The following is a 72,089-nucleotide window of genomic DNA, read 5'->3' as shown; positions in this document are numbered from 1 at the left end:
TCCAGATGTCAAATGACCATGGTCTGAGGGGTTTGACCCTCTCCTGTAAGAAATTGTAATAGGGACTGGAAACTAGTAATAACTACATTTCAACATAAGTCATCTTTTATACATAAGTCATCTTTTATACAAAATACACATACTCCTCATTTCTCTTGGACATATGCTGGACTTATTAAGACACCAACTACAGACACACATAATTCCCCTCCCCCATGATAACCACAGACACACACAACTCAGGGTTGGAGCTCAAGACAAAGAACTATCTCAGGAACCAATGGAACGTGGACACCAGGCCTGTACAGGACTACCCAAGACCCAGATCGACCAATCGGAAGGCCAGACTCGCAGATCTACCTACTTTGCTTGTTGTCTATATAAGACTGTACAATTGTTGAAACTACCTCTTTCCGGACGATTTCATACAAATCAGACAGAAAGAGCCGTGCCGCACGCTTTGCCTAATATCTTTACACTTGAATAAATCTGCCTTATTATAAAATTATCCACCTCGTCCTATTGTCTCCTCTTGTTCTCCTGTCAACAGTAAACGTTTTATCAACACTCCCTCAACTAGATATTAAACCCACCCCCCCTCCCTCTCCCTCAACTAGATATTAAACCCACCTCCCCTCCCTCAACTAGATATTAAACCCACCTCCCCTCCCTCAACTAGATATTAAACCCACCCCTCTCTCTCAACTAGATATTAAACCCACCTCCCTCTCTCTCAACTAGATATTAAACCCACCTCCCCTCCCTCTCTCTCAACTAGATATTAAACCCACCTCCCCTCTCTCAACTAGATATTAAACCCACCTCCCCTCCCTCTCTCAACTAGATATTAAACCCACCTCCCCTCTCTCAACTAGATATTAAACCCACCTCCCCTCCCTCTCTCAACTAGATATTAAACCCACCTCCCCTCCCTCTCAACTAGATATTAAACCCACCTCCCCTCCCTCTCTCTCAACTAGATATTAAACCCACCTCCCCTCCCTCTCTCAACTAGATATTAAACCCACCTCCCCTCCCTCTCAACTAGATATTAAACCCACCTCCCCTCCCTCTCTCTACTAGATATTAAACCCACCTCCCCTCCCTCTCAACTAGATATTAAACCCACCTCCCCTCCCTCTCAACTAGATATTAAACCCACCTCCCCTCCCTCTCAACTAGATATTAAACCCACCTCCCCTCCCTCTCAACTAGATATTAAACCCACCTCCCCTCCCTCTCTCTCAACTAGATATTAAACCCACCTCCCCTCCCTCTCTCTCAACTACATATTAAACCCATCTCCCCTCCCTCTCAACTAGATATTAAACCCACCTCCCCTCCCTCTCTCTCAACTACATATTAAACCCATCTCCCCTCCCTCTCAACTAGATATTAAACCCACCTCCCCTCCCTCTCCCTCTCAACTAGATATTAAACCCACCTCCCCTCCCTCTCAACTAGATATTAAACCCACCTCCCCTCCCTCAACTAGACATTAAACCCACCTCCCTCCCTTTCAACTAGATATTAAACCCACCTCCCCTCCCTCTCAACTAGATATTAAACCCACCTCCCTCCCTCTCAACTAGATATTAAACCCACCTCCCCTCCCTCTCAACTAGATATTACCCCCCCCCCCTCAACTAGATATTAAACCCACCTCCCTCTCTCTCTACCAGATATTAAACCCACCTCCCTCTCTCTCAACTAGATATTAAACCCACCTCCCCCTCTCTCAACTAGATATTGAACCCACCTCCCCTCCCTCTCTCTCAACTAGATATTAAACCCACCTCCCCTCCCTCTCTCTCAACTAGATATTAAACCCACCTCCCTCTCTCTCAACTAGATATTAAACCCACCTCCCCTCCCTCTCAACTAGATATTAAACACACCTCCCTCTCTCACAACTAGATATTAAACCCACCTCCCCTCCCTCTCTCTCAACTAGATATTAAACCCACCTCCCCTCTCTCTCAACTTGATATTAAACCCACCTCCCCTCCCTCTCTCTCAACTAGATATTAAACCCACCTCCCCTCCCAATCAACTAGATATTAAACCCACCTCCCCTCTCTCTCAACTAGATATTAAACCCACCTCCCTCTCTCTCAACTAGATATTAAACCCGCCTCCCCTCCCTCTCAACTATATAATAAACCCACCTCCCTCTCTCTCAACTAGATATTAAACCCACCTTCCCTCTCTCTCAACTAGATATTAAACCCACCTCCCCTCCCTCTCTCTCAGCTAGATATTAAACCCACCTCCCCTCCCTCCCTCTCAACTAGATATTAAACCCACCTCCCCTCTCTCTCAACTAGATATTAAACCCACCTCCCCTCCCTCAACTAGATATTAAACCCATCTCCCCTCCCTCTCTCTCAGCTAGATATTAAACTCACCTCCCCTCTCTCAACTAGATATTAAACCCACCTTCCCTCCCTCCCTCTCAACTCGATATTAAACCCACCTCCCCTCCCTCAACTAGATATTAAACCCACCTCCCCTCCCTCTCTCTCAGCTAGATATTAAACCCACCTCCCCTCCCTCAACTAGATATTAAACCCACCTCCCCTCCCCTCTCTCAACTATATATTAAACCCACCTCCCCTCCCTCAACTAGATATTAAACCCACCTTCCCTCCCTCTCTCTCAGCTAGATATTAAACCCACCTCCCCTCTCTCTCTCAACTAGATATTAAACCCACCTTCCCTCCCTCCCTCTCAACTAGATATTAAACCCACCTCCCCTCCCTCAACTAGATATTAAACCCACCTTCCCTCCCTCTCTCTCAACTAGATATTAAACCCACCTCCCCTCTCTCTCTCAACTAGATATTAAACCCACCTCCCCTCCCTCTCAACTAGATATTAAACACACCTCCCTCTCCCTCAACTAGATATTAAACCCACCTCCCCTCCCTCTCAACTAGATATTAAACCCACCTCCCCTCCCTCTCAACTAGATATTAAACCCACCTCCCCTCCCTCTCTCTCAACTACATATTAAACCCATCTCCCCTCCCTCTCAACTAGATATTAAACCCACCTCCCCTCCCTCTCTCTCAACTACATATTAAACCCATCTCCCCTCCCTCTCAACTAGATATTAAACCCACCTCCCCTCCCTCTCCCTCTCAACTAGATATTAAACCCAACTCCCCTCCCTCTCAACTAGATATTAAACCCACCTCCCCTCCCTCAACTAGACATTAAACCCACCTCCCTCCCTCTCAACTAGATATTAAACCCACCTCCAATCCCTCTCAACTATATATTAAACCCACCTTCCCTCTCTCTCAACTAGATATTAAACCCACCTCCCCTCCCTCTCTCTCAGCTAGATATTAAACCCACCTCCCCTCCCTCCCTCTCAACTAGATATTAAACCCACCTCCCCTCTCTCTCAACTAGATATTAAACCCACCTCCCCTCCCTCAACTAGATATTAAACCCACCTCCCCTCCCTCAACTAGATATTAAACCCACCTTCCCTCCCTCTCTCTCAGCTAGATATTAAACCCACCTCCCCTCTCCCTCTCAACTAGATATTAAACCCACCTCCCCTCCCTCAACTAGACATTAAACCCACCTCCCTCCCTCTCAACGAGATATTAAACCCACCTCCAATCCCTCTCAACTATATATTAAACCCACCTCCCCTCCCTCTCAACTAGATATTAACCCCCCCCTCAACTAGATATTAAACCCACCTCCCTCTCTCTCTACCAGATATTAAACCCACCTCCCTCTCTCTCTACTAGATATTAAACCCACCTCCCTCTCTCTCTACTAGATATTAAACCCACCTCCCCTCCCTCTCAACTAGATATTAAACCCACCTCCCCTCCCTCTCAACTAGATATTAAACACACCTCCCTCTCTCACAACTAGATATTAAACCCACCTCCCCTCCCTCTCTCTCAACTAGATATTAAACCCACCTCCCTCTCTCTCAACTAGATATTAAACCCACCTCCCCTCCCTCTCAACTAGATATTAAACACACCTCCCTCTCTCACAACTAGATATTAAACCCACCTCCCCTCCCTCTCTCTCAACTAGATATTAAACCCACCTCCCCCTCTCTCAACTAGATATTAAACCCACCTCCCCTCTCTCTCAACTAGATATTAAACCCACCTCCCCTCCCTCTCAACTAGATATTAAACCCACCTCCCCTCCCTCTCAACTAGATATTAAACCCACCTCCCCTCTCTCTCAACTTGATATTAAACCCACCTCCCCTCCCTCTCTCTCAACTAGATATTAAACCCACCTCCCCTCCCTCTCAACTATATAATAAACCCACCTCCCTCCCTCTCAACTAGATATTAAACCCACCTTCCCTCTCTCTCAACTAGATATTAAACCCACCTCCCCTCCCTCTCTCTCAGCTAGATATTAAACCCACCTCCCCTCTCTCAACTAGATATTAAACCCACCTTCCCTCCCTCTCTCTCAGCTAGATATTAAACCCACCTCCCCTCCCTCAACTAGATATTAAACCCACCTCCCCTCCCTCTCAACTAGATATTAAACCCACCTCCAATCCCTCTCAACTATATATTAAACCCACCTTCCCTCTCTCTCAACTAGATATTAAACCCACCTCCCCTCCCTCTCTCTCAGCTAGATATTAAACCCACCTCCCCTCCCTCCCTCTCAACTAGATATTAAACCCACCTCCCCTCTCTCTCAACTATATATTAAACCCACCTCCCCTCCCTCAACTAGATATTAAACCCACCTCCCCTCCCTCAACTAGATATTAAACCCACCTTCCCTCCCTCTCTCTCAGCTAGATATTAAACCCACCTCCCCTCTCCCTCTCAACTAGATATTAAACCCACCTCCCCTCCCTCAACTAGACATTAAACCCACCTCCCTCCCTCTCAACTAGATATTAAACCCACCTCCAATCCCTCTCAACTATATATTAAACCCACCTCCCCTCCCTCTCAAATAGATATTAACCCCCCCCTCAACTAGATATTAAACCCACCTCCCTCTCTCTCTACCAGATATTAAACCCACCTCCCTCTCTCTCTACTAGATATTAAACCCACCTCCCTCTCTCTCTACTAGATATTAAACCCACCTCCCCTCCCTCTCAACTAGATATTAAACCCACCTCCCCTCCCTCTCAACTAGATATTAAACACACCTCCCTCTCTCACAACTAGATATTAAACCCACCTCCCTCTCTCTCAACTAGATATTAAACCCACCTCCCCTCCCTCTCAACTAGATATTAAACACACCTCCCTCTCTCACAACTAGATATTAAACCCACCTCCCCTCCCTCTCTCTCAACTAGATATTAAACCCACCTCCCCCTCTCTCAACTAGATATTAAACCCACCTCCCCTCTCTCTCAACTAGATATTAAACCCACCTCCCCTCCCTCTCAACTAGATATTAAACCCACCTCCCCTCCCTCTCAACTAGATATTAAACCCACCTCCCCTCTCTCTCAACCTAATATTAAACCCACCTCCCCTCCCTCTCTCTCAACTAGATATTAAACCCACCTCCCCTCCCTCTCAACTATATAATAAACCCACCTCCCTCCCTCTCAACTAGATATTAAACCCACCTTCCCTCTCTCTCAACTAGATATTAAACCCACCTCCCCTCCCTCTCTCTCAGCTAGATATTAAACCCACCTCCCCTCTCTCAACTAGATATTAAACCCACCTTCCCTCCCTCTCTCTCAGCTAGATATTAAACCCACCTCCCCTCCCTCAACTAGATATTAAACCCACCTCCCCTCCCTCTCTCAACTAGATATTAAACCCACCTTCCCTCCCTCTCTCTCAGCTAGATATTAAACCCACCTCCCCTCCCTCCCTCTCAACTAGATATTAAACCCACCTCCCCTCTCTCTCAACTAGATATTAAACCCACCTCCCCTCCCTCAACTAGATATTAAACCCACCTCCCCTCCCTCTCAACTAGATATTAAACCCACCTCCCCTCCCTCTCTCTCAACTAGATATTAAACCCACCTCCCCTCTCTCTCTCAACTAGATATTAAACCCACCTCCCCTCCCTCTCAACTAGATATTAAACACACCTCCCTCTCCCTCAACTAGATATTAAACCCACCTCCCCTCCCTCTCTCTCAGCTATATATTAAACCCACCTCCCCTCTCTCAACTAGATATTAAACCCATCTCCCTCTCCCTCTCAACTAGATATTAAACCCATCTCCCTCTCCCTCTCAACTAGATATTAAACCCACCTCCCCTCCCTCCCTCTCAACTAGATATTAAACCCACCTCCCCCTCCCTCAAATAGATATTAAACCCAACTCCCCTCCCTCTCAACTAGATATTAAACCCACCTCCCTCTCCCTCTCAACTAGATATTAAACCCACCTCCCCTCTCTCTCAACTAGATATTAAACCCACCTCCCCTCCCTCTCTCAACTAGATATTAAACCCACCTCCCCTCCCTGTCTCTCAACTAGATATTAAACCCACCTCTCTCCCAACTAGATATTAAACCAACCTCCCCTCCCTCAACTAGATATTAAACCCCACTCCCCTCCCTCTCTCAACTAGATATTAAACCCACCCTCTCTCAACTAGATAATAAACCCACCTCCCCTCCCTCTCAACTAGATATTAAACCCACCTCCCTCTCTCAACTAGATATTAAACCCACCTCCCCTCCCTCTCTCTCAACTAGATATTAAACCCAACTCCCCTCCCTCTCTCAACTAGATATTAAACCCACCTCCCCTCCCTCTCTCAACTAGATATTAAACCCACCTCCCCTCCCTCTCAACTAGATATTAAACACACCTCCCCTCCCTCCCTCTCAACTAGATATTAAACCCACCTCCCCTTTCTCTCAACTAGATATTAAACCTACCTCCCCTCTCTCTCAACTAGATATTAAACCCACCTCCCCTCCTTCTCAACTAGATATTAAACCCATCTCCCCTCCCTCTCTCAACTATATATTAAACCCACCTCCCCTCTCTCTCCATCTCAACTAGATATTAAACCCACCTCCCCTCCTTCTCAACTAGATATTAAACCCATCTCCCCTCCCTCTCTCAACTATATATTAAACCCACCTCCCTCTCTCTCTCTCTCAACTAGATATTAAACACACCTCCCCTCTCTCTCAACTAGATATTAAACCCACCTCCCCTCCTTCTCAACTAGATATTAAACCCATCTCCCCTCCCCTCTCAACTATATATTAAACCCACCTCCCCTCTCTCTCCATCTCAACTATATATTAAACCCACCTCCCCTCCCTCTCAACTATATATTAAACCCACCTCCCCTCTCTCTCTTTCTACTATATATTAAACCCACCTCCCCTCTCTCTCCATCTCAACTAGATATTAAACCCACCTCCCCTCTCTCTCTCTCAACTAGATATTAAACCCACCTCCCCTCTCCCTCTTTCTACTAGATATTAAACCCATCTCTCCTCCCTCTCTCAACTAGATATTAAACCCACCTCCCCTCTCTCTCCATCTCAACTAGATATTAAACCCACCTCCCTCTCTCTCAACTAGATATTAAACCCATCAAGTGGAAGCCTTAGGAAGTGCAAAATGACCCCATAGACACTGTGTATTCGATAGGCCAAGAGTTGAAAACCCACAAACCTCAGAGTTCCCACTTCCTGGTTGGATTTTTCTCAGATTTTCGCCTGCCAAATGAGTTCTGTTATACTCACAGACATCATTCAAACAGTTTTAGAAACTTCAGAGTGTTTTCTATCCAAATCTACTAATAATATGCATATATTAGCTACTGGGACTGAGTTTACTCTGGGCACGCTTTTCATCCAAATGTGAAAATGCTGCCCCCTATCCATAACGAGTTAAATTCACGCAGGACACCGGATAAGACAGGAGAAATACTCCAGATATAACAGACTGACCCTAGCCCCCCGACACAAACTACTGCAGCATAAATACTGGAGGCTGAGACAGGAGGGGTCAGGAGACACTGTGGCCCCATCCGATGATACCCCCGGACAGGGCCAAAAAGGAAGGATATAACCCCACCGACTTTGCCAAAGCACAGCCCCCACACAACTAGAGGGATATATTCAACCACCAACCTACCATCCTGAGACAAGGCCGAGTTTAGCCCACAAAGATCTCCGCCATGGCACAACCCAAGGGGGGGGGGGCAACCCAGACAGGAAGACCACGTCAGTGACTCAACCCACTCAAGTGACGCACCCCTCCTAGGGACGGCATGGAAGAGCACCAGTAAGCCAGTGACTCATCCCCTGTAATAGGGATAGAGGCAGAGAATCCCAGTGGAGAGAGGGGAACTGGCCAGGCAGAGACAGCAATGGCGGTTCGTTGCTCCAGTGCCTTTCCGTTCACCTTCACACTCCTGGGCCAGGCTACACTCAATCATAGGACCTACTGAAGAGATGAGTCTTCAATAAAGACTTAAAGATTGAGTGTTTCCGGTCGCATGCGATTCCGGTCGCATTCCGCTTCGCTCCACAGGTAGTATCACATTTCATTTCATTTCATTACAGTACAACGGTTTGATTTGTTTGATCTTAGCTAGCTACATAGCCGTCTTTGTATCAAAGATAATTGTGTAGTTTAGAGTAATTATCTAGGTTAGCTAGCCAGCTATTTTAGTCCTTCTAACGTAACGTAACGTAGTCAACACTGCTAGCTAGCCAGCTAGCCAGCTAGCCACCGAATAGCAGCACTGTAGAAACTATTACATTCAACGGAACAACGGAACGACTTGATTAGTGTAGTGTTAGCTAGCTACATAGTTGTCTTTGCTGTCCTTGTATCTAAGATAATTGTGTAGTTTAGAGTAATTATCTAGCCAGTTATCGAGGTTACCTAGCCAGCTATCGAGGTTACCTAGCCAGCTACACTTTCAAACAAAGTCAACAACGCAGCCACTGCTAGGTAGCCTACTTCAGCAGTACTGTATCATTTTAATCATTTTAGTCAATAAGATTTTTGCAACGTAAGCTTAACTTTCTGAACATTCGAGACGTGTAGTCCACTTGTCATTCCAATCTCCTTTGCATTAGCGTAGCCTCTTCTGTAGCCTGTCAACTATGTGTCTGTCTATCCCTGTTCTCTCCTCTCTGCACAGACCATACAAACGCTTCACACCGTGTGGCCGCGGCCACCCTAACCTGGTGGTCCCAGCGCGCACGACCCACGTGGAGTTCCAGGTCTCCGGTAGCCTCTGGAACTGCCGATCTGCGGCCAACAAGGCAGAGTTCATCTCAGCCTATGCTTCCCTCCAGTCCCTCGACTTCTTGGCACTGACGGAAATATGGATCACCACAGATAACACTGCTACTCCTACTGCTCTCTCCTCGTCTGCCCACGTGTTCTCGCACACCCCGAGAGCTTCTGGTCAGCGGGGTGGTGGCACCGGGATCCTCATCTCTCCCAAGTGGTCATTCTCTCTTTCTTCCCTTACCCATCTGTCTATCGCCTCCTTTGAATACCATGCTGTCACAGTTACCAGCCCTTTCAAGCTTAACATCCTTATCATTTATCGCCCTCCAGGTTCCCTTGGAGACTTCATCAATGAGCTTGATGCCTTGATAAGCTCCTTTCCTGAGGATGGCTCACCTCTCACAGTTCTGGGTGACTTTAACCTCCCCACGTCTACCTTTGACTCATTCCTCTCTGCCTCCTTCTTTCCACTCCTCTCCTCTTTTGACCTCACCCTCTCACCTTCCCCCCCTACTCACAAGGCAGGCAATACGCTTGACCTCATCTTTACTAGATGCTGTTCTTCCACTAACCTCATTGCAACTCCCCTCCAAGTCTCCGACCACTACCTTGTATCCTTTTCCCTCTCGCTCTCATCCAACACTTCCCACACTGCCCCTACTCGGATGGTATCGCGCCGTCCCAACCTTCGCTCTCTCTCCCCCGCTACTCTCTCCTCTTCCATCCTATCATCTCTTCCCTCTGCTCAAACCTTCTCCAACCTATCTCCTGATTCTGCCTCCTCAACTCTCCTCTCCTCCCTTTCTGCATCCTTTGACTCTCTATGTCCCCTATCCTCCAGGCCGGCTCGGTCTTCCCCTCGTGATCCGTGGCTCGACGACTCATAGCGAGCTCACAGAACAGGGCTCCGGGCAGCCGAGCGGAAATGGAGGAAAACTCGCCTCCCTGCGGACCTGGCATCCTTTCACTCCCTCCTCTCTACATTTTCTTCTTCTGTCTCTGCTGCTAAAGCCACTTTCTACCACTCTAAATTCCAAACATCTGCCTCTAACCCTAGGAAGCTCTTTGCCACCTTCTCCTCCCTCCTGAATCCTCCTCCCCCCCCCCTCCTCCCTCTCTGCAGATGACTTCGTCAACCATTTTGAAAAGAAGGTCGACGACATCCGATCCTCGTTTGCTAAGTCAAACGACACCGCTGGTTCTGCTCACACTGCCCTACCCTGTGCTCTGACCTCTTTCTCCCCTCTCTCTCCAGATTGAATCTCGCGTCTTGATACGGCCGGCCGCCCAACAACCTGCCCGCTTGACCCTATCCCCTCCTCTCTTCTCCAGACCATTTCCGGAGACCTTCTCCCTTACCTCACCTCGCTCATCAACTCATCCTTGACCGCTGGCTACGTCCCTTCCGTCTTCAAGAGAGCGAGAGTTGCACCCCTTCTGAAAAAACCTACACTCGATCCCTCCGATGTCAACAACTACAGACCAGTATCCCTTCTTTCTTTTCTCTCCAAAACTCTTGAACGTGCCGTCCTTGGCCAGCTCTCCTGCTATCTCTCTCAGAATGACCTTCTTGATCCAAATCAGTCAGGTTTCAAGACTAGTCATTCAACTGAGACTGCTCTTCTCTGTATCACGGAGGCGCTCCGCACTGCTAAAGCTAACTCTCTCTCCTCTGCTCTCATCCTTCTAGACCTATCGGCTGCCTTCGATACTGTGAACCATCAGATCCTCCTCTCCACCCTCTCCGAGTTGGGCATCTCCGGCGCAGCCCACGCTTGGATTGCGTCCTACCTGACAGGTCGCTCCTACCAGGTGGCGTGGTGAGAATCTGTCTCCACACCACGTGCTCTCACCACTGGTGTCCCCCAGGGCTCTGTTCTAGGCCCTCTCCTATTCTCGCTATACACCAAGTCACTTGGCTCTGTCATAACCTCACATGGTCTCTCCTATCATTGCTATGCAGACGACACACAATTAATCTTCTCCTTTCCCCCTTCTGATAACCAGGTGGCGAATCGCATCTCTGCATGTCTGGCAGACATATCAGTGTGGATGACGGATCACCACCTCAAGCTGAACCTCGGCAAGACGGAGCTGCTCTTCCTCCCGGGGAAGGACTGCCCGTTCCATTAACTCGCCATCACGGTTGACAACTCCATTGTGTCCTCCTCCCAGAGCGCTAAGAACCTTGGCGTGATCCTGGACAACACCCTGTCGTTCTCAACTAACATCAAGGCGGTGGCCCGTTCCTGTAGGTTCATGCTCTACAACATCCGCAGAGTACGACCCTGCCTCACACAGGAAGCGGCGCAGGTCCTAATCCAGGCACTTGTCATCTCCCGTCTGGATTACTGCAACTCGCTGTTGGCTGGGCTCCCTGCCTGTGCCATTAAACCCCTACAACTCATCCAGAACGCCGCAGCCCGTCTGGTGTTCAACCTTCCCAAGTTCTCTCACGTCACCCCGCTCCTCCGCTCTCTCCACTGGCTTCCAGTTGAAGCTCGCATCCGCTACAAGACCATGGTGCTTGCCTACGGAGCTGTGAGGGGAACGGCACCTCAGTACCTTCAGGCTCTGATCAAGCCCTACACCCAAACAAGGGCACTGCGTTCATCCACCTCTGGCCTGCTCGCCTCCCTATCACTGAGGAAGTACAGTTCCCGCTCAGCCCAGTCAAAACTGTTCGCTGCTCTGGCACCCCAATGGTGGAACAAACTCCCTCACGACGCCAGGACAGCGGAGTCAATCACCACCTTCCGGAGACACCTGAAACCTCACCTCTTTAAGGAATACCTAGGATAGGATAAAGTAATCCTTCTGACCCCCCCCCCCCCCCCTTAAAAGATTTAGATGCACTATTGTAAAGTGGCTGTTCCACTGGATATCTTAAGGTGAATGCACCAATTTGTAAGTCGCTCTGGATAAGAGCGTCTGCTAAATGACTTAAATGTAATGTAAATGTGAGACCGAGTCTGCGTCTCTCACATGGGTAGGCAGACCATTCCATAAAAATTGAGCTCTATAGGAGAAAGCCTCCAGCTGTTTGCTTAGAAATTCTAGGGACAATTAGGAGGCCTGCGTCTTGTGACCGTAGCGTACTTGTAGGTATGTACGGCAGGACCAAATCGGAAAGATAGGTAGTAGCAAGCCCATGTCATACTTTGTAGGTTAGCAGTAAAACCTTGAAATCAGCCCTTGCCTTAACAGGAAGCCAGTGTAGGGAGGCTAGCACTGGAGTAATATGATCAAATTTTTTGGTTCTAATCAGGATTCTAGCAGCCGTATTTAGCACTAACTGAAGTTAATTTAAATCAAATCAATTTAGTGCTTTATCCGGGTAGCTGGAAAGTAGAGCATTGCAGTAGTCTAACCTAGAAGTGACAAAAGCATGGATACATTATTCTGCATCATTTTTGGACGGAAAATTGTGGGTTTTTGCAATGTTACGTAGATGGAAAAAAGCTGTCTTTGAAACAGTCTTGATATGTTCGTCAAAAGAGAGATCAGGGTCCAGAGTAACCCGAGGTCCTTCACAGTTTTATTTGAGACGACTGTACAACCATCAAGATTAGTTGTCAGATTCAACAGAAGATCTCTTTGTTTCTTGGGACCTAGAACAAGCATCTCTGTTTTGTCCGAGTTTAAAAGTAGAACATTTGCTGCCATCCACTTCCTTATGTCTGAAACACAGGCTTCCAGCGAGGGCGATTTTGGGGTTTCACCATGTTTCATTGAAATGTACAGCTGTGTGTCATCCGCATAGTAGTGAAAGTTAACATTACGTTTTCGAATGACATCCCCAAGAGGTAAAATATATGCTGAAAACAATAGTCGTCCTAAAACGGAACCTTGAGGAACAAGGTTAACCAGCTAACTTCCAGAATCTCTAGAAATAACTCCATCTTTTGAGAAATATTGACTTGAAGTTGGCGTGGTATAATTGACTCTACAACAGCAACCAATATACAAATTAAGCTTTCAATCAACCAAAAAAACTAGGAGTTATATGTGGCTGTTTATCAAAGTAAGCTGCCTAATTTAATTATCCTGCTTTCTGGAATACCCCTCTGACTGTATGCTTAAAGATGGTACATTGTTGTGTTGACATACTGTGACACTTTGGTGTGAGTGAGGGGGGATTATTTTTTGTAACTCAGTGAACATTATTTTCACATGTAGCCTTGTGCACTCAATCAATGCCTAGTATATTCGTGACTAGGGTTGCAAATTCCAGAAACGTTCAAATTCCCTGCTTTTATCGAAATCCTGGTTTGAAGAATCGTGGAATCAGGAGGGAATTATCAGGAAATCCAGAATCCTCCAACCAAGATTTCTGGAAAATCTGGGAATTTATTGGAAGTTCACAGAATTGTTCAGCCCTAGTGGGGACTATCGTCGCCACTGTTATGTTTCACTCTGAGCTTTTTGTGTGGAGTGAGATGAACTACATTCATTGAATTCTTAGCCACTTTTTTAAGAGGTTTTTCCCAAGTGCAATATATAGATGTGTGTGTGTGTGTGTGTGGTCACAAGCATTCTATTATAAAGGCTATCATGGCTAACTACAATGTGGATTATTCTGTGGACTTGTCACTTGCAGTAAAATGTAGCCAACTAATACCATGACATTGCTCTCCTGCTCTTTTCTGGTGCCCATTCCCTGAGCGGTGTGCTTTAATTTATTACATTTACAATCACAAACAAAATTATTGGCACCCTTGATAAAGATGGCTGTGTACAAAATAACTAAATAATACAAGTGTATATACTTTTATACTAATACAATTGCTCAGAGAAAAAAGGTTTTGTTTAGCAAGTAATTATTATTATTTCCAAAAGATAGGGGCCAAAATTATTGGCACCCCTGTTTTCAGTACTCCGGCACCCTCCCCTTGTGAGGATAACTGCACTAAAACCTTTTTGTAAAATATTTTGAGACTGGAAAACACATTGGGAGGACCATTTCTCAGAATCATTCCAGATCATTCCTTGATATCCTTCGTCTGCACTTATGGCCTCTTCAATTCGAACCACAATGGGGTTCAAGTCGGGAGACTGAGATGGCCATTACAAAATGTGGATTTTGATGTGTGCTTGTGGTTATTATCTTGCTGGAATATCCACTTATAGCCAAGTTTCAGCCTCCTGGTAGAGGTAACCAGGGAGAGAGGAAGCCCTGAGACATGGCCCTCTAATCTGTCTTCCTGTCTCCTACCTTCAGCCTCCTGGTAGAGATAACCAGGGAGAGAGGTTGCCCTGAGACATGGCCCTCTACTCTGTCTTCCTGTCTCCCAACCCAGCTACAATGTCTCTCTTTTCTTCTGCTCCATATGTCTCTTTCTCTCTTTCAAAATAATTCCTTCAGCTTTTCCCTCTTTCGCTTCCTTTCCATCTCTCTATACCTTTCATTCACTGTTTCTTTCCTGCCGCTTCTCCTCATCTCCCTTCTCTCTCACCAGTATCCATCCCCTCCTTGTCCTCCTCCCTCCTCCTCTCTGCCTTACCATAACAGTGTACTGTACCGTAAAAACATTGATGTAACATCCCATTTGTGTACTTGCGTGGTCTAGTGAAAGCCACTCAGGGAGGCTGTGTTACTATAACCTTGTAATGTCGCAGGACCATAGGCCAGACCTCTCAGTAAAACATATAGAGTGCTTCCACGATGACATCACCCCCGACCTCTGACACCACCCTTCAAACGGTGGCCATCTAATCGGGTCGCACGGTAAAACGTCTATACTGTTAACAGGAGAGGAAACCTAAACAAACACATCAAATCAAATTTTTCAAATCAAATGTATTTATAAAGCCCTTCTTACATCAGCTGATATCTCAGAGTGCTGTACAGAAACCCAGCCTAAAACCCCAAACAGCAAGCAATGCTTGGATGTCTAGATAGAAGCTTATCCTTGTGATTGTAGTCAAAATAAACTATATGTATTGAATGGTTGGTTAATGGTGTGTGTCAGTGGCGGTCAGTGCCATTTAAGATGAAGGAGGACGATTGTTTTTTTAATGAGCATGGCCTTATTTCTATTACATCATGTTGGATGACTCATTCATATTCCATTCACCCAGCTCAGTGTAACAGCGATAGGTTTAGTTTACTACATGATACTAAAATGTTGCCTATCCCCATCATCACGTTGCTACAACCTAGCATATGAATGAATAAACATTTACAACGTAGATCCACACAGGTCGAGAGAAAGATTTGAGGTGAGAGGGCACGCACCTCAGGGCGAGTGCGGGGAGAAGGAACAGTGCGTACAGGGCTCTGGATACGCACAGTCAGCTTGGTGCGTGGTGCCGGAACTGGTGGTACCGGGCTGGAGACACGCACCACAGGGAGAGTGCGTGGAGGAGGAACAGAGTTCTGGAGACGCACAGGAAGCCTAGTGCGTGGTGTAGGCACTGGTGTTACTGGGCTGGGGCGAGGAGGTGGCGCCGGATATACCGGTCCGTGAAGGCGTACAGGAGCTCTTAGGGCACCGAGCCTGCCCAACCTTACCTGGTTTAATGCTCCCCGTAGCCAGGTCAGTGCGGCGAGGTGGAATAGCCCGCACTGGGCTGTGCTGGCGAACCGGGGACACCATGCGTAAGGCTGGTGCCATGTACACCGGCCTGAGGAGACGTACTGGAGACCAGATATGTTGAGCTGGCTTCATGGCACCTGGCGCGATGCCCACTCTAGCCCGGCCGATACGTGGAGCTGGGATGTACCGCACCGGGCTATACACACGTACAGAAGACACCGTGCGCCTTTCCGCACAACACGGTGTCTGCCCGTACTCTCGCTCTCCACGGCAAGCCCGGGAAGTTGGCGCAGGTCTCCTACCTGACTTCGCCACACTCCCCTTTAGCCACCCCAATACATTTTTGGGGTTTCTTCTCGGGCTTCCTGGCCAGCCGTGTTCCCTCATAACATCGGTTCCCCTTCGCAGCTGCTTCCACTCTCCTAGCTGCCTCCACCTGTTCCCATGGAAGGCGATCCTTACCAGCCAGGATCTCCTCCCATGTGTAGCAACCCTTTCCGTCCAACACGTCCTCCCAAGTCCATTCCTCCTGGTACCGCTGTTGCTGCCGCTGCTGCCCGTAGCCACGCTGCTTGGTCCGAGTTTGGTGGGTGGTTCTGTAACGGCAGCCTTCCTCCTCTTCGTCTGAAGAGGAGGTGTAACAGGGATCGGACCAAGACGCAGAGTAGCTTGTGCTCAACGTGTTTAATTATGAAAGAATAAACGTGAACACTTCACACAATACAAAATAACAAATGTGGCAAACCGATACAGCCCTATCTGGTGCAGAGAAAACACAGAGACAGGAAACAACCACCCACAAACCCCGACACAAGCCACCTATATATGATTCCCAATCAGAGACAACACAAAACATCTGCCTCTGATTGAGAACCATATTAGGCCAAACATAGAAACAGACAAACTAGACACACAACATAGAATGCCCACCCAGCTCCTGACGTCCTGACCAACACTAAAACAAGCAAAACACACAAGGACTATGGTCAGAACATGACACATATTATCTTCGTGAAAAAATACCACTAAAAAAAAACCTGCTTAAGGACTGGTGTTTCACACCCTGTTGTCTTTGGGTTTTTGATGAGTAGTATGCTTAGAACAACCCAACTATGACATCACCCAATTGAAGTTGACCTTTAAAACGGTTAACCCATAACAGTCTAAGCCCTGTGCGTGTTCCTTTCCACAGAGGGGTCATATTAGTGTGTAGCCCAAACTGTTCGGACGCCACAGACTGAAGTTGGCAAATCGGCTGTACCAACTTCAGACTAGTCCCAAGATGCTTGTGGGGGTCACAGAGCAAACCATTCCGACGCTGCAGACAATTTTGTGAGAAGACCAATTTTGGGGATGTCTCATGGTCTGACAAACACCGCTCTAGCTCTGTCACCTTCCACAGCAGATGAGGAAGTGCTGCATCGGCAGATGCAGTGAATTGAGACTCATCCGATGCAAAAATCCAGATATGTCTAGTTTAAACTAACAGGTGTTTATGCTAATTAGATTATCATGAAGGCCCAGACATCGACTTTAGGGGCTTCTAAGGTAAGGGTTAGGATTAGGGTTTAGTGTAGGTTCTTGTCTTGGGCCTCGGTGGCTAAACTTGGTCAGTGCTCCTAGACATGGAAAACTCACAGTAAGTATTTGGTGTGTTGATTTTAGTCTCATGATCATAAAGAATTCCAGACACAGGAACTGGTTCTCTCCTTCACAATTTCATGCATTGCTTTGTTGACAGGCAATGAAAGATAGCACTATTAACATCTAAATATAACATTTATAAGATACAGTTGTAAAATTACAACTAAATTAGTCTTTTAAAATTACAACTAAATTACAGTAGTAAAATGATTCTAAATTGGCAATGGTGTGATAAAAATAGTGCCGACATTATAACTCTGTAATGGAATCCAAAGAGCTAGGCTTGGGCTAACCATAGATTACAGCATTAGTTAGGCATGCTTTGAAGGAAGTGTACAGAGGGGAACATTTTTTGAAGGAAAAGTATGTAAGGGACGTATCACGTGTCTATCTGGCAGGTAATGTGTTGTGTGGAAGGGAGGAGCTGAGAAAAGACAACATAAGAGAAGGATGCTTAGGAAGGAAGATTGAGTCCATGGTACCAACAAGAAAGCATGGCCTTCCTCAGGACTCTTTGTGTGGTGACAATAATGGTGACATTCCTGTCAAAATGTAAGTAGTACAATTCTAAATTTATCGCTGTCTTTATCCTACAGCGTTCTTCATTTATACTCACCTGGTTTAAAGAAGTTCGCTACTAAGTTTATTTCAGTTTGTATATAAAGACATTTGGACTGAATGAATTAACTAAATCAAATCGATTCAAATCGATTTAACATTGCAATATGTAACTTTTTGGGCAACCCAACCAAATTCACATAGAAATGTGAGTTACAGATATCTCATTATCTTTGAAAGTAAGTCTAAGAAGCGTTTTTGAGTCTTTTACTTTCGGGTTTATACACCAACTTCAAACCGCTGAAAAATCAATATTTTGGCTTATGGAAAAGTTATTCTCACCGGTTTAGATTGTGCAATGAGTCTGTACACAATGACTGCTTGTTTTGTCAAATAAACTGAAATAAGGTGAACTATAAGAATTCTTGCAACCAGGAAACGTTGGAGCGATTTCTGAGAAATGTAAGAGTTACTGGGTAGGAAGATATGTTTCTGGTGTCCATTGTCCTATAAGTAGTTGGTGACGGGAAAGCATACCTAGCAGACTCAACTTTCAAGTTCTTCAAGTTAATAATCCGCATGAGTGCAGATGGACAGGTATGTGTTTTCAAAAGTATTGAGTGAAGCAGAAATACTAATTGATGACATTGAGGAAAGAAGAAAGGTAACAAGTCACACTGATACATCTAGATTCTGGATTATAGTTTACAGGTAGGCCTATGCGTTTTCAAAAGTGTTGAGTAAATTGGAGCCGAGGAGGTCTTAGCCAAGCAGTTCAACATCTAGCTAAGATGTTTGGTGCAGTATTTCTCATGTGAAAAAATGTGCATGAAAACTAGTCACTTCTCAATAAATGACAGCAACCACTTCCCACTGGGCAAAAACTGGTTGAATCAACATTGTTTTCACGTCATTTCCACCCAGACTGTCAAAGTGATGTTGATCAATGTAGAAAAGTAAACATCATATTTTTTTCCACCCAACTTTTAACCTTAATCCAATGACATGGTGATGTTTTTGTTGATTTCACGTTGTATTCACGTTAGTTGACAATTCAACCAAAGTAAATCCAAACTAGACATTGAACTGACGTCTTTGCCCAGTGGGTTGATGTTTCCACTCCTACTAGGAGTTGTACGTTTGACCAGTCACCGACAAAAGGGCGTAGACTTCAACTACCGAACTTCGACTTGCCCCAATCATTTTTTGGTGTGCACGAACAGCCGGAAAAAAACTGCCGAAGACCAAAACGTCATAATATATGTGCAAACTGTTTTGACTGGAAACATACGTTAAGAAAACCTCTATGGGATTGGTGTCCCCCCCAAGGGACGGTTGAGCTAACGTGTGCTAATGTGATTAGATTAGCATGACGTTGTAAGTAACAAGAACATTTCCCAGGACACGGACATATCTGATATAGACAGAATACCATGCTATTGTTTGAGGAGAGTGCACAGTTATGTACTTGAAAACGTATCAATAAACCAATTAGGCACAGTTAGGCAGTCTTGATACAGCATTTTGAAACAGTAATGCAATGGTTCATTGGATCAGTGTAGAACATTGTGCACATACACTGCTGCCATCTGGTGGCCAAAATCGGAATTGTGCCAAAACTGCAATAATACATTGTGGCCTTTCTCTTGCATTTCAAAGATGATATAAAAAATGCATGTTATTTTCTTTGTATTATCTTTTACCAGATCTAGTGTGTTATATTCTCCTAGATTCCCACAAACCTCAATGTTAGCTTTCAAATGGTATCAAGAATATGCATATCCTTGCTTCAAATCAAATCAAAGTTTATTTGTCACGTGCGCCAAATACAACAGGTTGAGTACAACGTGAAATATTTACTTACAAGTCCTAACAAGCAGTGTAATTTTTTATAAAAAATTGTTTTTTGGTAAACAATAGATAAGTAAAGAAATAAAATAAAAAGCTGTAAAATGACAGTGAAAATAACAGTAGCGAGGCCATATACAGGTGGTACAGCTACAGAGTCAATGTGTGGGGGCACCGGTTAGTTGGGCTAATTGAGGTATTATGTACATGTAGGTACAGTTAAAGTGACTATGCATAGATGATAAACAGAGAGTAGAAGCAGCGTAAAAGAGGGTTGGCGTGACACAATGCAAATAGTCCGGGTTGCCAATGTGTGGGGTTACTGGTTAGTCAGGCTATGACAGGGATTTTGGCCTTGTCGGGCGTCTGAAGTACATCCTGTGCGTCCTGCTTGTTGAAGAAAAAATCTTTGTCTAATCCGAGGTGAGGGATCGCTGTCGTGATATCCAGAAGCTCTTTTTTGCCGTAAGATAAGGTGGGAGAAACATTATGTACAAAATCATTTACAAATAACGTGAAAAAAAATAATAGCACAATTGGTTTGTCGCCTGTAAAACGGCTGCCATTTCTTCCACCGCCATCTTCAGGTCCTGAGCAACAGGCAGTTAGATTTGGGTATGTCATTTTAGGCAACGACAAAAAAAGGTACGATCCTTAAGAGGTTTAACAATCAGTGTGTTATAACAATTGGTACTTATGCTGACGTCAGTCGGTATGTTCACTCTGATCAGTATGGGACAGTTTGTATACTCTTAGAAGAAAATAGTTCCAAAAGGGTTCTTTGGCTGTCCCCATGGCAGACCCTTTGAAGAACCCTTTTAGGTTCCACAGAGAACCCTCTTGGGTACCATATTGAACTGTCTGTGGAAAGGGTTCTACCTGGAACCCAAAAGGGTTCTTCAAAGAGTTCTGCCATGGGGACAGGCTAAGAAATCCTTTTAGGTTCTAGATAGAACCAAGTGTACCCAGTGAAAAGGCCAGGGTTTGGATACAGAGAGTAAGGGATGACACCTTTGTTAAGGATTAAGGAATTTCCTTTTCTTTCTGTCTTGTATTTCAGGCTCTCATTCACAGCTAAATGGTAAGTCCTTTTCACCACTTACAGATATTCTCTAAACACGATTAAAACCTTTTATAATGAACTGTTACACCAATGTGACCTATTCAACAAAAACCTTCCAGATAACCCATCATTCTCTATCTCTGTTAGTGTGCGGAACCCCTCCTCTTAACACTAGGATCGTGGGGGGTCAGGATGCTCCTGCAGGGAGTTGGCCATGGCAGGCCAGTCTTCACAGATTAGGCAGCCATTTTTGTGGGGGATCCCTCATCAACAAAGAGTGGGTATTGACTGCTGCTCACTGCTTTTCCAGGTAAGGATTTGTAGGATTCTGGGATACATTTAACCCAAACACCAAACTCAACAGTTCCACACTTTTAAAAACAATACTGTTACATTTTTATATATTTACTCTCTCAGTACCAGTACATCAAATGTGGTGGTCTACGTGGGTCGTCTGAGCCAGGAGGGCTCCAACCCCAACGAGGTGAACCGGACAGTCACTCAGATCATCTGCCACCCCAACTACACCAGAAGTACCCATGACAACGACATGTGTCTGCTGAAGCTCTCCTCCACTGTGACTTTTACAAACTTCATTCGGCCAGTCTGCCTAGCTGCACCAGGCAGCTCCTTCCATGCTGGGGCTACTAGCTGGGTCACTGGCTGGGGCACCATCCGCAGTGGAGGTGAGTGCTGTAGCTTGCTTTAAGTACTGCTGCTGATGGATCATAATTCTGATAGGTATTATGTATGTTGAGGAATACCTGTTGTCGCTCCTCAGTGTCCCTGCCCTCACCACAGACCCTACAGGAAGTGGATGTGCCAGTAGTGGGGAACAGGCAGTGTAACTGTAACAATGGAGTTGGTTCCATCACTGATAACATGATCTGTGCTGGTCTATCAGCAGGAGGAAAGGATTCCTGTCAGGTAAAATCTCTTGGTTATCTTCTTTGTTTATTACAATGTGGGCTAATGACACATTCGTAATCTGTGTCTGGTTTCTCAGACCCAGATTATACCTAGCCTAGTCCTAAATTGAAAAGCACTTTAAATAGAGATGATCCATTAAAAGTGCTTTTTAGTCCAAAACTTGTTTTAATTGGTGTCTAAAAAACTGACCCATTATGTTTCATAAGAAAATCTAATCTCAGTGACTGTAAATCTGTCAATGCATAGGGGGACTCAGGAGGTCCAATGGTGAGCAAACAGGGTATTCGCTGGATCCAGTCTGGCGTTGTGAGTTTCGGCAATGGGTGTGCCCAGGCAAATCTCCCAGGAGTATACGCAAGGGTGTCTCAGTACCAGACCTGGATCAACAGCCAGATCACCAGTGACCAGCCAGGCTACGTCACCTTCTCCTCCAGTGGGACTGATTCTGACCTCAGTGTCTCCTGTACTGGTCTTCCAGCCCCAGCCACCACCACAACAACTGCACCTACGACCACAACTACCACCAGAACTGCACCGAAAACCACAACCACCACTACCACCACAACTGCCCTTGTGACCAAAGCTGCCTCGACGACCAACACAACTGCTCCATCCATTACCACCACACCTATGACGATAACTACCCCTAAAACCACCACAACTGTCCCTAAAACCACTCCTGAACGTAAGTGGATTTACTTCCCTCTGTGAAACACACAAATTGCTGCCTCCTCTTGTAGCTACACCCATCTGTTACTCCTGTTGTAGCTATAGCCAACGTATCTGTAACTCTCCATTTGACCACATCCAAACGTTAGTGTTTATCCCTCTCTTTAAATCTACACTCAGCCAAAAGTCAGTCCTGATTTCTGTAGCGCTTCTCTCCCTGTTTCTGCAGCCGTGTTGTGCGGCAGTGCCTCTTTGAACTCCCTTACTGGTGGGGGCTTGGCCTCAGGGGGATCCTGGCCCTGGATAGCCAGTCTACAGACAAACGGAACACACGTCTGCGGGGGCACAATGGTGGCAGAGGACTATGTCATGAGCGATGCTGGGTGCTTCTCCAGGTAACACACTCCACTTGGTGTCTTGGTGCTCAAGTTGAAACAAGGACCTATTACATAGAAGGTATCGGGAATGCCAAGCTAAAGTTCCCCAACTTCACTATTCCCACCTCCCAGTCAGTCCGACGCCTCTCAGTGGACCGTGATCATGGGTCGTCTAAAGCAGAACGGCTCCAACCCCAACGAGGTAACCCTTAAAGTCATCAACATCACCATGAGCAACTTGACAGCCAACAACGTGGCAATCCTCAGACTGGCCAGCCAACCCACGTTGTCTGACTACATCCAGCCCATCTGTGTGGACCAGGGAAGCAGCACCTTCAGCATAGGGACTCAGTGCTGGGTGGCTGGCTGGGGCAGGGGCCAGGGTGGAGGTGAGTCAGTGTGTAATACTGGAACAGACTAACACTTCTGGCATGCCTCTGAAACTAAGCAGGGTTGGTCCTGGTTGGTCCCTGGATGGGAGACCAGATGCTGCTGGAAGTGGTGTTGGAGGGCCAGTAGGAGGCACTCTTTCCTCTGGTCACAAGAAAAGAATATCCCAATGCCCCAGGGCAGTGATTCGGGACAGTGCCGTGTGTAGGGCGGGACTTTAAACAAGTGTCCTGACTTTCTGTGGTCACTAAAGATCCCATGGCACCTATCGTAAAAGTAGGGTTGTTAACCCTGATGTCCTGACTAAATTCGCAATCTGACCATCATGACCACCTAATCATCCCCAGCTTCCAATTGGCTCATTCATCCTCTCTCCCCTGTAACTATTCCCCAGGGCATTGCTGTAGATGAGAATGTGTTCTCAGTCAACTTACCTGATCAAATAAATGTGTTCTTTCTGTTTGGTCAACTTGTTATTTTCGTCCTCTATTTCTCTATTCCGTCTTGTTCCTTAGCTGAACAGAACTTGCAGCAGTCCCAGACCTCTGTGTTGGATTGTGAGAGCTCTGGCTCCTCTGATAACATCTGCACTGCTGCCTTGGACCTTCGACAGGTACAGATGGGTCCGACAAACAAAGCAAACGCACAATAACGGGTTTCAAATGTCGACTCAGAAGTGTCAACTGGTGTATAGCAAGGATGGTTGCATCATGTCTGTTTAGTTATTGAGGATAGCTCTGCAACTGTTGGGATGTGATCTATTTGGCTTTGGCATCTCCAGATTTGACATCAGCAGAGCCTGCCTGATGGTAGGACATTTAGATCCACCTAGTGAGGACAGTCCCAAGTTTCATAATGATCTTCCAGTAGCTTGGTAGGCAACCAGTCTGGTTGTCTATCTGACATGACAATGCTGACCTCTCCCCCCGTGTGTTCGTTCTTCTCTCTCCCCACAGGGTGAAGGGGGTGGTCCTCTGATGTGTAAGCAGGGTGATGCATGGTACCAAGCTGCTGTTTTGACTGTCAACAGCAGCAACAAGACCAGCTCCAGCAAAACACGATGGAGCCGGAGTGCTCGCTCCTCCAACATCCAGGTCTTCACCAAAACCGCTCGCTTCCAGAGCTTCCTTCAGACCACTGTGGGCACGTTCCCTTCACCCGTCACTGCCAGAACCCCAATCAATGACACCAACACTGCCAACAGCACAACTGTCAGCGCAACTACCGCTGTCGTTACTCCTACCAGTGGGGTAACTCTGGCCCACTCATCCCTGGTCCTGCTCTTCTTGTCTCTCCTACTGTCTCTCGGTCAAGCCAGGTGACGCTGAGGAGTCACCTTCATGTAAACCTCTGGCAATAGGGTCTAAATGTGCTCTGTTTGAAGTATGTACCCTTGCGCTTAATATATTGCTGCTCTAGAATTTTTTGGTGAGTTTAATATGGTTATCCCAGAACTCAAATCTTGCGTAATTTGGTCAGATGCGTGATTTATTTCTGGGTCCATGTGTTTCAAATTGAGAGTTTGGGTTTGCGATGTCTCCATCCTTTGCAAAAGGAAACTCTCAGCCAAAGCAGTGAAATTTAAGCACCGCCTTCGCCCAATCCTGATAGGTCCAAATTATCAGTGAGGAAAACCTAAACATTGTAACTACTGCTGCTCGTTATCCTATGCCTCCCATTCCGTCTCAACAGATTATTTGGTTTCTGTACAACATTTGTCCACAAACACTGCCTGGTCTAACGCTGCCTGCAACAGTCTACTGAAAACAGAAGGTTTATCTCATCTAATTGTTTATTTATTCTGACTGGATGAAATATAAAACTGCCACTGTAATCAGTTCCCAAGTATTCTCTCTTTGTAGTCTATTATCAAGTCTATGCAGGTCAGTATTTCATGTTATGAGACAGATCAGGAAATTATTTATTTAAATGTAAAGACTTGATCTACTGTTGCATCTGGAAATTAAAATGATGAATAAATTGTCTACTTAATTTTTTTATTTCCAATAAACAGCAGAATTTATATAGACTAGACAACACACAACGTTTGTGTAAATGTTGTAGTGCAGCCAAACGATTGTGTCAAATGTGTTTTATATCAGTTGTACAACCTGAGTGATTACTATAGGTCATAGATTATATTCAACTTGAAAATGTCATCTTTAATTCCGCATTGAGAGTTACATTACAGTATATCCTTTATATAAACAAAAATACAGAATCATTTTAACAATAGAAGAGCAATATCTGTCTCGGTAATGTCCTTTGATATCTGTTTCGGTAATGTCCTTTATCTGTCTCGGTAATGTCCTTTATCTGTCTCGGTAATGTCCTTTATCTGTCTCGGTAATGTCCTTTATCTGTCTCGGTAATGTCCTTTATCTGTCTCGGTAATGTCCTTTATCTGTCTCGGTAATGTCCTTTGACAGCTGTCTCGGTCATGTCCTTTGACAGCTGTCTCGGTCATGTCCTTTGATAGCTGTCTCGGTCATGTCCTTTGATAGCTGTCTCGGTCATGTCCTTTGATAGCTGTCTCGGTCATGTCCTTTGATAGCTGTCTCGGTCATGTCCTTTGATAGCTGTCTCGGTCATGTCCTTTGATAGCTGTCTCGGTCATGTTCTTTGATAGCTGTCTCGGTCATGTCCTTTGATAGCTGTCTCGGTCATGTCCGTTGATAGCTGTCTCGGTCATGTCCGTTGATAGCTGTCTCGGTCATGTCCGTTGATAGCTGTCTCGGTCATGTCCGTTGATAGCTGTCTCGGTCATGTCCTTTGATAGCTGTCTCGGTCATGTCCTTTGATAGCTGTCTCGGTCATGTCCTTTGATAGCTGTCTCGGTCATGTCCTTTGATAGCTGTCTCGGTCATGTCCTTTGATAGCTGTCTCGGTCATGTCCTTTGATAGCTGTCTCGGTCATGTCCTTTGATAGCTGTCTCGGTCATGTCCTTTGATAGCTGTCTCGGTCATGTCCTTTATCTGTCTCGGTCATGTCCTTTGATAGCTGTCTCGGTCATGTCCTTTGATAGCTGTCTCGTCATGTCCTTTGATAGCTGTCTCGGTCATGTCCTTTGATAGCTGTCTCGGTCATGTCCTTTGATAGCTGTCTCGGTAATGTCCTTTGATAGCTGTCTCGGTAATGTCCTTTGATAGCTGTCTCGGTAATGTCCTTGATAGCTGTCTCGGTCATGTCCTTTGACAGCTGTCTCGGTCATGTCCTTTCATAGCTGTCTCGGTCATGTCCTTTGATAGCTGTCTCGGTCATGTCCTTTGATAGCTGTCTCGGTAATGTCCTTTGATAGCTGTCTCGGTAATGTCCTTTGATAGCTGTCTCGGTAATGTCCTTTGATAGCTGTCTCGGTCATGTCCTTTCATAGCTGTCTCGGTAATGTCCTTTCATAGCTGTCTCGGTAATGTCCTTTCATAGCTGTCTCGGTAATGTCCTTTCATAGCTGTCTCGGTCATGTCCTTTCATAGCTGTCTCGGTCATGTCCTTTGATGAGCTCCAGCCTGTGTCGGATCGATGGTCGTCCCAGTCAAAGTAAGAGAAGTCTCCACACTGTAGGAGCTTACTGTGGGAAATGTCCACCTCCTCCAATACACCACACACACTGACACACACCATATGAGAAGTACACAGGACACATAAGAAAGACATAAGACACACACACAAGATATGATAGAAGCATGCAGGCGCACACACACCCACGCACACACACAGACACAGACAAAATTTGACTCACATGTTCTGGGTTGCAGCCTATTGCTTTGATCCCAGAGCAGATGGCCATGGTGGCCAAGTCATCTTCTAATATACAATGTAAGGAACTTTCTTTGCAAAATATGTATCCCTCTCAGTGATTACTTAAGCATTTATCACTCTCATTGATTCTCCTCACTCTCTCCGAACTAGATACTAAAACCATATTCACTCCCTCTCTCCCAATTCAATATTAAACCCACCTCACTCCCTCTCTACCAGATATTAAACACACCTCCCTCTCCCTCAACTAGATATTAAACCCACCTCCCCTCCCTCTCAACTAGATATTAAACCCACCTCCCCTCCCTCTCAACTAGAGCGAAGGAGACAGAGAGCGAAGGAGACAGAGAGCGAAGGAGACAGAGAGCGAAGGACACAGAGAGCGAAGGACACAGAGAGCGAAGGAGACAGAGGGAGAGCCTGTTATTTTATAACTCACATATTGGAGATTATAATCATTTTGCAGTGATCAAACATCCAATTCTTCCACAGAGGATGGATTCTATAGTATTGAGGATAACCTGATTGTACAGAGAGCAGGGTAATATTACTCCCTCACCAATGGACATAAGGAAAGGACACAAATCTTCCTCAAAAAACAAGATCTTTATTTCGCCTACACCAATATGTAAATAATCTCTTACCGACGTTCTGAGTGTAGTTGCTGGGCATGGGCAGCCGGTCGTGAGGGAAGCGCAGTCTGTAAGAGGTGGGTATGGGCAGCTGGTCGTGAGGGAAGTGCAGTCTGTAAGAGGTGGTGAGGGAAGTGCAGTCTGTAAGAGGTGGGTATGGGCAGCCGGTGGTGAGGGAAGTGCAGTCTGTAAGAGGTGGGTATGGGCAGCCGGTCATGAGGGAAGTGCAGTCTGTAAGAGGTGGTGAGGGAAGCGCAGTCTGTAAGAGGTGGGTATGGGCAGCCGGTCGTGAGGGAAGTGCAGTCTGTAAGAGGTGGGTATGGGCAGCCGGTGGTGAGGGAAGTGCAGTCTGTAAGAGGTGGTGAGGGAAGCGCAGTCTGTAAGAGGTGGGCATGGGCAGCCGGTCGTGAGGGAAGCGCAGTCTGTAAGAGGTGGGTATGGGCAGCCGGTCGTGAGGGAAGTGCAGTCTGTAAGAGGTGGGTATGGGCAGCCGGTCGTGAGGGAAGTGCAGTCTGTAAGAGGTGGGTATGGGCAGCCGGTGGTGAGGGAAGTGCAGTCTGTAAGAGGTGGTGAGGGAAGCGCAGTCTGTAAGAGGTGGTGAGGGAAGTGCAGTCTGTAAGAGGTGGGTATGGGCAGCCGGTCGTGAGGGAAGCGCAGTCTGTAAGAGGTGGGTATGGGCAGCCGGTGGTGAGGGAAGTGCAGTCTGTAAGAGGTGGGTATGGGCAGCCGGTCGTGAGGGAAGCGCAGTCTGTAAGAGGTGGGTATGGGCAGCCGGTCGTGAGGGAAGCGCAGTCTGTAAGAGGTGGGTATGGGCAGCCGGTCGTGAGGGAAGTGCAGTCTGTAAGAGGTGGGTATGGGCAGCCGGTGGTGAGGGAAGTACAGTCTGTAAGAGGTGGGTATGGGCAGCCGGTGGTGAGGGAAGTGCAGTCTGTAAGAGGTGGTGAGGGAAGTGCAGTCTGTAAGAGGTGGTGAGGGAAGTGCAGTCTGTAAGAGGTGGTGAGGGAAGTGCAGTCTGTAAGAGGTGGTGAGGGAAGTGCAGTCTGTAAGAGGTGGTGAGGGAAGCGCAGTCTGTAAGAGGTGGTGAGGGAAGCGCAGTCTGTAAGAGGTGGGTATGGGCAGCCGGTCATGAGGGAAGTGCAGTCTGTAAGAGGTGGGTCTGGGCAGCCGGTGGTGAGGGAAGTGCAGTCTGTAAGAGGTGGGTATGGGCAGCCGGTGGTGAGGGAAGTGCAGTCTGTAAGAGGTGGGTATGGGCAGCCGGTGGTGAGGGAAGTGCAGTCTGTAAGAGGTGGGTATGGGCAGCCGGTCGTGAGGGAGGTGCAGTCTGTAAGAGGTGGGTATGGGCAGCCGGTGGTGAGGGAAGTGCAGTCTGTAAGAGGTGGGCATGGGCAGCCGGTCGTGAGGGAAGTGCAGTCTGTAAGAGGTGGGTATGGGCAGCCGGTCGTGAGGGAAGTGCAGTCTGTAAGAGGTGGGCATGGGCAGCCGGTCGTGAGGGAAGCGCAGTCTGTAAGAGGTGGGTATGCTTCCTATGAAGACCACCCCGACGTAGCCTGATGGCTCATACAGACTGGCATTCTCCAGATCCTCTTCACTAGAGAAACTCTCCAGACGGCCCGGCATGTCTACAGTGAAGAAACCACAAGAATCAAGGCAGACGTAAAGACACTGTCTGCAACCCAAATGGCACACTATTTCTGTTAGTGCACTTTTGAAAAGTAGTGCACTATATAGGGAATAGGGTGCCGTTGGGACGCATACACATGTAAAGCCACCAAGAGAGTAAACCAGGGATGGGCAACTCTGTTGGGGGCTGCAATAAAGATCTGAACTCTTCATGAGGGGCAGCAGTGGGGTCTGCATACCCACACAGAGTCAGTCAGAGTCGGCCACAGCGAATTTCACTCCAGACTCCAGTCAATACTTAACCCAGAGCAATGCAATGTTTTTAAATCCATAAGGGGAGGAGGGTGCAATCCATGCCTTGGTTTTTGTTTACGTGGTCACGGTTTCCAAATGCTAACTTTTTCACATTTATGCCACAAATCCAATGCAATATCTCTTATATTATCATTTTTCACACTTCATGTCCATCCTGCTACTTACTCATTTCCTGGGCCACCTGCTCCATGATGTGATTGGTGGCATTGTTGGCGGGGGTGTATCCCTGGACGTTGAGGACGGAGAAGTGCACCGTGTCCAGCTCCATAGTACTGATACCTCCATAGTAGACATGGAGGTTCAGGATGCAGAAAACAGCAGGCAGAGCAGCAGCAGGGGCAGGATCAACTCCTGGAGCAGAAAAGGCGCCAATCAAATCAATCAATTAATTAATGAATGAATCAAATCAACTCCTGGAAGGGCAATCAATCAACCACTCACTAACTGAATCAAGCAAAGGGATAAAGGGAATCTATCAAATCAAAAAATGTATAAAGCCCTTTTATATCAGCACTTTACAGTGACCCGGTCTAGACAGAAATTCACAAGACTGAGGTCAAATTAAAACGTGGATAGATATCGCCACGACATTCTAATAGATATCGCCACGACATTCTAATAGATATCCCCACGACATTCTAATAGATATCCCCACGACATTCTAATAGATATCGCCACGACATTCTAATAGATATCGCCACGACATTCTAATAGATATCGCCACGACATTCTAATAGATATCGCCACGACATTCTAATAGATATCGCCACGACATTCTAATAGATATCTCCAAGTCAGACTGACCTTGGGGAGCAGCGAGATGAATTGAAACCCTAAATTAGAGTGTTTGGCATGTCAAGCCCTCGGCTGGAGGTTGGCGTATCTTTCAAACAGCAACGGATTAAAAAAATATGTGTTAGCCGCTCCTATGACATACCTAGTCATATGCCTACTAGGTAAGTAGTAGCCAGGCACGAGCCTTGACTGTTGAAAGCCAGAAAGGCTCCTGCTCCTGTGAGCCAATCTCCTGTTTCTGTAGCGTGAGGCAGCTTGATGTACCCCCTGGACACTTTGCTAGTCTTTCACAGGGCCTTAACCTCTATCAGGTCCATATTAAAACAAGGTTTCTTGGGAGTAAAAAGCACACCCTGTGAATGGGGGTATTAAGTAATTTAAGAGCAGTGAATTACTTGCTTATCGTTAGTTTATTAATCTGTAATGTACAGTTATATCCCCAACCCCAAAAAAGGACACGTTTGATAAACACATCTTCGTCAAAGGATAATCATTAGAGCTAAACTGGCATTGCTGCTCTGCTCCCAGACAGGCCTGGCACAGAGACCTGGAGAACTACATAACATGCTTCATTTATTTGGTTGCGTATTAATAACATCTAAAAGTATTGCAGCCAGCCCAAGACGGATGATGACCGGCGGGCAGGATTAAAAAGCCTCGTTTATACTGTATACCGGGGTACTTGGAAATAGCCACGGGATGGTTTTTCAATACAGGCAAAAGCATTGAAACGATCTATTTTGATTTTTTTTTAATTAGCTAGCCCCTTGTGTTCAGTGCCTCGGTATTAGCGAATGTCCTGGGATGGCACAAGGTCTGTATGAAGGTATGACAATATGGATACAAGCCTATCGACCACTTCATTTTGACAATACAAGTACAGTAGGAGCTCTAAGTGCTAGGTTCGTCCCAAATGGCACCCTATTCCCAAAATAGCCTTTGACCATGATTAATGGGGTTTTGGTAAAAAGTTGTGCACTACAAAGGAAACAGGGTGCCATTTGGAAAACAACCCAAGTTATTCACCACTAGCTGCTTTAAACAGCTACTTTAACTTCCAGGAGGCCCCTCTCAAACACTAGCTACCCCTGGAGGAAAATATGAAGAGACACATACATTAATAATGCATTAGAGCAACTTAATCAAAATAAAAAATGCATGGCCATACAAAGCAGGATAAAAAAAAAATCTAAATCAAAGAAAGAATCGTGGAGACTTGCTGAGCTTCAAAGCAGAAGGCAGTCATATTTTCACTTGTCACGAAAAAGTTGACAGAAGCTTGTTGACAGGTGGGGTAGGATAAAATGATAAAGGCAAAAGGCTCTAGAGGTAAATAAAACAAGATATATTATTTCCTAGACAGTGTAATCATGGCCCTAGTGGAATAGGATGGACCTGATTGAGTGGTGCAGGTAGACTATAGCCACAAACAAAGCAGCATTCAGCAAGCTGTAGTACTATTACCGAACTATCCCTAATAGCACTAATGGGGATAGCCCAAAGGGTGGTGTGTACAATACTTTCGTATTAGCGTTCTCCTGTCAGCAGGAAAATATGCTGGCACCACTGGTTAGATACAGATGAGTTGGCTAGTTAGCTATACAGCTAGCTACTTTTCTCAGACGCAAAACATAAAGGTCCCGGGCGCATATTAAAGCTAGTCCTGGACAACAACAAAAAATCTAACTCAATGGGAAATCTCAATTGAAAGTAATTTTTTGTCAAAGACTAGGCTTAATACGGACCTAATGTTGTTAAAATCAGACAAAGCACAAGGTGCAGCAAATTACCACCCGCAGGCTTTGTTTTTTTGTCCTCCATTTGATGAGTAGATTCTTGTAAAACAGGCTTCTCGTTTGATGCCACACTTCGGCATCTCTTCTGTGTATAATGGGCTGCATACTAACGTTACTAGCTACCAGCACATTGCTTCAACTGTCTGGGTCATGAATAAGGTCGGGACGCTCTCCAAAACTGGCTAAATAATGGGTCAATGATTTAGCTGGCTAGGCTAATAAGCTAGCTAAATAGGCTTATTATATATTAAACGTTCGTATACCTGGGTATGTTTGACATGCAACATGAGAAAAAGTACAACCGAGCTGTGGCCAAGGATCGATAACCCGGTCATACATTAGCTAGTTAACTTAACTAGTTATAAGGTTAGCTAGCTACCGTTGATGTTAGTTAACTAGCAATACTAGACGAGTGGACTGTATGACTGATAGATATAAGAAATAAGGCTTAATAGTATGTAAAGCGCGTAGATACAAATAGTAAAAACTAGCTGGTCGTCTTTTAAATGGTTAGCTACTGTATGTAGCTACGACAGTAGTGAAGGGCACAATCATGCTAGGAGGCTAGCTATAAATTAGCTAGTTAGCCGCTAACAAGAGTATAATGTTCGTTTTATGTAAACAAACCAAAATAGCCCCACCTATGTGAAGCGGAAAATAACTAAGTACTTCTGGGTCACGTTTTTTGGGAGGGGAATCCTTCAGAATTAAAGTCATGTCCTGTATTCTTTGTAAATGAATAATTAGGGCGAAAATTATTGAAACATGTATCGGTATATTTTATACTAGTTATCATACAAAGAATAATTTAAAGTATTTCTAAAATATATTATGCCATTTATTTGCTTTATCTTTATTTGTTTAAGCCTAAATGGTAAACAATGTTTTTTTGTGTGTGCGCTCATACATTACATTTACATTTACATTTAAGTCATTTAGCAGACGCTCTTATCCAGAGCGACTTACAAATTGGTGCATTCACCTTATGACATCCAGTGGAACAGCCACTTTACAATAGTGCATCTAGATCTTTTAAGGGGGGGGGGGGGGGGGGGGGGGGGGGGGGGCAGAAGGATTGCTTTATCCTATCCTAGGTATTCCTTGAAGAGGTGGGGTTTCAGGTGTCTCCGGAAGGTGGTGATTGACTCCGCTGTCCTGGCGTCGTGAGGGAGTTTGTTCCACCATTGGGGTGCCATACACCCATCTAACATGATCTGTCGCAGTGAAAGACAATAGTGCGACTCCTGTTCCTGCATGTGGGTATTCATGCGTTGCAGGGACGCCCCCCGTCGAGCTTCCCATTGGTTCTTTCATACAGGAACCAATGGGATTCAGGAACCGCGTCGAGTACGTCATCTTCACGCTTGTGTGACACTTTTGAATGTGGGTCAAAAATGGAAATAAAAAATATTATCTTAGTTTATTGCCTCCGCCTACCGGAGTACTTGCTCGCTAGCAGGAGCGACACTAGTAGACAGTGTTCTTCGCTCCCGCCAGCTGAACACCTGCCCTCACCGTCGTTAGTTAGCGACACCGTGTGCTGACTTGCTAGTTAGTTAGTACCACCGGAGAAAACCGTGCCCGACAGGCGGGGGCGAAGGACACTGTCTACCGGTCGTCCCCACCACCTACTGTACTGTGTGTTCAAATCTCATCGTGGACAACTTTTTTTGTTTAGCTTTTTAGACACTTTTCAACTACTGCACTTGCTATTTTTGAGCTACTTTTCAACTACTTAACATGTTAGCTAACCCCTTACCCCTAGCCTAGCTAATGTTAGCCAGGTAGCTAACGGTAGCTTTAGTCACCTAGCTAACGTTAGCCACAACAAATTAGAATTCGTAACATATCATACGCGTTAGCAAATTCGTAACATATACGAGTTGTAATACAAAATGTATACATAACTTAGATTTTTTTTCTCATTTGGCCATCAGATTTGCCACCAATGCTCCTTATAGGACACATCACTGCACTCTATACTCCTCTGTAAACTGGTCATCTCTATACCCGTCGCAAGTCCCACTGGTTGATGCTTATTTATAAAACCTTAGGCCTCACTCCCCCCTATCTGAGATATCTACTGCAGTCCTCATCCTCCACATACAACACCCGTTCTGCCAGTCACATTCTGTTAAAGGTCCCCAAAGCACACACATCTCTGGGTCGCTCCTCTTTTCAGTTCGCTGCAGCTAGCGACTGGAACGAGCTGCAACAAACACTCAATCTGGACAATTTTATCTCAATCTCTTCATTCAAAGACGCAATCATGGACACTTAATGACAGTTGTGGTTGCTTTGTGTGTCTACCTTCTTGCCCTTTGTGCTGTTGTCCATGCCCAATAATGTTTGTGTCATGTTTCGTGCTGCTACCATGTTGTGTTGCTACCATGCTGTGTTGTCATGTGTTCCTGCCTTGCTATGCTGTTGTCTTAGGTCTCTCTTTATGTAGTGTTGTGTTGTCTCTCTTGTTGTGATGTGTTTTGTCCTATATGTATATTGTATTATTATTTTTTTATTATCCCAGGCCCCCGGCCTTTTGGTAGGCCGTCATTGTAAATAAGAATTTGCTCTTAACTGACTTGCCTAGTTAAATAAAGGTTAAATAAAAATAAATAAAATAGAAAACGTAACATATCATACTAAATGTAATTTCATGGATTTACATACAGGATTTACGTCATTTGGCCCTTATAGAGTGGCCCATAAATGTAAATTAACTTTTTTTTTCATATTGAATATACATATTGCACCATATGTTGTAAAAGGGGGTCCATTCTACTCAGGAGCACTTGTAGTTATGAAATACACAGAGTTTACACCCAGAGGAGCATTTGTAAACATTTCTAAAAACACAATTCCACTTTGACATTATGGGGTATTGTGTGTAGGTCAGTGACACAATATATCAATTTTATCCATTTTAAATATTCAGGCTGTAACACAACAAAATGTGGAAAAAGTCAAGGGGTGTAAATACTTTCTGTTTATTCCAATATGAAAAACATACTTCATTTAAGAGGATTTGCCACACTTTAAGGGCCGCCAAATGAGCAGAGACGCTGTAAAATCTGTGGATTTGGAAAGCTGAAGTGCTCCTGAGTAGAATGGACACCCTTTTACTGTGACACAACGTACATAAAAGTGTGTACTAAGTATGTCCAATATGGAAAAACAGATTGGATTTAAGATGATGGGCCACTATCAGGGCTGCAAAAAAAGTGCTCCCGAGTAGAATGAACCCCAAACTCCCTTTACAAGCGAAACAAAGTATTATGTACGGTGCAGTTTCTATATCCAATATAAAAAAAAAAACTGGTTGGATTTAAACTGATAGGCTGCAGAACGATCCACTTGCCTCGTACACTGTGAGTTTGTGAGTTTGGAAACTAGAGGTGCTCTTTGAGCACTCCCTATATTTTCCTCCCAAAATACTGTATCAATGTTGCATAGGTCTAAAAGGCAGGCAAAATGGAGGTTTCAAACTGGACACTTCCACTCAAATATGTACTAAAATAATTTTCCTTTCAACAAGTATAGGAAGCCCAGCCGTGAGGCCGGGCATCAAAAAATTAGTTGATACTCATAATGTTCCTCTCCACGGAAATCTTTAGTAAAAGGCGAAAGATTTATGCGATCTGAAGAGAAACCAGAGTGTACTGTTGATCGAAGGGGTTGACACCAACCAGATTCACAGCACTATCAATCTCGATAACGGTTATGGATAAATATTGTTGTGCTCAATTATATGGTCTGGTCAGAGACGCATAGATAAGGTTTTCACGACCATGTTCTTGTCGCTTTTATATGTAAGTGTTTTTGGTGGAATTACGGCAAATAATCAAATATTGTTTCTATAAAGCGTATGTAGACACATGATGGGGACCCTGGGTAATATAGTGTCCACTACTTCTGTCGTTACTAGTTACCACAGCCACAAAGTCATAAACCCCGCCCATTTCTACAATTTCGCTTCTAAATATTAAATGTTTAACCTAGCTCTAACCTTAACGACACGGATACATGTATGCCTAACCCTAACCTTGAAAGAAGACCATACATGTTTACAATGTGGCTGTGATAACTAGTGGAATCAACTACTTCCTGATTGTTTCCATTCCATGCTTAATTCCGTCGTTAAACTACTGCATTGAAGACTGGAATGACACGTTACACAAATTAGACATTTTCTTCTTTGGTATTTTGGTGGATCATGTAGATTTGGGATTGAGCAGTAGAGAGGGCTCCAGCCCTGCCTGTAGTAGTGGGGTAAGCCAGTAGGAGGCGCAGTTCACCACACTGAGCGCCTCACACAGCAGTCCACCAACTCATCATTTCAGCCGGATCCTGTCAATCTATCCGTTTTGGACTGTTTTGTTCCGGATCCTATTTCGGCCGGATCCGTTACCATGTTATGACATTTTTCTCTCTCACTTTTTTGCGATGCAACAACAATAATAAAAGCAACCAAAGTTCATTTGAGTTGCCTCTTCGTTTATTCTCCTGCCCCTACAAAAAAACGTTATTTGAAAAAACAAAAAACATTTTCAGCCCGGCCCTAATATTATAAGAGTTGATTTGGGTTGAGCCGGCCCAGGTTTATGGTTTGTGCAACATTGTAACCTATGTTTGAGACCAAAGCCCGTCCTTGTCTGTGTGAGAAGCGTGTCAGTATCTCTCACGTAACTAGAATGAGATTCACTTTCTATGATATCTCTCCCTCTCTGTTCTGATAGACATGAGCTTGCAACTCTCATCTCTCCAGCGTTGCACTTCATCATTTATTGCTTAGAATCATAGCGAAGGGTTCTGAAGGATCTGCAGCACCCTTTATAAACTGAAATACATCAGCCGATATTACAGAATTACTACTGTCTGTTCAGAAATAAATCATTCAGAAGAGCCCACTACACCATGAAAAGGCCTATCATTTAGCCACAGAGGATCAATTGCTTCTTAAAAAAAAAAAAAAAAGCCTAGTTGTGGAGTGTAGCCCAATAACATGGAATAGCATACAGTCGGGAACGTGCCAAATCTGTCGGTGAAAAACAGCATGCAGACAAAACAGGCCTTTTGCAATATTTCAAATACAACCGATGGAAAACACAGGTTGGAAAGCAAATGGTTCCTGCTGAAAAGTGAAGACTATGTTGTAGCCTACCAAAATACTTGATAAATTTCCAAATATTGTTTTACAAAGAGAGAGAGACAGAGAGATGTTTTTGACAGGAACACATTGGCCATCACCAGGGAGTGAGCTGCGCGTCATTGACCATCACCAGGGAGTGAGCTGAGCATCATTGGCCATCACCAGGGAGTGAGCTGCGTGTCATTGGCCATCACCAAGGAGTGAGCTGCGTGTCATTGGCCATCACCAGGGAGTGAGCTGCGTGTCATTGGCCATCACCAGGGAGTGAGCTGCGTGTCATTGGCCATCACCAGTGAGTGAGCTGCGTGTCATTGGCCATCGGTATTAAAAATATTCTGCCAAAGTCTCCAGTCATGTAAAATGACGTAGAATTGCACGAAATGCATTTATAAAATGCCAACATTTTCCCGGACCTAGGCTACTAAAACATTATCCCCATGTGTGCATCTCTGTAAGTGCCTCTACTGACCTATGCCATTATGCAAATGCGATGACATGCATGCAATGCTTTATTATAAAGGTGAACTCCCCAGGTCACCTTTATTTTATTAACATTTTTTATTTTACCTTTATTTATACAGGTTTTTTTCTCATTGAGATAATATCTTGTTTCCATGAGAGACTTGGTCCAATAGCACCTAGCGCTCAGTTTTTGTTCCGGCATCTCCCAAATTAACTGCTCTCCAGTTAGCATTCTCCCGTTCTGCTGCTCTGGTCTGGAGCTGCTCCTGTTCTGCTGCTCTGGTCTAGAGCTGCTTCTGTTCTGCTGCTCAGGTCTGGAGCTGCTCCTGTTCTGCTACTCTGGTCTGGAGCTGCTTCTGTTCTGCTGCTCTGGTCTAGAGCTGCTTCTGTTCTGCTGCTCTGGTCTGGAGCTGCTCCTGTTCTGCTGCTCTGGTCTGGAGCTGCTTCTGTTCTGCTGCTCTGGTCTGGAGCTGCTCCTGTTCTGCTGCTCTGGTCTGGAGCTGCTTCTGTTCTGCTGCTCTGGTCTGGAGCTGCTTCTGTTCTGCTGCTCTGGTCTGGAGCTGCTCCTGTTCTGCTGCTCTGGTCTGGAGCTGCTTCTGTTCTGCTGCTCTGGTCTGGAGCTGCTCCTGTTCTGCTCCTCTGGTCTGGAGCTGCTTCTGTTCTGCTGCTCTGGTCTGGAGCTGCTTCTGTTCTGCTGCTCTGGTCTAGAGCTGCTTCTGTTCTGCTGCTCTGGTCTAGAGCTGCTCCTGTTCTGCTGCTCTGGTCTGGAGCTGCTCCTGTTCTGCTGCTCTGGTCTAGAGCTGCTTCTGTTCTGCTGCTCTGGTCTGGAGCTGCTCCTGTTCTGCTGCTCTGGTCTGGAGCTGCTTCTGTTCTGCTGCTCTGGTCTGGAGCTGCTCCTGTTCTGCTGCTCTGGTCTGGAGCTGCTTCTGTTCTGCTGCTCTGGTCTGGAGCTGCTTCTGTTCTGCTGCTCTGGTCTGGAGCTGCTTCTGTTCTGCTGCTCTGGTCTGGAGCTGCTTCTGTTCTGCTGCTCTGGTCTGGAGCTGCTTCTGTTCTGCTGCTCTGGTCTGGAGCTGCTCCTGTTCTGCTGCTCTGGTCTGGAGCTGCTTCTGTTCTGCTGCTCTGGTCTAGAGCTGCTTCTGTTCTGCTGCTCTGGTCTAGAGCTGCTCCTGTTCTGCTGCTCTGGTCTGGAGCTGCTCCTGTTCTGCTGCTCTGGTCTGGACATACTTCTGTTCTGCTGCTCTGGTCTGGACATACTTCTGTTCTGCTGCTCTGGTCTGGAGCTGCTTCTGTTCTGCTGCTCTGGTCTGGAGCTGCTTCTGTTCTGCTGCTCTGGTCTGGAGTTGCTCCTGTTCTGCTGCTCTGGTCTGGAGCTGCTTCTGTTCTGCTGCTCTGGTCTGGAGCTGCTTCTGTTCTGCTGCTCTGGTCTGGAGCTGCTTCTGTTCTGCTGCTCTGGTCTGGGTATGCCACTGTTTTGAAAGATGTACTGCAGCGCCACTGATCCACATTTGAACAGAAGAGAAAGAGACGAGGGCCAGACTGAGTGGCAATACATCATGATAGTGATTTTAGTAGCCCATTTTAGATTGTTGATGTGGAACTAGTGCATGTTGGCTGCTATACTCAATTGACACTTGATTCCTACATGGACTAACATTTGCAGGTCACACACACACACGCACGCGCGCACGCACGCATGGAATGTGTTGCTTTGTGGCCCCTGTGCTCCAGTTTTAGATGTATTTTATGTAAACAAACCAAATCCAAGCAAGCTCCACTGTTTTGTGTCGTACTTCCCCTCTGCCGTCAAATGCAGTACCAAAGTGTGTGACGTTGACCAACCAAGAGTCACTGAATTTACCCAATTTTGTATTGCTGATTCAACTTGTTAGCCAGGATTCTTGCAGATAATCAAGGATTTACAACTTTCAGATGAGACTGAATTAAATGACGATTAATGTGACTGTTATGGATGTAAAATCTTACTAAATCTTTAAGAGTTTATTCGAAAGATAACAGCTCTATAAATATTATTTCGTGGTGTCCCTCTCTAGTTAATTAACATTTACATGATTAGTTCAATCAGGTAATGTTAATTACGGAGAAATTATTTTATAGAATAGCATGTCATAGCAATTAATCTGGCATAGTCAAAGACACGACAGTACTGCAGAAGATAGTTCTTTAGTCCAGTGTGAGGGAGTGAACTGTAGTGCTTCCATAGTATCTAACACCATATAGACCATGTAAATATTACGTCGTTAGGAATGTATTTTTGTGGTTTCTTGACTGACGTGTTCTCTCGACCCATGAAGAGTGCATGTCTGAACCCAGTTTGATGAGTCTCAGGTTGTCAGTAGTGCATTCAACTTCTACATACCAGTACACCCCTAAAACAGTAGCGGTTCTTGAACGTCTCCAAGTCTCTAAATGCGTCCATAATGGTACCCTATTCCCTATATCTTGTAGGTATTGCTCCAGTCAAAAATAGTGCACTAGACAGTATAGGGTTCCATTTAGGAAGCATCCTCAGTTTGATAGCATGGCACTTAACTTCTCACATACATCACCAGAACAGAAGCGGTTCCTTGAACGTCACCAAGACAAGCCTAGCTGATGAAAGTAGTGGACTCCCAAATGGCACCCTATTCCCTTTATGGTGAACCCTATGAGCCCTGGCCAAAATTATTGCACTATATAGGGAATAGAGTTGGGACGAAATCCAAAGTCTTTCCTGGTTGATGAAAGTAATGTGGTGTGTTTAAAGTAGAAGTAGAGCATGCTGGGACATTCCTCCTGACCTGCGGAAGCTGTGACCCTGCATGCTCTTTATCTTCCACAGATGGAGACTTGGCACAGTCTCTTTCTCTCTGGTGGAAATAGCTCCAACACACACGTGCGCACCCGCACACACACACACACGCACACGCGCACACGCGCACACGCGCACTCGCGCACCCGCGCACCCACGCACCCACGCACACACGCACACTCGCACACTCGCACACCCATACACACACACACACACACACACACACACACACACACACACACACACACACACACACACACACACACACACACACACACACACACACACACACACACACACACACACACACACACACACACACACACACACACACACTAAGTATGTCTAACCCCTATTTAGGCTCCCAGGCTCTAGCCTTCACCCTTCAGTTTCCTGTGGTTCTTTAATCTGGTGCTTAATGAATCCACATAGTTTTTAATAATCACCATAATGACATTGATCCTATGTAATCAGCCAGTCATAACCAGTGAATTGCAGAGTGACTGGCTGGGTAGATACAAAAGACTGGTCTAAACATTGTGTTGGTTGATCTCAGGGGCCATAGAGATAAGCCTCCAGTATGAGATGTGAACCTGGCTGCTACTAATAATACTAGCATTTATACAGCGCCTTTTTAGATGCTCACAGCGCTAATCCAAACTTCATCTAAATAGTTTGACAGGGTGGTAGGTTTGATATGGAATGTGTTGCTTTGTGGCCCCTGTGCTCCAGTTTTAGATGTATTTTATGTAAACAAACCAAATCCAAGCAAGCTCCACTGTTTTGTGTCGTACTTCCCCTCTGCCGTCAAATGCAGTACCAAAGTGTGTGACGTTGACCAACCAAGAGTCACTGAAGCTGGGCATCTGTTTAGAAGGCTGTAACGTTACAGAACGTTCAGAACGTCTGTTAGAAGAATTGTAAACAGGTCGATACTTTTAACAAGCATCAAATGCAGACGATGCAGGCAATTGTACACAAAATAAAATATCTACATTTTCAGTAACTTCTGACCACACGAAACAGAGACAATTTATTCACATAATATCACCATTCTAGATGGCGCCGAGGCTTTTGCAAGGAGAACAGGTGTGTGTATCAGGTTTGTATGACAGGAAGAGGAGGACCAAGCACACCCCAAATCTCATCGACGGGGCTGCAGTGGAACACGTTGAGACTCTTTGCTATTATCTAATAGTCACTTCATTTAGATTTATATTTAACCAGGCAAGTCAGTTAATAACAAATTCTTATTTACAATGACGGCCTAAGAACAGTGCATTAACTGCCTTGTTCAGGGGCAGAACGACAGATTTTTACCTTGTCAGCTCGGGGATTCGTTCTAGGAACCTTTTGGTTATTGTCCCAACGCTCTTAACCACTAGGCTACCTGCCGCCATTTAATAATTCTACCTACATGTACATATTACCTCAATTACCTCGACACCGGTGCCCCCGCACATTGACTCTGTACCGGTACCTCCTGTATTTAGCCTCCCCATTGACTCTGTACCGGTACCACCCCTGTATATAGCCTCCACATTGACTCTGTACCGGTACCATCTGTATATAGCCTCCACATTGACTCTGTACCGGTACCACCCTGTATACAGTCTCCACATTGACTCTGTACCGGTACCTCCTGTATTTAGCCTCCCCATTGACTCTGTACCGGTACCACCCCTGTATATAGCCTCCACATTGACTCTGTACCGGTACCACCCCTGTATATAGTCTCCACATTGACTCTGTACCGGTACCACCCCTGTATATAGTCTCGCTATTGTTATTTTACTGCTGCTCTTTAATTATTTGTTACTTTTACTTTTAGGTATTTTTTTAAAACTGCAGAGTCAATGTGCGGGGGCACCGGTTAGTCGAGGTAATTGAGGTAATATGTACATGTAGGTAGAGTTATTAAAGTGACTAAGCATAGATTATGCAAATATTTAATATAATGCAGAGCCCTATTTTTAACCAGAGCCCTATGAGGCAGCAATCATCTGTCAAGCATTCATTTCTTCTTTAGAATGGAGAGTTTTGATTTACAGAAATCACTGAGCCTTGTCATCACGACAAGGAGCTGGTTACAGAATGTGTGTGTGTGTGTCTAAGGTAAGTGAGTGACAAAGGTAAGTGAGTGACTAAGGTAAGTGAGTGAAGTTAGGATTTCCATCAAACAGTAGACGGCTCTTGGCGTTGTTGTGACAATAACTCCGTCAACTTAATGTTCACGTCAGCAGAAAGGCATGGTTTAAGTAGTTCGATATGTCAGCATCCTTTTAAGACCTCTCCTATAATGACTAGACATGTAGCAGCATGAGGGGTATTGTTTTCTGACATCTTGACTATTCTGGCTTCTTTCCAAGTCGACAAATGTAAATGTCAGTCCTGTTTAATTAAATCCTTGTCACATCACAGTGTTATTATCATCACGATATCCAATCAGACCTTTTGTACCCTCAGGCTCAACTTGGATTACTTAAACATGTACAGCATTCAAAACGATTGACCCTCAACAGATGATTCTCAACAAAACGTTGGAAGAACAATCTGTTTCATTTGTCCAGACAAACTGTTGAATCTACTTACAGCTACTTCACACCTCTATTAATTCAACTCAATTCAACGGGCTTTATTGACAAGGGAAACATGTTTATATTGCCAAAGCAAGTGGAATAGATCATAAACAAAAGTGAAATAAACAATCCCCCCCCCACCCCTCTCCACTTGTTTCAAGGATCCGGTCTTTCCGCAAGCAGCAGGCAGGCAGCAGTGTTCAGTGTTAGTAGGGGAGCGTTGAAGGTGGAGGACTCTCACACACTGTCTGGCTGCAGGGATCTGAGGAAGACTAACTGGGATATAACCAGATTAAACTAACGGTGGGATAGACGTGGGCTAGACCAGGCTACAACCAAGTCAAAGAAACAAACAGGATCTTTTCCATATAGCCTGAGTGTTGTGGCTCTATAACCACAGAAGAGGTGAGTGTTGTCATATTATCTAGAATGCTCATTTTGTTGCGTTGAATCTGAACGTCAGGAATATGGTGCAGATATATATTACATTGTATTCATACTGAACGAACACATTCGGCTGAGATCCAGGTTCCATTGTTTTTGCCAATTAAATGTGTTAACAAAGCCTGTCAAGACACGCCCACACACAGCTTCTGTGGAGCCTGGACAAACCATTCCTAGATTTCGTACTCATTTGAATAATACCTAGCATGCGTTGCAAGTGTTTGTTTCCACATGTATGCTCTTATCTGGAGTGACGTACAGTCGGTGCATTCAACTAAAGTAGGAAAACAACAACATATCACAGTTGTATCAACAGCAACAAAGATCATCTGTAACCGTTACTCAGAATGTTACTGTAGTTAGTCATCTGTGGGTTTATTGTGTATGTTGGATTGTTTTGAAAATCGATGCTGCCGGTTTTAAAGTGTTTGAAAAAGCTAACAGATGTGGATTTCACTGATGAAGAGGTCAGACAATTATTATTGTAATATAACCTTCAATTTATTGAAAGTTCCTGGACTTTTGCAACCCTGCTCCCGTGACAATGCACTCAGAGATGGAAATACTTGGCGCTGTACCAAATAGCACCCAATTCCCTCTGTAGTGAACTACATTCGACCAGGGCCCGTAGGGAATAGGGTGAGATTTGGGACGGATCCCTTGTCTCTCTGTTAGACACAGAACAATGGAAATGGTATGAACACAATATGACATTATAGTGATATAATCAGAGAACAGAAGCAGAGTGTTTGAGAGGGATAGGCATTGGAGTGTCCTGAGGAGGCAAAGCAGTGAAATGTGAAATGTTGGACAGGAATTCTTTGGGCATGCCATCACAAAGACTTCAGGCTGCTGCTAAACCTGCTGCTACTGCTCAACTTATGTCTTGCCATGGGAGAGAGAGAATGAGAGGGAGAGAGAGAGAGGAAGGGAGGGAGGGGGAGAGAGAGAGAGAGGGAGAGGAGAGAGGGAGGGAGAGAGAGCCCAGGGAGAGCCCAGGGAGAGCGAGAGAGACCCTTAAATTGAAAATTGAATTGAAAGAGAGTGAGCGAGGGAGGGAGAGAGGGAAAGACGAGGGGGTGGGGGGGAGCCCAGAGAGAGGGAGAGCAGGAGAGAGAGTGTCAGAGAAAAGGAGAGAGGGAGGGACAGAGGAGAGAGAGAGAGTCCAGAGAGAGGGAGAGCAGGAGAGAGAGAGAGTTTCAGAGAATATGTAAAACAATGTGTTAATGTAATACTTGGACCTTACATAGCAATGTTCTTCTACAGTAGTTCCCAATACTTTTTCTGCCGTCAAAAAGGCACTGCACTTGTTCAGTTGTTGTCTGCATATTGTACCAGGTGAGTACAGGTCTGTTTTTAGCCTTCACTATGTCATTAACAGGTCTACGTCCCAAATAGTAGCCTATTACCTATTTAGTGCACTACTTTTGGCCAGGACCCACAGAGCTCTGATCTAAAGTAGTGTACTATATGGGGAATAGGGTGCCATTTGGGATGCACCCAACGTGTTTTGTTTATTTGGTGATGCTCTGTCACGCTACAGGTGAAGATGCTCCTGGCATTTTATCATCACTGTGTGCGTGTCTGTGTGTGTGTGCGTGCGTGCGTGTGTCTGGTACTGTACGCAAGGTCGTCACGTTTCATACCACTACTGATGGACAGCAGGCTACTGAAGCTGCTCCTCAACTAAAACAATGACACAAATACAATGAGACGTAGCTTCTACCCCTAACCACAGACCTGGGATCAGATTAATCTTTCATCGGGTCAGATTAACAGACAGAAAACATAAATGGGGGGGGGGGGGGGGGGGGGGGTTACACAACATATAAGAGATTCATGAAGCTACTTGTCTGTATTATTGAACACTCAGTCAACAAACAGACACACACAGTTGTTGTTGACTTCTGTACCTTACATCTCCTTTTGTCCTGGCAGTCAATATGCAGGAAGACAGGCACAGACACACCAACACACGCAATTATGAAGACATGTAGGTTAGGCAATTAGTCACACATGTGCGCACACACACACACACACACACACACACACACACACACACACACACACACACACACACACACACACACACACACACACACACACACACACACACACACACACACACACACACACACACACACACACACACACCCACACACGCACATTTTCTGACTTTAGACATTCCACCATAGACAAGATCCAGCAGAATCTTCGCTGCATGAGTACAGTTAGTTTTTGGGGCGATGGGTCTGCTGTACTACTAGGTTTCTGTTTGTCTCGTCATCAGGCACGTCTCTTTCGATGACATAGACTGACCAGGTGAATCTACGTGGAATCTACAATTCCTTAAATCCACTTCAATCAGTGTAGATGAAGGGGAGGAGACAGGTTAAAGAAGGATTTTTAAGCCTTGAGACAATTTGATTGAATTGCCTTTGAACGTGGTATGGTAGTAGGTGCCAGGCACACCGGTTTGAGTGTGTCAAGAACTGCAACGCTGCTGGGTTGGGGGGGTGCAACTCAATATTAGGAAGGTGTTCTTAATAGTTTGTACACTCAGTGTATATGGATCTACACAACAAATGGCCTGGGACATGGACTTATGATAAAACATTTTCTGTGTTCATTTTTTTTTTAAATCAACACTGAAAGTGTGGAGTCTGTGAACCCATATAGACACCGGAACAGTGTTAAATTAAAACACTGCTTAGAATAAAGCCTTATTCAAATATTTCCCGGAGTGCCTTGCTTTTCGAGTAAATTGTAGATTTACCACCCTTGACTGTATATGTGGGCAAATGGAATGCATCTCAATATTAGGAAGGTGTTCCTAATGTTTTGTACATTTCACTATTTGCCGAATCAAGGGTCCCAATAACTTCAGCATCCACCGTTGGGATATAAAAGATTTACAGGGAGTGGAGAGGTCACAACTTAACCCGTATCAAAGAGACTGCGGTGACAACACTGGGACTTGCTCCAGTTTCTGAGGCTCTGGATGACACGCACGCACACACACACACACACGCACGCACGCACACACACACACACACACACACACACACACACACACACACACACACACACACACACACACACACACACACACACACACACACACACACACACACACACACACACACACACACACACACACACACACACACACACACACACACACACACACACACACACACAGGACTTTCCCTTGCTGGCCCCTGATGCAGGGTTCTCAGATATTCTCCTTCAGAAGAGAACCACTGGGTGTGTGTGTGGGCGTGCTGGTGTGTGTTTTACATTGCTTCCTGTGCACACACACACACACACACACACACACACACACACACACACACACACACACACACACACACACACACACACACACACACACACACACACACACACACACACACACACACACACACACACACACACATCCCCAGTGGTTAAGAGCCCACACACACAAAGAGTTCCCTGGAGATATGGGAAGCAATAACACTGTGAAGGTCAGGACTGTGGTTCGAGATGGCCCATTTCTCTCACCGTTCCCTAAACTCACCAGTCCGAGGACTGATGTAATACTGTAGTATATGTGTGTGTGTGTTTGTGTGTGTGTGTGTGTGTGTGCCACTGTAGTGTAAACATCTCTGGAGCGGATCTGAAGGGAAGAGAGGGGAGGGTTAGGAAGATATCAAACTTGGGATTGTAAACATGATAGGGGCCAACTAAAACAAAACATTTAAGAATCGTCCTTTGTTCAAAATTACGTCTTATGAGAGAACAGAAAGTTAATTCTTTACTATTTGAACACTGGTTTTGTCAGTTATCTGCTTGAAATATTACAAATGTACATTAATAACTTAAAAGGGGGATACAAAGGGTGATAAAGCGCCCTCGGTTTGCTGTAAATAGTCATAACCACTGTTTCTAATAAACTTCAATGAGTAAAATGGATCAGAGTATACAAAACAAACACTTAGTTACCATCTCCAAAAAACAAACACTTAGTTACCATCTCCAAAACAAACACTTAGTTACCATCTCCAAAACAAACACTTAGTTACCATCTCCAAAACAAACACTTAGATACCATCTCCAAAACAAACACTTAGTTACCATCTCCAAAAAACAAACACTTAGTTACCATCTCCAAAACAAACACTTAGTTACCATCTCCAAAACAAACACTTAGTTACCATCTCCAAAACAAACACTTAGATACCATCTCCAAAACAAACACTTAGTTACCATCTCCAAAACAAACACTTAGTTACCATCTCTAAAACAAACACTTAGTTACCATCTCCAAAACAAACACTTAGTTACCATCTCGAAAACAAACACTTAGATACCATCTCTAAAACAAACACTTAGATACCATCTCTGTAAACAAACACTTAGTTACCATCTCCAAAACAAACACTTAGATAGCATCTCTAAAACAAACACTTAGTTACCATCTCCAAAACAAACACTTAGTTACCATCTCTAAAACAAACACTTAGTTACCATCTCCAAAACAAACACTTAGTTACCATCTCTAAAACAAACACTTAGATACCATCTCCAAAACAAACACTTAGTTACCATCTCTAAAATAAACACTTAGATACCATCTCTGTAAACAAACACTTAGTTACCATATCCAAAACAAACACTTAGGTACCATCTCTAAAACAAACACTTAGATACCATCTCTGTAAACATCAACTGGGAAAACCACTTGGAAAATAATTCCAGAATTCTTTAAACCCATTTTACTGTTGTGGAATTGGGTACCATTTAGGATGGATCCTCTGTCTCCAATAGCTTCCCCGTTCCTCCTGCATCTGGATTAGAGAGAGGAGAGACCTAATAAAAGAGCAGAGGGTGAAGGGTAGACGTGGTCTGGCTTTTACCCTATGGTATCCTGTTCACTATATAATGCACTACTGTTGACCATCAGAGCCTTATGGGCCCTCGTCAAAAGTAGAGCACCATAAAGGGAATAGGGTGCCATTTGGGAAGCATCAAGTTGCATGAAGAATCAGTGTTAGAGGTCAGAGTTCATAAAGTGAACACATGAGATTAACCAGGGGATTAGAGATTCAGCTGTGGCCACAACGCATTTCAACTTCTTCAGATGCACCTGACATCAGGGTTATCATGCTCTCAGATGAGGAGACAAAGTCATGCACGCACACACACACACACACACACACACACACACACACACACACACACACACACACACACACACACACACACACACACACACACACACACACACACACACACACACACACACACACACACACACACACACACACACACACACACACACACACTGATTATACACTTGATATATTCTCTGCTGTTTCATTGACTAGTGTCTTCTCTCTCGTCCATCCTTGTTAACCGTGACATTCCTGTTAATTCATACTTCAGATTCTTTATTGTTAGTCTCTTGCCATATTAGACTGCGTATAAACCTTCTCTGTCAGTACAGACAGTCCCTTCTCTTTCTGTTGAAAGTCTATTCTCTCCATGCGTTCCAAATGACAAACTATTCCCTTTCTAGTCCGCTACTTTTGTACTGCACCATGTAGGAAATAGGGCTCTGATCTAAACTAGTGCACTATATGGGGAATAGGGCTCTGATCTAAACAAGTGCACTATATGGGGAATAGGGCTCTAATCTAAACTAGTGCACTATATGTGGAATAGGGCTCTAATCTAAACTAGTGCACTATATGGGGAATAGGGCTCTAATCTAAACTAGTGTACTATGTAGGGAATAGGGTGCCATGTGGGACGTACATTAGTGTTTGTCTGATTTACCACCACATTGGTTCACAGATATGCACCACAGCACAGACTTTTGCTCAATGTTCAAGTCGTAGTGCTGTTTTATCTGGTCTCAGTCTGATGACCTAGAGGCCGGAGAGGGACTATACCTGACAGGAAAACTGTTCTATCTGGTCTCAGCCTGATGACCTAGAGGCCGGAGAGGGACTATACCTGACAGGAACACTGTTTTATCTGGTCTCAGTCTGATGACCTAGAGGCCAGAGAGGGACTATACCTGACAGGAACACTGTTTTATCTGGTCTCAGTCTGATGACCTAGAGGCCGGAGAGGGACTATACCTGACAGGAACACTGTTTTATCTGGTCTCAGTCTGATGACCTAGAGGCCGGAGAGGGACTATACCTGACAGGAACACTGTTTTATCTGGTCTCAGTCTGATGACCTAGAGGCCGGAGAGGGACTATACCTGACAGGAACACTGTTCTATCTGGTCTCAGCCTGATGACCTAGAGGCCGGAGAGGGACTATACCTGACAGGAACACTGTTCTAGCTGGTCTCAGTCTGATGACCTAGAGGCCGGAGAGGGACTATACCTGACAGGAACACTGTTTTATCTGGTCTCAGTCTGATGACCTAGAGGCCGGAGAGGGACTATACCTGACAGGAACACTGTTTTATCTGGTCTCAGTCTGATGACCTAGAGGCCAGAGAGGGACTATACCTGACAGGAACACTGTTTTATCTGGTCTCAGTCTGATGACCTAGAGGCCGGAGAGGGACTATACCTGACAGGAACACTGTTTTATCTGGTCTCAGTCTGATGACCTAGAGGCCGGAGAGGGACTATACCTGACAGGAACACTGTTTTATCTGGTCTCAGCCTGATGACCTAGAGGCCGGAGAGGGACTATACCTGACAGGAACACTGTTCTATCTGGTCTCAGCCTGATGACCTAGAGGCCGGAGAGGGACTATACCTGACAGGAACACTGTTCTATCTGGTCTCAGTCTGATGACCTAGAGGCCGGAGAGGGACTATACCTGACAGGAACACTGTTTTATCTGGTCTCAGTCTGATGACCTAGAGGCCGGAGAGGGACTATACCTGACAGGAACACTGTTCTATCTGGTCTCAGCCTGATGACCTAGAGGCCGGAGAGGGACTATACCTGACAGGAACACTGTTCTAGCTGGTCTCAGTCTGATGACCTAGAGGCCGGAGAGGGACTATACCTGACAGGAACACTGTTTTATCTGGTCTCAGTCTGATGACCTAGAGGCCGGAGAGGGACTATACCTGACAGGAACACTGTTTTATCTGGTCTCAGTCTGATGACCTAGAGGCCAGAGAGGGACTATACCTGACAGGAACACTGTTCTATCTGGTCTCAGTCTGATGACCTAGAGGCCAGAGAGGGACTATACCTGACAGGAACACTGTTCTATCTGGTCTCAGTCTGATGACCTAGAGGCCAGAGAGGGACTATACCTGACAGGAACACTGTTCTATCTGGTCTCAGTCTGATGACCTAGAGGCCGGAGAGGGACTATACCTGACAGGAACACTGTTTTATCTGGTCTCAGTCTGATGACCTAGAGGCCGGAGAGGGACTATACCTGACAGGAACACTGTTCTATCTGGTCTCAGTCTGATGACCTAGAGGCCAGAGAGGGACTATACCTGACAGGGATACTGTTTTATCTGGTCTTAGCCTGATGATTGGACTTCAAAAGCACGTGTCTTCTCCAAAGTAGCTACTCGCTTTAAACGTCGATCACACTGCATCACAGGAAACAAAAAAAACAAAACATGTTAATAACTGCTGTGATGTCATTTCCTTGATACGGAGAGAGGAGAGTTAATGGTGATTATAGACTTTAGGGTGATACGATCTCCTAATTGGAGAAGAAAAACAATCAACCCTTACCAGTACACTGAAAGGTAATGATCTACCCCGTGTTTCAATAGATTAATAAGTACTTTGATTATCCCCAGAGGAGATTCATAATAGCAGCAGACAGAAAGACACAAATACTGAGAGAGAACAAAAAACGAAATACAAAGCGAGGAGCCATGTGGACATAAAACATATGACCTATAATTTCAGATTAGGCTGCACTTTCCTCCTGGTCCTTATGTGAAAACAACATCTCACACATGATCCGTCAGCTGACTCTCTCTCATGCCATAGTCCTGATCTGAAGAGTAACATAACATTCCTCTCACACTTCTTCAGGGTGAGAGAGCAGTGACCCTTATTATCTTGACCTTAGATCTTCAAAACGTATCTGATCGTCAGGATCGGTGCAAGGGCATTATGTCATCACTACCTTAAAGACATCCAAAGACCATCAAATTCTCCAGCATACTTTCTCTTGAGTTAGTCAAATCAAATCAACGTTTATTTGTCACGTGTGCCGAATACAACAGTGAAATGCTTACTTACAGGCCCTGACCAACAGTGCAATTTTTAAATAAAAAATAGGTATTAGGTGAACAATAGATTAGGAAATAATAAAACAACAGTAAAAAGACAGTGAAAAATAACAGCAGCGAGGCTATATACAGTAGTGAGACTATATACAGTAGAGAGGCTATATACAGTAGTGAGGCTATATACAGTAGAGAGGCTATATACAGTAGAGAGGCTATATACAGTAGAGAGGCTATATACAGTAGTGAGGCTATATACAGTAGTGAGGCTATATACAGTAGCGAGGCTATATACAGTAGTGAGGCTATATACAGTAGAGAGGCTATATACAGTAGAGAGGCTATATACAGTAGAGAGGCTATATACAGTAGTGAGGCTATATACAGTAGTGAGGCTATATACAGTAGTGAGGCTATATACTGTAGAGAGGCTATATACAGTAGAGAGGCTATATACAGTAGAGAGGCTATATATAGTAGTGAGGTTATATACAGTAGTGAGGCTATATACAGTAGCGAGGCTATATACAGTAGTGAGGCTATATACAGTAGAGAGGCTATATACAGTAGAGAGGCTATATACAGTAGCGAGGCTATATACAGTAGTGAGGCTATATACAGTAGTGAGGCTATATACAGTAGCGAGGTTATATACAGTAGCGAGGCTATATACAGTAGTGAGGCTATATACAGTAGCGAGGTTATATACAGTAGCGAGGCTATATACAGTAGCGAGGCTATATACAGTAGTGAGGCTATATACAGTAGTGAGGCTATATACAGTAGCGAGGTTATATACAGTAGCGAGGCTATATACAGTAGGGAGGTTATATACAGGCACCGGTTAGTCGGGCTGATTGAGGTAGTATGTACATGTTGGTATGGTTAAAGTGACTATGCATTTTTATTAACAGACAGTATCAGCAGCGTAAAGGAGGGGGTGGTGGGTGGCGGGACACAATGCAGATAGTCCGGGTAGCCAATGTGAGGGGCCACCGGTTAGTCAGGCTAATTGAGGAAGTATGTACATGAATGTATAGTTAAAGTGACTATGCATATATGATAAACAGAGGGTAGCAGCAGCGTAAAAGAGGGGTTGGGGGGCACAATGCAAATAGTCCGGGTAGCCATTTGATTAACTATTCAGGAGTATTATGGCTTGGGGGTAAAAGCTGTTGAGAAGCCTTTTGGTCCTAGACTTTGCGATCCAGTACAGCTTGCCATGCGGTAGTAGAGAGACCAGTCTATGACTAGGGTGGCTGGGTACTTTGACAAGTTTTAGGGCCTTCCTCTGACACCACCTGGTGTGGAGGTCCTGGATGGTAGGCAGCTTACCCCTAGTGATGTACTGGGTCGTACGCACTACCCTATGCAGTGCCTTGCGGTTTGAGGCCGAGCAGTTGCCGTACCAGGCAGTGATGCAACCAGTCAGGATGCTCTCGATGTTGCAGCTGTAGAACCTTTTGAGGATCTGAGGACCCATGCCAAATCTTTTTAGTTTCCTGAGGGGAAATAGGTTTTGTCGTGCCCTCTTCACGACTGTCTTGGTATGTTTGGACCATTATAGTTTGTTGGTGATGTAGACAGCAAGGAACTTGAAGCTCTCAACCTGCTCCACTACAGCCCCGTCGATGAGAATGGGGGCGTGCTTGGTCCTCCTTTTCCTGTAGTCCACAATCATCTCCTTAGTCTTGGTTACATTGAGGGATAGGCTGTTATTCTGGCACCACCCGGCCAGGTCTCTGGCCTCCTCCCTATAGGCTGTCTTGTAGTTGTCGGTGATCTGGCCTACCACTGTTGTGTCAGCTGCACGCTTAATGATGGTGTTGGAGTCGTGCCTGGCCACGCAGTCGTGTGTGAACAGGGAGCACAGGAAGGGACTGAGCACGCACCCCTGGGGAGCTCCAGTGTTGAGAATCAGTGTGCCAGTTGTGTTGCTACCTACCCTCACCACCTGGGGGCGGCCCGTCAGGAAGTCTAGGATCCAGTTGCAGAGGGATCCTTAGCTTAGTGATGAGCTTTGAGGGTACTATGGTATTGAACACTGCGCTGTAGTCAATGAATAGCATTCTCACGTAGGTGTTCCTTTTGTCCAGGTGGGAAAGGGCAGTGTGGAGTGCAATAGAGATTGTGTCATCTGTGGATCTGTTTGGGCGGTATGTAAATTGGAGTGGGTCTAAGGTTTCTGGGATAATGGTGTTGATGTGAGCCATTACCACCCTTTCAAAGCACTTCATGGCTATGGATGTGAGTGCTACGGGTCTGTAGTAATTTAGGCAGGTTGCCTTTGTGTTCTTGGGCACAGGGACTATGGTGGTCTGCTTGAAACATGTTGGTATTACAGACTCAATCAGGGACATGTTGAAAATGTCAGTGAAGACACCTGCCAGTTGTTCAGCACATGCTCGGAGCACACGTCCTTGTAATTCGTCTGGCCCGCGGCCCTTGTGAATGTTGACCTGTTTAAATGTCTTACTCACGTCGGCTACGGAGAGCGTGATCACACAGTCATCCGGAACAGCTGATGCTCTCATGCATGCCTCAGTGTTGCTTGCCTCGAAGCGAGCATAGAAGGGGTTTAGCTTGTCTGGTAGGCTTGTGTCACTGGGCAGCTCGCAGCTGTGCTTCCCTGTGTAGTCTGTAATCGTTTGCAAGCCCTGCCACATAAGACAAGCGTTGGAGCCGGTGTTTTACAATTCAATCTTAGCCCTGTATTGGTATTTGCCTGGTTGATGGTTCGTCGGAGGGCATAGCAGGATTTCCTATGACCTTCCGGGTTAGAGTCCCACACCTTGAAAGCGGCAGCTCTACCCTTTAGCTCAGTACGAATGTTGCCTGTAATCCATGGCTACTGGTTGGAGTATGTACGTACAGTCTCTGTGGGGACGACGTCCTCAATGCACTTATTGATAAAGCCAGTGACTGATGTGGTGTACTCCTAAATGCGATCTGAAGAATCCCGGAACATGTTCCAGTCTGTGATAGCAAAACAGTCCTGTAGTTTAGCATCTGCTTAATCTGACCACTTTTTATAGACCGAGTCACTGGTGCTTCCTGCTTTAGGAATCAGGAGGATGGAATTGTGGTCAGATTTACCAAATGGAGGGTGAGGGAGAGCTTTGTACACGTCTCTGTGTGTGGAGTAAAGGTGATCTAGAATTTTTTTCCCTCTGGTTGCGCATTTAACATGTTGATAGAGATTAGGTAGAACTGATTTAAGTTTCCTTGCATTAAAGTCTCCGGCCACTAGGAGCGCAGCCTCTGGGTGAGCGGTTTCCTGTTTGCTTATTTCCTTATACAGCTGACTGAGTGCGGTCTTAGTGCCAGCATCTGTCTGTGGTGGTAAATAAACAGCCACGAAAAGTATAGCTGAAAACTCTCTTGACAAATAGTGTGGTCTACAGTTTATCACAATATACTCTACTTCAGGCGAGAAACATCTAGAGACTTCCTCAGATTTCGTGCACCAGCTGTTGTTTACAAATATGCACAGACCGCCCCCCCCTTGTCTTACCGGAGTGTACTGTTCTATCTAGCCGGTGCAGAGTATATCCTGCTAGCTGAATATCCATGTCGTCATTCTGCCACGATTCCGTGAAACATAAGATGTTACAGTTTTTGATGTCATGTTGGAAGGATTTTCGTGATCGTACCTCGTCTAATTTATTGTCCAATGATTGTACGTTGGTGAGTAATATTGACGGTATCGGCAGCTTTCCCACTCGCCTTCCGCGGATCCTTACGAGTCACCCCGCTCTGTGTCCTCTGTACCTGCGTCTCTTTCTCTTGCCAATAACGAGGATGTTGGCCTTGTCGGCTGTTAGCAGTATATACCGTGCTTCCTGCTTGTTTAAGAAAAAATATTAATCTGATCCGAGGTGAGTGATCGCTGTCCTGATATCCAGAAGCTCTTTTTTGCCGTAAGATACGGTGGCAGAAACATGATGTACAAAATAATTTACAAATAATGTGAAGAAAAACACATAATAGCACAATTGTTTAGTCGCCTGTAAAACGGCTTCCATTTCTTCCAGCGCCATTTTAATGGATCTCCATTAGCTGCTGTGTCTAATGTGTGAAATTAGTTAGTGAAATTAGTTAGTCTCATGTGTGAAATTAATTAGTCTGTGTTAAATTAATTAGTCTAATGTGTAAAAAAAAAAAAAAATGTTTTGTGTGTTGTTTTTTACACTGATTAACAGTTTTTAGAGTCTGTCTCCATCTCAAATTGCACCCTATTCCCTACATAGTGCACTACTTTTGTTCAGAGCCCTGGTGAAATATATATTGTAGGTAGTAGGGTGACATTTGAGACGCACCCTGTTGTTGTCATAATGAGGTGTCATCACCATCCTAGACATTTGGTTTATCCCACAAATACATTACAGCAGCAGGGCAAACCACTCTGTTTCCAGAGACACTGCGTCCTTCCCCACCTTGGCCCGTCATGTAGTAACCACTCTCCTAGAGATAGAGAACCATTCATAGTAAAACTAGAGTGCAAAAAACAACCAGTAACAACATCTATGGGTGGATCTCAATTGTATTTCCTTGATTCATTGCATCCTCTCTCCTCACTAGTTACCACAGCCACAAAGTCAAAATTGTCTATATTGTAAAAATTCATGAAAACTAAAAGTTGGTGTTAGCTATAAGGTTAGCAGTGTGGTTAAGGTTAGGGTAGGTTTAAAATCAGATTTTGAAGAAGAGACGTTTTAGAAATAGGTGGGGTTTAGCCATAATGACTTTGTGGCTGTGGTAACTAGTGATGACCATTCCTCACCTTATGAGCTCAATCACTTCCTGATCATGACTGATGTCACTTCCTGTTCCCTGTTTCCTGAAGATGAAAGTGCGTGGTGGGCCTCCACCCTCTTCCCTGTGTGCGTGGGTGGTGCTGCTTTTTTTGGTGGAGTCAGGTGAACCCTACCGGACCCCATACGACCAGGAACAAGACCAGAACAGAGACAGGGACAGAGAGAGGACAGACTCCAGGCTAGACACCAGGACAGACACCAGGCTAGACACCTGGGCAGACTCCAGGCTAGACTCCAGGACAGACACCAGGACAGACACCAGGGACTACCAGAGAGATGCCAGGCCAGACACCAGGCCAGACACCTGGGACTACCACAGAGATGCCAGGCCAGACACCAGGACAGACTCCAGGGACTACCAGAGAGATGCCAGGCCAGACACCAGGCCAGACACCTGGGACTACCACAGAGATGCCAGGCCAGACACCAGGCCAGACACCTGGGACTACCACAGAGATGCCAGGTATTACTGCTATACAACATACTACCTAATAATACCTCTCCAAGTGGCATCCTATTCCCTATATAGTGCACTACTTTTGACCAGGGTCCCTATATGGTGCGCTACTCTTGGCCCTGGTCAAAAGTGATGCACTAAATAGGGAGTTGGGGTGCCATTTGGTGTTGTGTCCGTTGACATTGTTTTCTCTGCTAGTGAGGTGAGGGGTAAAGAGTGTCAGCGGTGCTGTGACCCTGGAGAGGAGGTCCGTACTCAGTCTGCCAACCCCCAGTACCCACAACACTACCCACAGTACCAGGCGGTGCCACAGATCAACATAACCATCCTCAAAGGTAGGTGGTGCCACAGATACTACTACGTAGCCAATGGGTCTGAAGTTTGCGTTGGATCAACGTCTCGAATACTTTACCTATTTTTGACACAATTGGCCGAAAATGCTCAATCACCTTTCAAACCAGCATATTGTGATTTACAAGTCTGATGTGACCCATAAGTGATGATTTTCAGACCACCATTTTGAGGATCACTATGCCATAACTGGCCATAAAAGGTTTTATGTCTAATTCAAACACTAAGGCAGTTATTTGGTGAAGACTTCAGCAGTGAGAGTTATTGAATGCAACAATAATGTCTCTGTCACTGACAAACATAATCATGCGTGAGTATCTCTCACATGACTTCAAAAAGCATGCTGGGAAATATGCAGTTTTAAAACAACACCCCCTCCAAAATAATGTAACACTACCAGTTATTCCCTAACACTAAAAAAGTATAATGGCATCAACTCTAATAAAGTGTTCATTTAAGTTGAAATTTACAGCACCCATGGTGTTAGGGACCAACACTCTAGGGGTGTTAGTTTGTCAACACTGTGAAAAGTGTTAGTTTAACACATTTTTTTTTCGGTGGGTCACATATACACACTAAGGAATTGTTACTTTTTACTCTATTTGTCTTAAAATTCTGATCTCAAATCTGTCAAGTGCATTCCAAATGGTACACTATGTGGGTAACAGGGTGCTATTTGGGACTCAGACTGTGTCTAGCGGGATAACAATTAGGCGAATAAAGGCTTTGGGCCAAAACTAGTTTTGAAACCAGTGGGTTAGGAGAGGGGATAACAGCTGTGGGTATTTGTATCTGCCACATTGTTATTGCTATGCTAACCAGCGGACCAGTCGGTGTCAGACACAAACACAACAAATAGTTCAACGGATCATAAACACATTTCAAATCCTAATCGTCAGTTATTTGAGTACAGAAACGCGGGGGAAACCATCTTGACCATCCACTGACCTGAGGTCATTTCTATAATTTCTACTTTGTCCTTCTCTAGGTGAGAAGGGGGACAGCGGCCAGCGAGGACCCTACGGTAAATCCGGCAAGTCCGGCCAGTCCGGCCCCCGTGGGCCCAACGGCATCAAGGGCACCAAGGGGATCATGGGGGCCCCGGGTGACCCCTGCAAGGCCCAGTACGCTGCCTTCTCCGTGGGCCGCAAGAAGGCCATCCACTCCAACGACTACTACCAGACCTTAGTGTTCGACACTGAGCTCGTCAACCTCTACGGCCACTTCAACATGTTCACCGGCAAGTTCTACTGCTACGTGCCGGGAATCTACTACTTCAGCCTGAACGTGCACACGTGGAACCAGAAGGAGACGTACGTGCACGTGATGCATAACGAGAGAGAGGTGGTGATCCTGTATGCCCAGTCCAGTGACCGGAGCATCATGCAGAGCCAGGGCCTGATGCTAGAGCTGGAGCAAGAGGACCAGGTGTGGGTCCGGCTGTTCAAAGGAGAGAGGGAGAACGCCATCTTCAGCGATGACTTTGATACCTACATCACCTTCAATGGACACCTTATCAAGCCCAAGAGTGAGGGGTAGGGGTCGGTTGGGACTGTTTCCCAAATGGCACCCTATTAGCTGTATAGTCCACTACATAGGGAACAGGATCCCACTTGGGACGCATTCTGGTGGGGTTGTGGGCTTGTATGATGGACCAGTGTGACGCGAGAAGGAGAACAAAATGTGAAGAAGATTGGTTCCCAGTTCATAGAAGAATATCTTCTTCACGTTCTTATTGGGTCTTTTTATGTGTGTTATAATAACTGTATTTTAATCCAGATATCAAAAGAGATATTGACTTACTTTGAGAAGTAAACCAAGCCACTTGTTAATTTGGCAAAAACATGTTGCACACACAGCCTGATGAAGATTGATGATCGTTTGGAGGTTTTGTCAGGAAACAACCAAACAGGATCAATTCAAGATGGCCACAGTTCAAGATGGCCACAATTCAAGATTACCACAATTCAAGATGGCCACAATTCAAGATGGCCACAATTCAAGAACGCTACAACAACCCACACGGGAAGTAGTGGTGCTGAGGGTGCTGCAGCACCCCCTGATGAATAAAACAATATAATATTAATATAATATAATAAAATAAAAACTGGAATTACACCCCCCCACCAGATGAGTGCTCTAGGCCTTTATTACTCCTGTATGAGATGGGAAAAATACTTGTCAACAGAGCGGAGAAAAATTATCCTCAGGGTAGGGATGTCCCAAGGATCTCAGATAGCAATAATCGTGTTCAAAGTGCCTTGATTGTGTGAAGCACTCTCTTGCAGATATACCATTCTTACAGTACTGTTTCACTTTTGGCCAGTAAATCTTAAAAATGGCACATTGACTCCCTGCAACACTTAGGCTGCGTCCCAAATGGCACCATATTCCCTATTTAGACACTGTTTTTTTTCTGGTAAAAAAACCCTGTATAACGGAATACCGTTACGGTGCTTTTTGGACGCAGAACCTTTATGAATCATGTATTTTGAGTGTATTTTGTGTGATGCAAAGTATTATGATTCGTATCAACTTTGCACCCAGATAAACTGTATGTTGGGTTAAGAGCACTCCTCATAGCTTTCAGATGTAGAGACGATAATAAAAATATTTTTTTGAGTTAGACACAGATTGGACATATTACACTGTAAACACATCCATTTAAATGTCAATATATATTTATTGTCAATTTCAACTTAATAGATCTTTATTGTCCCCAGTGTAAAACTGTTGTATACATAGATATCATAAAACATGTCATAAAATGACCTAGACTAGATAAAGCAACAGGTGCTAAAATGGACTTCATATGAACTAGACAAAGCATGGCATATCTGTACATTCACTCACATAGTTGCATTCTGGTTGTTTGGTGCCTGTGGACATTCAAACCTTGTAAGCAAACTGTATCTGTAGGTTTATGTTATTGTACTAGGGTGGGGTTGTCCTTCTTTGAAATATGAAATGAAAAACCCAGAACTAATATTGACAATGGAAGCATCCCAAATGGCACCCTATTCCTTGGGCAGTTACTTCTGACCAGAGCTCTATGGGCCGTGGTAAAAAGTAGTGCACTACATAGGGAATAGGGTGCCATTTAGGGCGCGGTGACAATATTCTTTCATAGTGGATTTAACCTACCATGTATAATACAACAATAGGACCAGCTATACTGAACGTGAGCTGCAAAACCCGCCGCATAATTACATGTGGAGCTTTTACTTTTTAAATGGTGTTCGGGTAAAAGAAACAATCCATACAGTATATATTGTATTGTATTTTGCAAATTGTTTGAAATATAATTATGTGCTTTTTTTTATTGTTAAATATTATAATGTCAAGTGTAACACCAGTGGTGAAAAAAATATATACCAAAATCATATCAAGTTCGACATAAAAATGATTTTTTTTGTTGTTGCCACAAGCCAGTATTCACTTTCCATGAAACCTCAAGTCATTTAGTATGTCAAGGATGGTTTCCCAATATTCTGTTTATACAAGTTGATGACAGCCAATCAGATGAAGAAGTCCCTAGAGCTCACTATTAGCCCCCAAGGTCAGGGCCCCATTCCAAACCAAACCCTCACACCCTATCCCTGGGTCCTATTTGGGCCTTGTTACAAAACCAAACCATCACACCCTATCCCTGGGTCCTAGTTGGGCCTTGTTACAAAACCAAACCATCACACCCTATCCCTGGGTCCTACTTGACTTCCCCTCATGGCTTTTGAATGACAGGTCATTGTCAGTCAAATAATTTATACTGAACAAAAATATAAACGTAGCATGCAACAATTTAAAATATTTTCCTGAGTTACAGTTCATGTAAGGAAATCGGTCAATTTAAATAAATGTATTAGGCCCTAATCTATGGATTTCACATGACTGGGCAGAGGTGCAGCCATGGGTGGGCCTGGGAGGGCTTAGGCCCACCCACTTGGGAGCCAGGCCCAGCCAATCAGAATTCGTTTTTCCCCATAAAAGGGCTTTATTTCAGACAGAAATTACTCCTCAGTTTCATCAGCTGTCCAGGTGGCTGGTCTCAGGTGAAGAAGCCAGATGTGGAGGTCTTGGGCTGACATGGTTACCCATGGTCTGCGGTTGAGAGGCTGGTGGGACATACTGCCAAATTCTCTAAAATGATGTTTGTTGGCGGCTTATGGTAGAGAACTGAACATGAAATCTCTGGCAACAGCTCTGGCGGACATTCCTGCAGTCAGCACGCTCCCTCAAAACTTGAGACATCTGCAGCATTGTGTTGTGTGACAAAACTGCACATTTTAGAGTGGCCTTTTTATTGTCCCCAGCACAAGGTGCATCTGTGTAATGATCATGCTGATTAATCATCTTCTTGATATGCCACACCTGTCAGGAGGATGGATTATCTTGAAAAATGATAAAAAAAATCACTAACAGGGATGTAAACAAATTTGTGCACACAATTTGAGAGACATACGCTTTTTGTGCATATGGAAAATGTTTTATTTCAGCTCATGAAAGACGGAACACTTTACATGTTAAGTTTATATTTTGTTCAGTATAAGTGAAACTCCAGTTTCTAATGAATTAGTTCACTTATTTTTCTGGACAAGTAACAGGGTCCAGACAAAGTCATCCAACCCTTTTCGATGAGCTAAAATGGAAGTAAAAAAGGATGTGGAGAGGAAGGCCAGGAAATACTTACCCAAAACCAGAAATGACAGGAAACTGTTTTAGTGCATGCAGATGTACGTATTTGATATACTGTCAGTGAAAGCTGTCTACTGTTGACTTTCTTTTAATTGAACCTTTATTCATTCATGCGAGTCAATTAAGAACAAAATCTTATTTACAATGACGACCGGGCAGCCACTACAGTATGGATTGTTTGAAAGTAGTTTTGATATATAAAGATTAAACTGAGAATGTATATGGTTCATATTCATTAAAAATACAAATATAAAATGCTCTGTTGTTTGTTTGAGTGACAGGGAGGTTGAGAGAATACATGAGAGAAATGGTATCCTTGCATGCTTATTTAGGCGTGTGTGTGTGTGTGTGTGTGTGTGTGTGTGTGTGTGTGTGTGTGTGTGTGTGTGTGTGTGTGTGTGTGTGTGTGTGTGTGTGTGTGTGTGTGTGTGTGTGTGTGTGTGTGTGTGTGTGTGTGTGTGTGTGTGAGCCTGTATTGTATCGGGTGTGTCTCTAGTTCCTCTGGGTATTTGATGGTGTGTACCTGCCAAGCTCTTTCAGTGGACACAGTGGAATGTGCTGGGTAGATCAGAATGCTCCAACCCAGACCCAACCTAGAGACGGAGACAGCAAATATTATGCCTCTGTCTTTCTTTCTGTAGTTACTGTGCTCTCCCTCTGCCTCTCTTAGGCTTTTGGGATATGTGAAATTTCTAAAATTTAGTGTGCTTTAAATGCCAGGATGTCATGTTCATTTTGGCTTTTCATCTGGGAAAATTCGCTCCACACTATCGAGGAAGAGAATTGTCTTTTCAGACCCACCTGCGTCTTTCTTTTCCCCAACGTGGTTAAGCCAAAACCCGGGGTCCGGGGCATCCTACAACGCTTTGAGCGCCAAGACTCCAGGTCCGGAAATGAATATCACTTAGCGCAAAATTTCAGTCACTGATTAATAACATTTGCCCTTGTATTTCAAGATTGAAAGATATAACATAATGTCATGGACCGAGCTAGCCATTAAGGTCCCTTAACGCTCAAAGACAGATTCAGTGGATGATTAATTATGTTTGACATCATATTCGCTAAATCCTTAATAATACATACATATTTTGTCTATGCCAGTGGCTAACCACTCCCCTTGAGCATTTTGTATTTTATTGAGACAACTTCAAGGGGAACATTATTTGTGCTTTATTGTGCGTTATTCACTTTTAATGTGAATACCAGTATTAATAAAGAGTTAACTTTTGTTACGTCATGTGAGTAGGACAATTAAGGTCTAGTTCCTGTTACTCTACACTGACCTAACTTGACTCTACACTGACCACTGACCTAACTTGTCTCTACACTGACCACTGACCTGACTTGTCTCTACACTGACCTAACTTGTCTCTACACTGACCTGACTTGTCTCTACACTGACCTGACTTGTCTCTACACTGACCTGACTTGTCTCTACACTGACCACTGACCTGACTTGTCTCTACACTGACCTAACTTGTCTCTACACTGACCTGACTTGTCTCTACACTGACCTGACTTGTCTCTACACTGACCTGACTTGTCTCTACACTGACCACTGACCTGACTTGTCTCTACACTGACCTGACTTGACTCTACACTGACCTGACTTGTCTCTACACTGACCTAACTTGACTCTACACTGACCTGACTTGTCTCTACACTGACCTAACTTGACTCTACACTGACCACTGACCTGACTTGACTCTACACTGACCTGACTTGTCTCTACACTGACCTGACTTGTCTCTACACTGACCTGACTTGACTCTACACTGACCTGACTTGTCTCTACACTGACCACTGACCTGACTTGTCTCTACACTGACCACTGACCTGACTTGACTCTACACTGACCTGACTTGTCTCTACACTGACCACTGACCTGACTTGTCTCTACACTGACCTGACTTGTCTCTACACTGACCACTGACCTGACTTGTCTCTACACTGACCTGACTTGACTCTACACTGACCTGACTTGTCTCTACACTGACCTAACTTGTCTCTACACTGACCTGACTTGACTCTACACTGACCACTGACCTAACTTGTCTCTACACTGACCTGACTTGACTCTACACTGACCTGACTTGTCTCTACACTGACCTGACTTGACTCTACACTGACTGACCTGACTTGACTCTACACTGACCTGACTTGTCTCTACACTGACCTGACTTGTCTCTACACTGACCTGACTTGACTCTACACTGACTGACCTGACTTGACTCTACACTGACCTGACTTGACTCTACACTGACCTGACTTGACTCTACACTGACCTGACTTGTCTCTACACTGACCTGACTTGTCTCTACACTGACCTGACTTGTCTCTACACTGACCTGACTTGTCATTACACTGACCTGACTTGTCTCTACACTGACCACTGACCTGACTTGTCTCTACACTGACCTGACTTGACTCTACACTGACCTGACTTGTCTCTACACTGACCTGACTTGACTCTACACTGACCTGACTTGTCTCTACACTGACCACTGACCTGACTTGTCTCTACACTGACCTGACTTGTCTCTACACTGACCTGACTTGTCTCTACACTGACTACTGACCTGACTTGTCTCTACACTGACCTGACTTGTCTCTACACTGACCTGACTTGACTCTACACTGACCTGACTTGTCTCTACACTGACCTAACTTGTCTCTACACTGACCTGACTTGACTCTACACTGACCACTGACCTGACTTGTCTCTACACTGACCTGACTTGACTCTACACTGACCTGACTTGTCTCTACACTGACCACTGACCTGACTTGTCTCTACACTGACCTGACTTGTCTCTACACTGACCACTGACCTGACTTGTCTCTACACTGACCTGACTTGTCTCTACAATGACCTGACTTGTCTCTACACTGACCTGACTTGACTCTACACTGACCTGACTTGTCTCTACACTGACCTAACTTGTCTCTACACTGACCTGACTTGACTCTACACTGACCACTGACCTGACTTGTCTCTACACTGACCTGACTTGACTCTACACTGACCTGACTTGTCTCTACACTGACCTGACTTGACTCTACACTGACTGACCTGACTTGACTCTACACTGACCTGACTTGTCTCTACATTGACCTGCCTTGTCTCTACACTGACCTGACTTGTCTCTACACTGACCACTGACCTGACTTGTCTCTACACTGACCTAACTTGTCTCTACACTGACCTGACTTGTCTCTACACTGACCTGACTTGACTCTACACTGACCTGACTTGTCTCTACACTGACCTGACTTGTCTCTACACTGACCTGACTTGACTCTACACTGACCTGACTTGTCTCTACACTGACCACTGACCTGACTTGTCTCTACACTGACCTGACTTGTCTCTACACTGACCTGACTTGTCTCTACACTGACCTGACTTGTCTCTACACTGACCTGACTTGACTCTACACTGACCTAACTTGTCTCTACACTGACCTGACTTGACTCTACACTGACCACTGACATTACTTGTCTCTACACTGACCTGACTTGACTCTACACTGACCTGACTTGTCTCTACACTGACCTGACTTGACTCTACACTGACTGACCTGACTTGACTCTACACTGACCTGACTTGTCTCTACACTGACCTGCCTTGTCTCTACACTGACCTGACTTGTCTCTACACTGACCTGACTTGTCTCTACACTGACCTGACTTGTCTCTACACTGACCACTGACCTGACTTGTCTCTACACTGACCTAACTTGTCTCTACACTGACCTGACTTGTCTCTACACTGACCTGACTTGTCTCTACACTGACCTGACTTGTCTCTACACTGACTACTGACCTGACTTGTCTCTACACTGACCTGACTTGTCTCTACACTGACCTGACTTGACTCTACACTGACCTGACTTGTCTCTACACTGACCTAACTTGTCTCTACACTGACCTGACTTGACTCTACACTGACCACTGACCTGACTTGTCTCTACACTGACCTGACTTGACTCTACACGGACCTGACTTGTCTCTACACTGACCACTGACCTGACTTGTCTCTACACTGACCTGACTTGTCTCTACACTGACCTGACTTGTCTCTACACTGACCTGACTTGTCTCTACACTGACCTGACTTGTCTCTACACTGACCTGACTTGACTCTACACTGACCTGACTTGTCTCTACACTGACCTAACTTGTCTCTACACTGACCTGACTTGACTCTACACTGACCACTGACCTGACTTGTCTCTACACTGACCTGACTTGACTCTACACTGACCTGACTTGTCTCTACACTGACCTGACTTGACTCTACACTGACTGACCTGACTTGACTCTACACTGACCTGACTTGTCTCTACACTGACCTGCCTTGTCTCTACACTGACCTTACTTGTCTCTACACTGACCTGACTTGTCTCTACACTGACCTGACTTGTCTCTACACTGACCACTGACCTGACTTGTCTCTACACTGACCTAACTTGTCTCTACACTGACCTGACTTGTCTCTACACTGACCTGACTTGTCTCTACACTGACCTGACTTGTCTCTACACTGACCACTGACCTGACTTGTCTCTACACTGACCTGACTTGACTCTACACTGACCTGACTTGTCTCTACACTGACCTGACTTGACTCTACACTGACCTGACTTGTCTCTACACTGACCACTGACCTGACTTGTCTCTACACTGACCTGACTTGTCTCTACACTGACCTGACTTGTCTCTACACTGACTACTGACCTGACTTGTCTCTACACTGACCTGACTTGTCTCTACACTGACCTGACTTGACTCTACACTGACCTGACTTGTCTCTACACTGACCTAACTTGTCTCTACACTGACCTGACTTGACTCTACACTGACCACTGACCTGACTTGTCTCTACACTGACCTGACTTGACTCTACACTGACCTGACTTGTCTCTACACTGACCTGACTTGACTCTACACTGACTGACCTGACTTGACTCTACACTGACCTGACTTGTCTCTACACTGACCTGACTTGTCTCTACACTGACCTGACTTGACTCTACACTGACTGACCTGACTTGACTCTACACTGACCTGACTTGTCTCTACACTGACCTGACTTGACTCTACACTGACCTGACTTGTCTCTACACTGACCTGACTTGTCTCTACACTGACCACTGACCTGACTTGACTCTACACTGACCTGACTTGTCTCTACACTGACTGACCTGATTTGACTCTACACTGACCTAACTTGACTCTACACTGACCTGACTTGTCTCTACACTGACCTGACTTGTCTCTACACTGACCACTGACCTGACTTGTCTCTACACTGACCTGACTTGACTCTACACTGACCTGACTTGTCTCTACACTGACCTGACTTGACTCTACACTGACCTGACTTGTCTCTACACTGACCACTGACCTGACTTGTCTCTACACTGACCTGACTTGTCTCTACACTGACCTGACTTGTCTCTACACTGACTACTGACCTGACTTGTCTCTACACTGACCTGACTTGTCTCTACACTGACCTGACTTGTCTCTACACTGACCACTGACCTGACTTGTCTCTACACTGACCTGACTTGACTCTACACTGACCTGACTTGTCTCTACACTGACCTAACTTGACTCTACACTGACCACTGACCTGACTTGACTCTACACTGACCTGACTTGTCTCTACACTGACCTGACTTGTCTCTACACTGACCTGACTTGACTCTACACTGACCTGACTTGTCTCTACACTGACCACTGACCTGACTTGTCTCTACACTGACCACTGACCTGACTTGACTCTACACTGACCTGACTTGTCTCTACACTGACCACTGACCTGACTTGTCTCTACACTGACCTGACTTGTCTCTACACTGACCACTGACCTGACTTGTCTCTACACTGACCTGACTTGTCTCTACACTGACCTGACTTGTCTCTACACTGACCTGACTTGACTCTACACTGACCTGACTTGTCTCTACACTGACCTAACTTGACTCTACACTGACCACTGACCTGACTTGACTCTACACTGACCTGACTTGTCTCTACACTGACCTGACTTGTCTCTACACTGACCTGACTTGACTCTACACTGACCTGACTTGTCTCTACACTGACCACTGACCTGACTTGTCTCTACACTGACCACTGACCTGACTTGACTCTACACTGACCTGACTTGTCTCTACACTGACCACTGACCTGACTTGTCTCTACACTGACCTGACTTGTCTCTACACTGACCACTGACCTGACTTGTCTCTACACTGACCTGACTTGTCTCTACACTGACCTGACTTGTCTCTACACTGACCTGACTTGTCTCTACACTGACTGACCTGACTTGACTCTACACTGACCTGACTTGTCTCTACACTGACCTGACTTGACTCTACACTGACTGACCTGACTTGACTCTACACTGACCTGACTTGTCTCTACACTGACCTGCCTTGTCTCTACACTGACCTGACTTGTCTCTACACTGACCTGACTTGTCTCTACACTGACCTGACTTGTCTCTACACTGACCACTGACCTGACTTGTCTCTACACTGACCTAACTTGTCTCTACACTGACCTGACTTGTCTCTACACTGACTTGACTTGTCTCTACACTGACCTGACTTGTCTCTACACTGACCTGACTTGACTCTACACTGACCTGACTTGTCTCTACACTGACCTAACTTGTCTCTACACTGACCTGACTTGACTCTACACTGACCACTGACCTGACTTGTCTCTACACTGACCTGACTTGACTCTACACTGACCTGACTTGTCTCTACACTGACCTGACTTGACTCTACACTGACTGACCTGACTTGACTCTACACTGACCTGACTTGTCTCTACACTGACCTGCCTTGTCTCTACACTGACCTGACTTGTCTCTACACTGACCTGACTTGTCTCTACACTGACCTGACTTGTCTCTACACTGACCACTGACCTGACTTGTCTCTACACTGACCTAACTTGTCTCTACACTGACCTGACTTGTCTCTACACTGACCTGACTTGTCTCTACACTGACCTGACTTGTCTCTACACTGACTACTGACCTGACTTGTCTCTACACTGACCTGACTTGTCTCTACACTGACCTGACTTGACTCTACACTGACCTGACTTGTCTCTACACTGACCTAACTTGTCTCTACACTGACCTGACTTGACTCTACACTGACCACTGACCTGACTTGTCTCTACACTGACCTGACTTGACTCTACACGGACCTGACTTGTCTCTACACTGACCACTGACCTGACTTGTCTCTACACTGACCTGACTTGTCTCTACACTGACCACTGACCTGACTTGTCTCTACACTGACCTGACTTGTCTCTACACTGACCTGACTTGTCTCTACACTGACCTGACTTGACTCTACACTGACCTGACTTGTCTCTACACTGACCTAACTTGTCTCTACACTGACCTGACTTGACTCTACACTGACCACTGACCTGACTTGTCTCTACACTGACCTGACTTGACTCTACACTGACCTGACTTGTCTCTACACTGACCTGACTTGACTCTACACTGACTGACCTGACTTGACTCTACACTGACCTGACTTGTCTCTACACTGACCTGCCTTGTCTCTACACTGACCTTACTTGTCTCTACACTGACCTGACTTGTCTCTACACTGACCTGACTTGTCTCTACACTGACCACTGACCTGACTTGTCTCTACACTGACCTAACTTGTCTCTACACTGACCTGACTTGTCACTACACTGACCTGACTTGTCTCTACACTGACCTGACTTGTCTCTACACTGACCACTGACCTGACTTGTCTCTACACTGACCTGACTTGACTCTACACTGACCTGACTTGTCTCTACACTGACCTGACTTGACTCTACACTGACCTGACTTGTCTCTACACTGACCACTGACCTGACTTGTCTCTACACTGACCTGACTTGTCTCTACACTGACCTGACTTGTCTCTACACTGACTACTGACCTGACTTGTCTCTACACTGACCTGACTTGTCTCTACACTGACCTGACTTGACTCTACACTGACCTGACTTGTCTCTACACTGACCTAACTTGTCTCTACACTGACCTGACTTGACTCTACACTGACCACTGACCTGACTTGTCTCTACACTGACCTGACTTGACTCTACACTGACCTGACTTGTCTCTACACTGACCTGACTTGACTCTACACTGACTGACCTGACTTGACTCTACACTGACCTGACTTGTCTCTACACTGACCTGACTTGTCTCTACACTGACCTGACTTGACTCTACACTGACTGACCTGACTTGACTCTACACTGACCTGACTTGTCTCTACACTGACCTGACTTGACTCTACACTGACCTGACTTGTCTCTACACTGACCTGACTTGTCTCTACACTGACCACTGACCTGACTTGACTCTACACTGACCTGACTTGTCTCTACACTGACCTAACTTGTCTCTACACTGACCTGACTTGTCTCTACACTGACCTGACTTGTCTCTACACTGACCTGACTTGTCTCTACACTGACCTGACTTGACTCTACACTGACCTGACTTGTCTCTACACTGACCTAACTTGTCTCTACACTGACCTGACTTGACTCTACACTGACCACTGACCTGACTTGTCTCTACACTGACCTGACTTGACTCTACACTGACCTGACTTGTCTCTACACTGACCTGACTTGACTCTACACTGACTGACCTGACTTGACTCTACACTGACCTGACTTGTCTCTACACTGACCTGCCTTGTCTCTACACTGACCTGACTTGTCTCTAAACTGACCTGACTTGTCTCTACACTGACCTGACTTGTCTCTACACTGACCACTGACCTGACTTGTCTCTACACTGACCTAACTTGTCTCTACACTGACCTGACTTGTCTCTACACTGACCTGACTTGTCTCTACACTGACCTGACTTGTCTCTACACTGACTACTGACCTGACTTGTCTCTACACTGACCTGACTTGTCTCTACACTGACCTGACTTGACTCTACACTGACCTGACTTGTCTCTACACTGACCTAACTTGTCTCTACACTGACCTGACTTGACTCTACACTGACCACTGACCTGACTTGTCTCTACACTGACCTGACTTGACTCTACACGGACCTGACTTGTCTCTACACTGACCACTGACCTGACTTGTCTCTACACTGACCTGACTTGTCTCTACACTGACCACTGACCTGACTTGTCTCTACACTGACCTGACTTGTCTCTACACTGACCTGACTTGTCTCTACACTGACCTGACTTGACTCTACACTGACCTGACTTGTCTCTACACTGACCTAACTTGTCTCTACACTGACCTGACTTGACTCTACACTGACCACTGACCTGACTTGTCTCTACACTGACCTGACTTGACTCTACACTGACCTGACTTGTCTCTACACTGACCTGACTTGACTCTACACTGACTGACCTGACTTGACTCTACACTGACCTGACTTGTCTCTACACTGACCTGCCTTGTCTCTACACTGACCTTACTTGTCTCTACACTGACCTGACTTGTCTCTACACTGACCTGACTTGTCTCTACACTGACCACTGACCTGACTTGTCTCTACACTGACCTAACTTGTCTCTACACTGACCTGACTTGTCTCTACACTGACCTGACTTGTCTCTACACTGACCTGACTTGTCTCTACACTGACCACTGACCTGACTTGTCTCTACACTGACCTGACTTGACTCTACACTGACCTGACTTGTCTCTACACTGACCTGACTTGACTCTACACTGACCTGACTTGTCTCTACACTGACCACTGACCTGACTTGTCTCTACACTGACCTGACTTGTCTCTACACTGACCTGACTTGTCTCTACACTGACTACTGACCTGACTTGTCTCTACACTGACCTGACTTGTCTCTACACTGACCTGACTTGACTCTACACTGACCT

At 45.3% G+C, this 72,089-nt stretch overlaps 3 protein-coding genes and 1 non-coding gene across 7 annotated transcripts; 2 read left to right on the top strand and 2 right to left on the bottom strand.

The window, feature by feature from the left end:
* The first annotated feature begins 17,878 nt into the window (after positions 1-17,878).
* LOC129828633 (transmembrane protease serine 9-like) lies at positions 17,879-25,002 on the top strand. The gene is made up of 10 exons (XM_055889724.1): positions 17,879-17,955; positions 20,870-20,890; positions 21,020-21,182; positions 21,290-21,558; positions 21,654-21,799; positions 22,049-22,487; positions 22,701-22,866; positions 22,981-23,237; positions 23,754-23,851; positions 24,195-25,002. The coding sequence occupies exons 1-10, from the start codon at positions 17,898-17,900 to the stop codon at positions 24,558-24,560; spliced, it is 1,983 nt and encodes a 660-aa protein (XP_055745699.1). The 5' UTR covers positions 17,879-17,897; the 3' UTR covers positions 24,561-25,002.
* A 2,583-nt stretch (positions 25,003-27,585) lies between these two features.
* On the bottom strand, positions 27,586-33,376 carry LOC129828635 (uncharacterized). Of its 4 annotated transcripts, none has more exons than XM_055889727.1 (3): positions 32,106-33,376; positions 29,731-29,916; positions 27,586-29,249 (listed from the first exon to the last, which is right to left on the bottom strand). In XM_055889727.1, exons 1-3 carry the CDS (start codon positions 32,179-32,181, stop codon positions 27,844-27,846), a joined length of 1,668 nt encoding a protein of 555 aa, XP_055745702.1. In that variant the 5' UTR covers positions 32,182-33,376; the 3' UTR covers positions 27,586-27,843. The 4 variants fall into 4 exon arrangements, with proteins under 4 accessions (XP_055745702.1, XP_055745704.1, XP_055745705.1 ...); XM_055889729.1 differs by having other exon boundaries at positions 32,151-33,375; XM_055889730.1 differs by having other exon boundaries at positions 32,154-33,375.
* Positions 33,377-35,698: 2,322 nt separating this feature from the next.
* On the bottom strand, positions 35,699-35,814 carry LOC129829277 (U5 spliceosomal RNA). The gene has a single exon (XR_008755366.1). It is a non-coding gene; the product is annotated as a U5 spliceosomal RNA (small nuclear RNA).
* A 7,528-nt stretch (positions 35,815-43,342) lies between these two features.
* LOC129828638 (complement C1q tumor necrosis factor-related protein 1-like) lies at positions 43,343-62,393 on the top strand. The gene is made up of 4 exons (XM_055889733.1): positions 43,343-43,560; positions 56,674-57,107; positions 57,300-57,436; positions 58,441-62,393. Exons 2-4 carry the CDS (start codon positions 56,674-56,676, stop codon positions 58,989-58,991), a joined length of 1,122 nt encoding a protein of 373 aa, XP_055745708.1. The 5' UTR covers positions 43,343-43,560; the 3' UTR covers positions 58,992-62,393.
* Positions 62,394-72,089: the final 9,696 nt, after the last annotated feature.

The sequence above is a fragment of the Salvelinus fontinalis genome, chromosome 30 (genome assembly GCF_029448725.1).
Source record: "Salvelinus fontinalis isolate EN_2023a chromosome 30, ASM2944872v1, whole genome shotgun sequence".
In the NCBI taxonomy this organism is placed as follows: Eukaryota; Metazoa; Chordata; class Actinopteri; order Salmoniformes; family Salmonidae; genus Salvelinus; species Salvelinus fontinalis.
This window is presented reverse-complemented; position numbering and strand designations above follow the sequence as displayed.

What these genes read in the sequence shown, in the direction of transcription:
- LOC129828633 (XM_055889724.1), top strand. Translation starts at nt 17,898, where the DNA reads ATGGCCTTCCTCAGGACTCTTTGTGTGGTGACAATAATGGTGACATTC. An exon ending in GCTGCTCACTGCTTTTCCAG is followed by an intron (nt 21,183 to 21,289) that starts GTAAGGATTTGT and finishes TTACTCTCTCAG; the next exon opens with TACCAGTACATCAAATGTGG. An exon ending in CCCTAAAACCACTCCTGAAC is followed by an intron (nt 22,488 to 22,700) that starts GTAAGTGGATTT and finishes CTGTTTCTGCAG; the next exon opens with CCGTGTTGTGCGGCAGTGCC.
- LOC129828638 (XM_055889733.1), top strand. Translation starts at nt 56,674, where the DNA reads ATGAAAGTGCGTGGTGGGCCTCCACCCTCTTCCCTGTGTGCGTGGGTG. An exon ending in GACTACCACAGAGATGCCAG is followed by an intron (nt 57,108 to 57,299) that starts GTATTACTGCTA and finishes TTTCTCTGCTAG; the next exon opens with TGAGGTGAGGGGTAAAGAGT. An exon ending in CAACATAACCATCCTCAAAG is followed by an intron (nt 57,437 to 58,440) that starts GTAGGTGGTGCC and finishes GTCCTTCTCTAG; the next exon opens with GTGAGAAGGGGGACAGCGGC.
- LOC129828635 (XM_055889727.1), bottom strand. Translation starts at nt 32,181, where the DNA reads ATGGAGGACAAAAAAACAAAGCCTGCGGGTGGTAATTTGCTGCACCTT. An exon ending in TCTGATTTTAACAACATTAG is followed by an intron (nt 29,917 to 32,105) that starts GTCCGTATTAAG and finishes TTTCTGCTCCAG; the next exon opens with GAGTTGATCCTGCCCCTGCT. An exon ending in GCAGGTGGCCCAGGAAATGA is followed by an intron (nt 29,250 to 29,730) that starts GTAAGTAGCAGG and finishes TCTTCACTGTAG; the next exon opens with ACATGCCGGGCCGTCTGGAG.